This window comes from Oreochromis niloticus, linkage group LG1, assembly GCF_001858045.2.
Source record: "Oreochromis niloticus isolate F11D_XX linkage group LG1, O_niloticus_UMD_NMBU, whole genome shotgun sequence".
Taxonomy (NCBI): domain Eukaryota; kingdom Metazoa; phylum Chordata; class Actinopteri; order Cichliformes; family Cichlidae; genus Oreochromis; species Oreochromis niloticus.
Genome location: NC_031965.2, coordinates 2,254,736 through 2,326,824, shown reverse-complemented (window position 1 = coordinate 2,326,824; position 72,089 = coordinate 2,254,736). Strand labels below are relative to the sequence as shown.

At 41.1% G+C, this 72,089-nt stretch overlaps 2 protein-coding genes and 2 long non-coding RNA genes across 4 annotated transcripts; 3 read left to right on the top strand and 1 right to left on the bottom strand.

Annotated features, from left to right (window-relative positions):
• The first annotated feature begins 32,912 nt into the window (after window positions 1–32,912).
• Window positions 32,913–35,492, top strand: LOC109203616 (uncharacterized). The gene is made up of 3 exons (XR_002063405.2): window positions 32,913–32,976; window positions 33,104–33,179; window positions 33,460–35,492. It is a non-coding gene; the product is annotated as an uncharacterized LOC109203616 (long non-coding RNA).
• A 2,358-nt stretch (window positions 35,493–37,850) lies between these two features.
• Window positions 37,851–39,217, top strand: LOC109203645 (uncharacterized). Its single transcript, XR_002063421.2, has 3 exons — window positions 37,851–38,251; window positions 38,554–38,684; window positions 39,065–39,217. It is a non-coding gene; the product is annotated as an uncharacterized LOC109203645 (long non-coding RNA).
• Window positions 39,218–52,318: 13,101 nt separating this feature from the next.
• On the top strand, window positions 52,319–57,605 carry LOC112847368 (cell wall protein DAN4; the record flags this gene model as incomplete). Its single annotated transcript, XM_025908971.1, has 6 exons — window positions 52,319–52,375; window positions 54,462–54,663; window positions 54,884–54,955; window positions 55,085–55,318; window positions 55,425–55,531; window positions 55,623–57,605. A coding segment is annotated over exon 6 (1,533 nt), but the record flags the coding sequence as incomplete, so codon positions are not given.
• A 3,600-nt stretch (window positions 57,606–61,205) lies between these two features.
• LOC109203590 (uncharacterized) lies at window positions 61,206–61,916 on the bottom strand. The gene is made up of 2 exons (XM_019363213.1): window positions 61,831–61,916; window positions 61,206–61,572 (listed from the first exon to the last, which is right to left on the bottom strand). The coding sequence occupies exon 2, from the start codon at window positions 61,481–61,483 to the stop codon at window positions 61,223–61,225; it is 261 nt and encodes an 86-aa protein (XP_019218758.1). The 5' UTR covers window positions 61,484–61,572; window positions 61,831–61,916; the 3' UTR covers window positions 61,206–61,222.
• Window positions 61,917–72,089: the final 10,173 nt, after the last annotated feature.

The following is a 72,089-nucleotide window of genomic DNA, read 5'->3' as shown; positions in this document are numbered from 1 at the left end:
CGTTTGTCCTATTTCCGTTGTGTTTTGTGTGCTTTTGCAGCGTTTTTCTTATTGCTGGTGTTTTCTTAAGTTGCAGTCCGTTTGGCCTCTCAGGGCCACCGTAATTTTGGTCAAATTGCAATTGATTCAAAGACTCAACAGTTGTCTGCATGTCATTTGATCACTGACCATAATCTCCAGTGCTGTTACAAAATGGCTTTTCCAGCATGATCATTTCTGTTTTTACTTGTAAACAGATGCTACTGAAAGGAATGCACAAACAACCATTCAGTAAACCAACAACCAACTCGGACAGCAATGATCACTATTTAAATTTCTATGAGTACTAAATCAGTAACTGCCATAAATGATTTGGTCACTGAGCTTCATAAATTAGTTTCATTATGTGATGATAGTGCTTCTTGTATACAAACACCGACCAATTAAGTTGTGAGATCAGCTGTTTGTTTTTGAGAGGAAAACTTTGACGTTATTGCCACTTTGTAAATTTCACGGTCCACAAAATTTTCCCCTCTCTTAAATTTGACTATACTGGTGTCCTTTATAAAAACTAGATGAAGGAGGAAGGACACTAAAAAAGAACTCTAGTGATCTTTAGTGCATCAAATAAGTGTTGTCAGGGTATGAAAAAAGAGGAACTGCAGTCTTATGCTTGATACCTTTTCCTTTTCAAGGTGAATCATTCAACACTCCTGTTTTTTTTTATTTTGGAGGTCACTACTTTGGAAATACAATAAATACGTCAGAGGAGAAAATACTGAATACCACAGCAAAGAGTCTGCTGAGTCCATCCTTTTCTTTTTCTTTCTTCAGCAAAGTGATGAATGTGTTTATCTAAAAACACACCACGGGTTCATTTTAATATAGATTTTTCTCCCTTGATGTAGAGTTTCGTCTCTTTCCAAAAGCTTTTATTACACACAAATCTGTGGTGAAGAGAATGGAGGAAATCATTTACTCGTTGTTTGGAGTATTTACGGAATGAATTCTACTGTCTGCATTTGCAGGAAATTAAAAGACATGAATCTTGACAAGGAAATTTCAAATTTTTAGAGTTCAAATACAAAAATGTTTTACGACAATGGTCCATTTAACAGTGTATCAGCTGACGTCTCTTTATACCCTGTTATCATTTTCCATTGTCATCATTCCGATGTTATATTAGCCTAAATGCTATCTGTTACAAAGTGGTTTGTCCCTGTATTGTTGGGAGTTTTTGACCTTTACTACAAGTTGTGGTAAGAAGTTCTGACACTCTTCCTCATTTTTCCATGTCAGGGTCAGGGGTCATGCTTTTGTTTCAAATTCAAATTTTATTTGTCACACACACAGCCATACACAGTGCGACATGTGGTGAAATGCTTATTGTTGTGCAATGCGCATTAAATGACAGTAAAGAACTGACAGTAAGATTTACAGACTACTACAAAATTTACAGATTTTAACTTAGAAATTTACAGTAAAAGAATGTGCAAATAACAGTTTACGAAAAAAAATTATGAATAAAAAGAAATTATAAATTATAAAAAATTTGCAAATAAACAGAGTGTGTACGGTGATGTGATGTGTGTGAGAGAGTCCAGTCCTACACCTGGCTCAGGGCCCGAATAGCCTGGCGGAAGAAGCTCCTCCTCATTTCTCTGTTTTGGCCTTAAGGGAGCCGAAGCACTTCCCAGACCTCAACAGTGAGAAGAGTCCATTGTTGGGATGGGAGAGGTCCATCATAATCTTCTTGGCTTTCTACTTGCACCGCTTGGTGTAGATGGACAGCAGGTCAGGAAGCTCTGATTGAATGATGCGTTCGGCCAATCTTAAGCAGCCCTCAGATGGAAGTCTCTGAGTCTTCTAAGGAAGAAGAGATGCTGGCGGGCCTTTTTAACCAGTGATTTCAGGTTTCTGTTCCTGGATGTTGATTGGTCATTTAAATACTTGAAGATGCTGTATGTAGTGAATAGGCCAAAAGTTGTCATGTACTTGTTTTTTAAGTAGGAATCATTGTGAATGACCTCGGTTTTAAGTATTTTTGGTACTTCTTGGAACACTTTGTATCTGTGTAGGTGCCAACACACTAGTCATGGAATAAAACCAGCTTGAGATATCAGGGTGTTTTAAGTTTTGGTAAAATTAACAGTTGACGTTGAACAAATGTCCGAATTGTGGCTCCAGGTTAAGGACCAGATTTAATAAGCAGGGCAAAATGGCAAAAATACCTCGACAGGAGTGGAGGGTTCTAGTAAGAGGGAGTGAATGTACAAAGAAGACACAGCCGGGTCACTTTAACAATGAGCAGCATATCTGTTCTCACAGCTGTATTATTACAAACACCATATCACTATGAATATCACTATGCGTGTAAAAACTGACCTGCAACAAATTTCGTGTAGAACAAAGAAGTGATTAAACGGGTTGAATTAGTTTGTGTCTAAAAGGGAAAAAAGGGGTCCTGCATCAGTGTTGGTCAAGTTACTTGAAAAAAGTAATCAGTTACTAATTACTGATTACTTCCCCCCAAAAGTAATCCCGTTACTTCACTGATTACTTATTTTTAAAAGTAATTAATTACTTAGTTACTTAGTTACTTTTTAAAAACACGATTTACAACCTGAATAGGTGATAAAGTGATAGATCTTTCAGCCCAATTCTACTTTTTCTGCATAATCCATCATACAAAATGTAATCAAATGGAAACGTCTCTTTTTAAAACTTTAAACTTTAAATCTTTTAACTTTATGCATCAAGCAAAAACTTAATTATATGCAACATTCTCTGACTGGAAGAAATTTGTTTAACATTTAAACCTGTTTTCTGCACATTCCAGCACATAAAATAAAATATGTTTTTGTGTTTACACTCACTCTTTCAAATAGATGCAAGTAAAACACAGCAGAAAATAAATAAAATCAAAGACTAGCGGTCCTGTTGCTCTATTTTTACCTGTAAAGCAGGAGTGGGTTAGGCGGAGGTTTACCCTGGTGCAGGTGTGCCGCGGCGGTCAGTGGAAGAATCCACGAGTTTCTCTGTGAATTTCCCATTACGTCGTAGCGCACTCGCTGCTTGCTTGGAAGTTTAGGGGGTTTTTTCGCTGTAAAAAGAAGTTTTCTTCCCACGCACAACGGACACTAATGTTTTTGTCACTTTTTATGGAATCAAACTCAAAATAAGGTCAGTACTTCCACGCTTTAAACGCTGCACGCTCATACTCTCTCCCGTACTTGATATATTATCCATTGTTGATCTGCAGACAGCTGTTGTCACGAACGTCGCACTCGCTTACGTCACTGTCATGAGACATTCTCGCAAAAAATCACGGATTTAGTAACGCAGTAATGCAGCGTTCCTACGGGAAAGTAACGGTAATCTAATTACTGTTTTTGCAATAGTAATCCCTTACATTACTTGTTACTTGAAAAAAGTAATCAGATTACACGTTACTGCCCATCTCTGTCCTGCATAAAAAATGGTTTAGTATTTAACTCTGTGTCTCTTCCCTCACCTGGTCGCAGCAGATGGCCCTGCCCCTCCCTGAGCCTGGTTCTGCTGGAGGTTTCTTCTTGCTTAAGGGGAGTTTTTCCTTCCCACTGTTGCCAAGAGCTTGCTCATAGGGGTTCATATGATTGTTGGAGTTTTCTCTGTGTTGCTAGGGCCTCTACCTAACAATATAAAGCACCATTCAACATCAACAGTAAGATTGTGATCACAGACATTCACATGCAGCCATGAATATTGATGAAACACTTTGTACTGAAAAGTAGTTTTCCAGTGTTTTGACTCTGAAATAAATCATTGCACCGCTGCATTGATTTCGTTACTGGAATCCTTTTGTCACATTTAATTTTTGCTAAATGTTTTTTCATCCAGTATATAATCTCCTCCCCCTTTCAGTTACTGGAGCTATTCTAAGAAAATGCTTTGATGGAGAAAAAAAAAAACAGTGTCCAACATGTTTGCTTCATCTTCCCAGAATACCACTTGGCACTGAATTATTAAAGCAACCAGTACTTTGGGTGAGAAACAGACTGAATGTTGACTACTTTGTGACGACCCCCTCCCCCTCTTCCCTTTTAAGTCTACAAGCAGACACAAATGAACTCTCCACCTGAGAGTTTCCAAATGTGTTGTTTAGCAGAGCGCTCATGCAGAAGGCTGCATGTCGACCTTGCCCTCCTTCCATCTACTAAGCCAAGTCTAGCAGTGGCCGGTACACTTACATAAGTGCTCAGTTCCCATTTTAAACCCCACCTTATTGCCCTCTCCCTCTTAGTTTTACTATTGCCTGGTGCCTCTCACAAACCCCAGACTTTGTCCATCAGTATGTTTTATATGAACTGAACCATTCTCCATTCCTGGAGGTGCTGTAAACGGCGACACTCAGACACGTTATAGCATCTTTGACCTGCACATTAAGATCACTGTCAGCCTCCCAGGAGGAGAAAATACAAAAACGATGCAGCTGTACTTCCCAGGCTTTACCAGCGGAAGCCCCTCACATCACCATGGAGACACATGTTTCTCTGGAAACCTATAAAGTTGGTTTGAATGAGGATTGGGCCTCTTAAACACTCAGGCACCAGTTGATAAGGGGCTTTAAAAGCAGCTCTTGGAAGGTATCATCTCTCAGCTCTGTGTGAGGATATGTGTTCAGTGGCATATCCATCATCAGTGAGTATTAAAGCAAAGTTGCCGAATTAGATGAGTTCACCCGTAGGACCCGTGGTTTTTAAGGTGCCTTTAGGCTACATTTGATGTAAATCCATGCAAAGCCTAACAGACATTTTGATGTATAATAACTGTTGGTTAACCATTAAAAAAATCTGGTCTTGGTTGAAAAATGGCTCCAAACTCAAAGCTGTGCCAATAGTCATAACATTTTCCCAACATCTGACTCATGTCCTTCTGGGAATTTTGAATAATGGGAAGTTTGTTTTGAAAAATTAACCACTAATTGAACTTTTGGCTATTTTGGGGGAAATCACAAATATTTCATAATCAGACAAGTTGTTTATCTTGAGCAAACACTCTCTCTTATTTTGTAAGAGAGAGTCTTACTGTGCGCTACTGTACGTTTAAACCACATATGTCCATTTATAGCCCAGTTTTTAAGCAATTTTGAATGATAGTGTTTCAAACATAATGCTGCTGGGTGGTGTCAATGTTGCCGACATCCAGCAACAGCCACACAATGTCTTTGTGTTTTACTTTCACAGCAAGTAAATCTTCCGTCTAAGTACAGCACAGAGATTTCAGAGAAGAAGATAACGTTTATTTCTGACAAAAGATTTTAGAGAAATTATAGAGCCTAAAAAATGGTATAACTTTCAAGGTCATACCAGTGAAAAAGAAGGAAATAGGAGACTTTAATTATTGTCCCATGTTTGTTTGTTCTTCCCAGCTTCATGTAACAGCAGTATCATGAATCAGAATTCCTTATTGGAGCCAAATCGGTGCTCAGTAACTTCCCTAGCTACTGTCAGTAATCGTAAATTATAATTATGCTTTTTGCTTTCATCTGAAGTCTTTGGAAAATCTGCAATTTATATAGTAATGTCTCTCTATTACAAGCATGACAGAAATATTCAAGCATTTAAAGACTTTTGAGAAACTCTCTCATAAGTTATTGTATTTACGACACCACCATGAGCAGGGGCAAAGCTGTGAAAATCACTGGCTCAGGTGTGAAAGACAAACATGAAGGTTCAGGTGTACCAGACAGGTTCAAGTTGAGGACAGATGGGTTGAGGTGTGAATGGATAAACTGTGTTGTGACGAGCAGGCTCGGGTTCATACATGTGACAGTTTAAGGTGTGATGTAAAGCTTTACGCTCGAGTACAAAGGATTAGTTTGTGTCTCCAGCATCATGTCTGCTGTCGGCAGAGATGATCAGTCGAAAGGCTGGCTGAGGTAAAAGGAGGGAGACTCCAGGCGTATGTGGGCTGTTTGGGATCTGACAACACAAAGAAACCCCCACGTGTCTGTCTGAATTTTTCAGAGCTTTTCTTTATAGAAACTGAAGCTGTGGTACTTTGACTCTGGCTCCCTCTATCATAGCTCTCTGTGACCTCGGTGGCCTTTCCAGTCATTTAAACCAAGGATGAAAGTGACTAACACAGATCACTGATGCTCAGCTTTGAGCTCTGTCTTTTCCCCTTTCAATTATAAAGAACATTATTATATGTACTCAGATTAATTTAGGTGGCGGTTAGGACAACTATGTAATAACACAGGCAATTTGTCTTCAATGTTGCATTTCTTAACAGAAATCTGTTGTGATTTATTTTGGGGTAGAAAACATTTTTCTGTGTCTGAAATAAAGAGTTTGGTTTAAGGCACAGTAAGGCAGGGATTTGTCCTGGGACATTCAGATCCTCTGGCAAGTGAAGCAGCTAATTAGAGCCTGACTAAAAGTGCAGTGTGGTATTTTTCCCCCTTTTTTTCTTAAGGCAGGAAGTTTGAGTTTAGGAGTTCAAAACTGCTCCTATCATTGCTGAGAAGCTAGTTTCAGGCATTAAAATGCAGCTACAGCCGTTAGTCTGAGTGTGTCAGGTTAAAGCACAGCCCTAAAAAGAGACAGAAAAAAAGTTGAAAGGAAAAGAGAATCAGCAAGTAGTGATAACACAGCTATTTACATACTCACCTGAGGGATGTATGCACACCATCAGCACACAGCAGCAAAGGCATGAAAGTATTTGAAAACAATGCAATAATAAACAAGGAACAAATTAGGTGTCATCCAATGATTTTGGCATTTATTTTTGTTGTTACAAGCTTTTCCACATGGGCGATCCCGATTGGTCGCAAATTCCCTAAAAGGAGGAGGACACCATCCTAACTCAAAGAGGTTCAATTAGGCCAGTCAAGTCAGCTTTATTTGTATAGTTTTAAAGATTTCCGAAGAGGAAGAGGATTTTATAAAAGAGGGAAGAGTGTTCCAGAGTCTCGGAGCGGCGATGGAGAAAGCCCGGTCATCTCTGGATTTTAACTGGGATCGTGGAACCAGTAAAAGCATCCGACTGGAGGAATGCAGAGTTTGAGTAGGTAGGTGCAGGCTGAGGAGATCTGAAATGTAACCTGGAGCCAAGCCTTGGAGGGCTTTAAAAACAAATAATTAAACCTACAATTCTGTATTTAACTGACAGCCAATGTAAAGAGGATCGGAGTGATCCTCTCTCCCTTTCTGGTACCCGTCAGGAGCCTTGCGGCTGCATTTTGAACAACTTGCAGGTGTGACAGGCTTGGCTGACAGACGCCTAAATAGAGAGAGTTGCCGTAGTCAAGACGTGATGAAATGAAGGCATGGATAACGGTCTCCAGATCTTTAGATGACAGGATATTTTTGAGTTTAGAAATGCTCCTGAGCTGGAAAAAACGGCCACAAACAACTGAGTTTATTTGTTTGTCCAGCTTGAGGGTAGAATCGAAAATGAAACCAAGATTTTTAATGTGGGGATGTACGTTAGCTGATAGTGGGCTCAAGTCATTTCTTATGAGGCTAACAGAGTCTTGGTTGCAAAAAGTTATAATGTTGGTTTTGTTGTGGTTTAGTTTGAGAAAGTTCAAAAACAGCCAGTAATTTATATCATTAAGACAATCTGAAACTTTCTGCCGTGTACTATCAGCGCCTGGTTTTAGACAGAGATACATACAACTGTGTGTCATCTGCATCAGAGTGATAGGAGATTTGATGTTTCTGAAAAATAGAGCCTAACGGGAGCGTGTATAGGGAGAATAAGACAGGACCCAGAACAGAGCCCTGAGGTAAATCAAGGTCCAAAGCAGGCTATCCCAGGAGTTAACAGAGTTCATTTTAAGGGGACACTCACACTGACACAGGCTCACACTAGATTTAATGTAATATACTTAAGTTTGTCTCAGCATCTCCAATCCTCTTTTTCACTCTTACATTCTCACCTCTAGATCTCGTAGACCACAGTGAGGTTTATGACTTTATATATTTTGGGGGGAGCATATGTGAATTTTTTTGTACTCTGAAACTATAACACAAAGCTTTTTCCACCGCCTTCCTCCTGTCACTGTCTACTTCTGCCAGCTTGTTGCTTGCAGAGGCTGAGATTGGAAGCCCGGTTGGTTTGCCGTGTGTGTTTCACAGCCATGGAAAAGAAACAGTCATTGGCTTTTAGCATATCATTCACTGCTGGAGTTGTTTAAAAAATAATCAATACAAATGTGTAGATGCCAGGAGGATAATTGTGTTAATCCATAGCAGGAGAAATATATAATATATAAACCTTGGAATATCAGAAGAAAACTCTAAGGCTGAAAGAACATATCAGTAACCACAAATTACATTTCTCTGTAACGTTAGAATACTGAGCCGCACTGCAAAGAAATAAACAGGTTTAAGTCAAGTTAGACTTGATCTGATTTTTATTACATCACGATATAGAAACTCACTGTTTCCACAGCATTGTTTCTACCCACTGCTCTTTAATCTGAAGGCCAAATGAAGCTATAATGATTGACTTTGCAGAAAGTTGGCGACCTCTGACCCCGCTCTGTGGTGTTATGTTGTTGAGAACTGCACTTACTGTTTTTGGCACAGCACTCTACTCCAAGGTGTTGAGAATTTGAATGCAGCTTAGCTTTACGCATGACTGTGTCAGACTCGTGTCTGCTTAGACCGAATGAGTTATTCTAGCACACTAATTTGTAAAGTCAGTGCATATTTGCAAAAACACACATGTCATGAAGTAGTTAAGTGATTCTACACCTTATGCAGGATCTCTCTCACATCATTTTTCTTTTACAATACAATGAATTCCAACGAACACACAAAAAACCAAAAAGAGATCTTGGAGAGAGATAAGGCAGTCAGAGGGAGGATTGCGGTGCCAGTGTGCTTCTTCACACGAGCCTTTTAGAAGTTTTTTGACACTTTCTGTGACTTTCTGTGAAATTCATCCCCTCTCTCTATGTTGTCATTGGACAGCTATCATACAGTGATGGAGATTCTAGAATGTATGTAAACGACAGACATAGCTGCTGTTCGCCTACTGGTTTTGCACATTTTGGAGCTTTAATATTTGCATTTTGGCCACCAGATGTTTGAAAGCTGAAGTGACCGTGTGTAGAGGAGGAGCGCAATGTCATCAGCTGCATGACAGACTAGATGGACTACAAAAACCAGACGAAAATTTGACTAAAATCAGGGATTGACTCAGAGGACACTCTGAACCTCACAACAGGCCCCTGTTTAATTGGGCATTTTATAATGGGAGCCTGTGGGGATTGAGAGACTTGTGGAGCTGCTGCAGAATTCCCCTCCTGGTAAAGAGCCAGGATTTTTCTCTCAGGGTCTTTACACTTTTCACTTTCTGCTTGCACAACAGGCTGCAATATTCCAAACGTCTTCCAGAGGAGGCTGAAGTCTGTGTGCAGTTATCCCCAGATTCACACAATTATCACGTCTCACCCTTCACCATGACGCAAAGCTTATTTCACTTGCTTTTACTTTGGCTACAAACATTTTGATTTCCAGAGCTAAAATTAATTCTGGCTGTGATACCTATTGTTGGTGACAGACACACAAAGATCTGTGTCAGAGAGAAAATCACATCGCGTGATTTTTCAGTGTGGATTTCATGTCGATGATGGGTTCAAGGTCTTGCCTAATGGTGACGAGGAGTATTTTATTTTAACGTCAGCCCCATCTACACTCTGCTACTGGGAAGTGAGTACAAAGCTGGTGACTGAGGGAGAATTAGTTTTGGCAGCTGGTCACTTGGGAACTGACTGAGTGACTCTCTTAAGTCTCATGAATGTATTTCCCTGCGCTCTGTTCTGTGTTTCTGTGAAACATTATTGCAGGCCACTATGCAAAGGCAAGAGTTAATTAATCATTTTAAAACAATCAAACATAACAATTAAAAACTCCAAACAAGTTTTTATTATTAAAATATTGTGACTGCATGGATTTAATGTGCTGCACCCTTTTTACTGCATGCACTTCCTGTCACTGTGGATTAGTGCTGCACCGCTGCACCGCCCTGGAGAGGAGCTGTTTGGATAATTCAAGCTTCACTCTGTCTTTTGATTTATGAGAGAGATGGTGCTGCTGCAGCAGAACTGAGACATGAGTCTGGTTTGAGAAAACATACATAAAAAAAAAAGTACACAGTCACCTGACTGGCTGTATGCCGCATGTAATATTTAAACCCAGAGAAAGAGTTGCAGGACAAATCTATATGATCTGCTGCAGCTACAGAGCTCCAAACTGATGTAAGTGCCTGATTAGGTTTTAACTTCATTTCACTTTAACTTTTGCTGATGAATCCATACACCACACCGGCTGCCTTTACCCAGTATTTTCCTCGCCAATGTCCGTTCTCTGGCAAACAAAATGGATGAGATACGGCTCTCCATCACTAACAACAGACGGATTATGGACTCAAATGTCATGTTTTTCACCGAAACATGGTTGAACAACAGCTGCCCGGACAATGCTATCGAGTTAGCAGGACGCCACACACACCGAGCCGACAGGCTAGCAGACGACTCCGGCAAGACCAGAGGTGGAGGTTTGTGCATTTATATTAACAATGCTTGGTGCATGAACTCCACTACTACTGAGAGTCACTGCTCACCTAATGCGGAGTTTTTAATGGTCAAATGCAGACCTTATTATCTCCCCAGAGAACTCACTTCGACCATACTCACTGCAGTATATATCCCCCCCGACGCTAATGCTAGGTTGGCCATGAAAGAACTTTCTGCAGCCATTAACAAACACCAGGATAAACACCCCGAGGCTGCTTTTATTGTTGCTGGCGACTTCAACCACACCAACTTAAAGACAGTCCTCCCCAGATTCCACCAACATGTCTCCTGCCACACCAGAGGAGACAAGACTTTAGACCATGTTTATTCCAACCTGGCTGGAGCCTGCAAAGCAACACCCCTCCCCCACATTGGACAATCGGACCATCTCTCCCTGTTCCTCACACCTAGGTATTCACCACTCATCCAACGTGTGAAACCTGCTGTGAGGACAATTAAAGTGTGGCCAGAGGGGACAGACGCAGTGCTCCAGGACAGATTTAAAAACACAGACTGGAATATGTTCACCCACACAGACCTGGACCAGTACGCCTCATCTGTACTGGATTACATCTCCAAAACCACAGACAGTGTCACCACCCAGAAACGGATCACCATGTACCCCAACCAGAAGCCTTGGATGAACCGGGATGTTCGTCTCCTCCTGAAGGCCCGCAACACCGCCTTTAGGTCAGGAGATGCACACGCCTACAGTACAGCCAGGGCTAATCTAAAGAAGGGCATCAAAAAAGCCAAACACCATTACAAAAAGAAGGTAGAAGAACACTTCTCCAACTCCAACCCCCGACGCATGTGGCAAGGACTCCAGACCATTACAGACTACAGGACCACCAAACCCTCCCCCGCATCCTCTGATGCCTCCTTCCTCAACGAGCTCAACAACTTTTATGCTCGTTTTGAGCGAGGGAACCCCACAACCAAAACAGACACGACGCCAGACCACCAACCTCTGACTCTCTCCCCCACCGATGTAGGAGCAGTGCTGAGCAGGATCAATGTCCACAAGGCTGCAGGTCCTGATGGCATCCCCGGGCGTGTTCTCAGAGCGTGTTCTGGGGAGCTTGCAGGAGTGCTCACAGACATATTCAATCTGTCCTTGGCCCACGCTGTGGTACCGGCCTGCTTCAAATCCACCTCCATCGTCCCGATACCCAAAAACTCCAACCCATCTAGCCTCAATGACTACCGCCCAGTAGCACTCACCCCCATCATCATTAAGTGCTTAGAGCAGCTGGTCCTAGCACACTTCAAATCCTGTCTCCCCCCCACCCTGGACCCCCACCAATTCGCATACCGCCAGAACAGGAGCACAGAGGATGCAGTCTCCATCGCACTGCAGTCTGTCCTCTCACACCTGGACAACAACAATACCTACGCCAGAATGCTGTTTATAGACTTCAGTTCAGCATTCAATACAATCCACCCCTCACAACTCATCAGGAAACTGACAGACCTGGGCATCAGTTCCCTCATCTGCAAATGGTTACTGGACTTCCTGACCAACCGCCCCCAACATGTCCGGCTGGATAACCGCTGCTGATCTACAATCACAATGAACACCGGTGTACCACAAGGCTGTGTGATGAGCCCTTTCCTCTACTTCACCCACGACTGCAGACCTGCTGATGGTTCCAACACCATCATTAAGTTTGCAGATGACACCACGGTGATTGGCCTCATCAGTGACAACGATGAGACCGCCTACAGGGAGGAGGTGGATCGTCTGGCTGAGTGGTGCAACAGAAACAACCTGCTGCTTAACACTGAGAAGACCAAGGAGCTCATCGTGGACTACAGGAGGAATGCTGACCCACATCCACCCATCCACATTAAGGGGACGGCTGTGGAGCGTGTGAGCAGCTTCAAGTTCCTGGGTGTCCACATCTCCGAGGATCTCATCTGGACGACCAACTGCTCCAAGCTGGTCAAGAAGGCTCACCAGCGCCTCTTCTTCTTGAGGACTCTGAGGAAGAACCACCTGTCCTCAGACATCCTGGTGAACTTCTACCGCTGCACCATCGAGAGCATCCTGACCAACTGTATAACAGTCTGGTACGGGAACTGCTCTGCCTCGGACCGGAAGGCGTTGCAGAGGGTCGTGAAAACTGCCCAGCGCATCGCCGGAGCACCACTTCCTGCCATAAAGGACATCTACAGGAAGCGGTGTCTGAAAAGGGCTGGGAAAATCATCAAAGACCCCAGTCACCCATCACATGGACTCTTCACCCTCCTGCCCTCTGGGAGGCGCTACAGGAGCCTCCGGACTAAGACCACCAGGTACCGGAACAGCTTCTTCCCCACAGCTGTCAGACTCCTGAACTCTGCCTCCTGACATCTGACCCACGTTAAACTCATGGACTGAACATACACACACCCACAACCACCTACACCCACACACAATGGACAACTGTACCCTCAAACACACAATAATAACATGGACTGAACCACCACTCACAACCACTAGCACTTTATATAGCCTCTGTAGAAATTATCCACATATCTCACTTATCTTAACTGCACTACTGTATAGTTCTGTGTAAATAATCATTCTGTACATACAATAATTTTTAATCCTACAACTGTTTATAACTTGCATAGTTCACATTTCTGTATAACTGTATATCTCATATTTCTGTATAGTTTTTATTTCATATTTATATCCTGTTCATAGCCTGTACATAGCTTGTACTCACTACAGCCTGTACATACTTATAATTATAGAATATTCATAACATACTTCATACCGTGTACATTATAACATACCATAATAGACCCATTTCTGTAATATACTTACATATCTATATTATTGCTAATATATATTGTAATATATCTATATCATGGCTAAAGCACTTCTGGATGGATGCAAACTACATTTTGTTGCCCTGTACCTGTGACATGTGCAATGACAATAAAGTTGAATTCTATTCTATTCTATTCTATTCTATACAAGCCATGTTAATATAGTTCATGCTTATTCTGTTCACTGTGTCACCGCAGTGTTGTTCCAATAAGGGCCGTCTGATTGTTGTAGTATTGTAGGGTCTGTACCTAACAATATGAAGAGTCATGAGGCGACTGTTGTCATGTGGGTTATTTTGATATTTTTTATCTTGCAATACTATAAATACATGACTGTGCAAAACTGTAAACATCAACACATCCATAAGTATATAGTATTTCCAAGGGATATATAAAAACACGCTGTATAAAAATACAGTGCTGTCATTTTCTGCCACCAATGATATGTTTTGTGGCCACATCTGTATGTAAGTGTTCCTATAGCTGTTCTAAGCTGTATATAAGCTCTGATCCTGAACATACTCTGTGTCCTCGCCTCCAGCTCTACTTGCTGCTGTCTGCTGTCATGTAACTCTGAGGCCTTCTGTTAGCTCTGCACCAGTTTTCTGAACTCTGAAAAAGACACTCATAGATACTCTGATAACCACCAAGGAGCTGCATGAGAGCCTGGGCAGTGGAACAAAATAAAAACAAAATAAGGACAGAAATGAAAATATACAGTCATGCTTTTTTTAGAGTTGTGAGAGAGAACAGACAGATGTGAGTGTAGGGATGGTGTTAATGCAGCAGGGAGCACTTCACACTGACAGAGCAGATTAACGTGGGATTTAGGATTTATATGATTCATATAAAAAGGATACCGTGTAATAACACACAACAATGCCAATATCATGTCCCATCACTTTTTGCAAGTTTTCATCTTTAAAGGATCAAGTCACACGATGACTCCGCCTGCTCTTTGGTCTGTTTCAGTTTATGTGTATAAGGCAGCTTTCACAGACCTGTAGTCGCAAAGTGCCGTACAATCAAATGATAATCAGGTTAAATAACATAGATGCATGGATCATTCTCTCCAGTTCAGCTGTAGCTGACAGTAAAATTAAGTCGATCTTACATGTAACCTAAAGCCCAGAGAGGAACCAAATATTACACCAAGATTACAAATGCTGGACTTTCCAGGTGACCAAAAAAAGCCTAACTGACTTCTGAAGTTCAAGAGGAAGTTTGATCGTGGGTTCAGTCTAGTTGGAAATCGAATCCCCGAATTGTTGATATTTTTGGACTTTTTCGCTCCGTCTAAAGGTCAACCCAAGTCAAATCGAGCTTTCTTACGGACACCTGGAGTATACATTGCCACCTTCTGTGTCTGTCACCCTATGTTTAGTTTAGTTCTGTGTCTGTCCCTGTTTAGCTGTTGCTTCTTGTATGCAGTTTTATTTAGATGCCATTTGTCTCTTGTGCTTTGTCTTTAATTATACTTCCTCCCTCATTGTATTGATTGTTTATAGCTGTACTATTTTGCCACAGTTGTTTCCACTTCTCTCATTACCTTCTGTATGTATAAATAGCCTCGGTTTGCCTGTATAACTGCCTGCCTTTTGTTACCTTGTATTTTGGACATCATTTAGTATCTGCTTTGTATGTTTGCTTGCACTTACCTATGCTGTGTTTTATATTGTCTGTGTTGCATACTTACATGGGCAAGATTTGGGGGAATTCATCTTGCCATTAATATTTTAATCAAATAGAAGACTATGATCCTAATTAATAAAGAAAGAATTATATAATTATGGGTAAATTCTTTAACCGCCATTGCAATGAAGTGATACTGAATTGCACTGAATGAAGCACTAAAAAGCTGTAGGGTAGCATGGCAGAGCAGCTACATCAGAGGTCCAAGGCAACTGATTGGCTCATCACTGTGAGACTGACTGTGTGTGAGCCTCATTAATGTCCTTATACTCTGCCTCTCAGATAAGACTCTGTTCTCAGTGAGCTGAATAAATCGTGCTTCTTTACACACTGAGAGTGAGTGAGGAGCTGAGCTCTGAATGAAGCACTGACTTATTGTTTCTTTCCTTTTGGCTGGACGGTGATCTTGAAAGGGTCAGAAGGAGATTTTATTTACTATGCAGACATTAAGGGGAAAATAATGAGACGTCTTTGTGTGTTCAGCGTTCCAGCCAGCTGCTCGGTGGAGGAGGAGCTTAAAGAAAAGGAACACAATTTGATCTTTAGGTTATTATTAAAGTAGCATTGTATCGTTTCAGCACAGCTATGCAGTTGGAGTTGATGTGAAAATGTAGAACAGATGATTCATTGAACCTTTATTATTCATGCTCCATGCAGCATTTTGAAATCAATTCTGTATTCTGTTACATAACAGCTTTCACTTAATACATGTTTATTCTATAAAACACTTTTATATATCGCTCAACGTGCACTGACCCACGTGGCTTCTGTAACTCTACATCAGAAGGAGGTGTAGCTACATGTCCCTGCCTCTGCACATTCAAGTTAAATGGCAGTTAATTATTCTAATAATGATCATAATAATGATTTTTTTTTTTTTGTTGTTTTTTTCCACAAATCACACCCCATCCACACATGCAAAAGCACACCGCTCTCTTCTTAGAGATTTGTGATGCACTGCCTGCTTGAAGTTAAATAAATGCAACAAGGCCGCTCACAGCAGTAAATTGTTTCATGTAAGTGCATCAGTCCACAGGTGAATATTAATGAGAGGGTCAGATAAGAGGTAATACTACTCACACCACTGCTGGTCTCTTGCCTCCAGCAATGAGTATATAGCGTATCTGTGCTTCTACAGCGGGGGCACATCAAGAAGTTAAATCAGAAAATAATCTTCTATCGGACACTTGCTTTGTGCATTCTGGTGATTTTTTTAATCTATCTGTATCTATTTCTACATCGGTTTGTGGCAGAAATCTCTTCATATATGTTCAGTAAAACAAATGAGTGAAACACAGCATAAAGTAGTGAGACTCTCCAGCACTCTGCACTGCTTTCAGATCCACTTTTCACATTTAACATTGCCCCCACAAAGCCAAGAAGACTGTTGGTAGTTCTTATATCATGCTACTTTTGTTTTTTTCCTTTTGGAGAATTTGAAAGAGTATATTTTATTCATGTAAATAATACACAATAATAAAATACAAGGAGAGGGGGAAGGCATGTTTGGAGGTAGCAAGAGAAGCAAAGGCATACGTGTGGAGTTAAACTGGTGTACCACAGTGCAGACAGGAAAAAAAATGGATCCGGTGTAACCTTGAAGGAAAAGTATATGAAAACTGTTGTGGGGGCGAAGACAGCATCAGACTGGATGAAATGATGTGTTGTTGGATGTTGGATGGAGCAAGCTGGATGAAGTGGGAATGGTGACTGGGAACAGTGGACATGTAGGTGAAGGGAACAAAGGATGAGGAGGTGTTAAGAAGAGAAATGCAGAGAGGGGGACAGCTGGCAGTGGATTTTATGAAATGTAGTGAACACTAACTTCAAGAAAAGTTTGAGGGAAGTGTTAGGTCGATTAAGGATAGACTGAAGAGAGTGTGCTGGGAACATTTAGACAGATAGCTAGATAGGTCACATGGGGCAAGGTCTCACAGTGGTTTCACCTGGAACCTCTGTTGATAATGACCCCCACTTTTTTTCACACCTTGGCTCATGTGATAAGGCACATGATTAGTAGTTGGCCAAAAACCCTGTTAATGGAGCAAGCCTTCAGAGGGTTGAAATACCTGAGACTATTTAGAACTGAAGAAGCCTCTTGGATAAGAGGTGGAATGTCCTCACGAAACTAAAAAACAAAAGTCCAGTGGCTTTATTTCTACGTTCCTTAGATGTCTTGGTGAGTTAGATGATAAAATGGAGAAGTGTATTCAGGTACTGATTTTCAAGAACAAGGCTGATGTGCAGAGTTGTAGTTACTATAGAGGAACAAAGTTGATCACCAAGTTGAATTTTTGAAACTTGGTTAACAAGGAGGAGACACTGATCAACAGTGTCATGTGTGATGGAGAAGCATAGAGAAGGCCTGCAGCAATTGCACTGTGTGTATCTACAGAAAGTATATGATAGGATTTCCACAGAGTAACTGTAGCATATGAGTCCGGAGCGGCAGAGAAGTATGTAAGGGTAGAGCAGGATAAAGACAGTGAGATAGAGGCGTGTGGTAGGAGTGAAAGGCTCAAAGTGGGAGTGAGATTAGTTCAGGAAGCTACTCTGAGCCCTTTGTGGTTTTGCAGTGGTGATGGACAGGTGGATACATAAGGTCAGGCAGGCAGGAGTCTCCATCAATTATAATTGTGATCTGCAGTGAAAGAAGGGAGCAGGTGGGAGAGAAGCCAGAGAGGTGCAGGTATGCACTGGAGAAAAGAGGAATGAAACAGTCTGTAGAAACAAGACAGGATCCATGTGTGCATGAGAGGAAGATCAGTGAACAGTGAAGATGACAGCTAGTGAAGTTTAAATACAAAGAATTGGTACAGAATATGGAGCTGTCAGGCAAAGAGGAAGACCACAGGAGAGGTCCATGGATGTAGTGAAGGAGGACATGCAGAGTGACAGGCATGAATGCTATAAACAGGGTAAGATGAAGGCAGATTATGTGTTGCGGTGACCCCAAAAGAGAGCAGCTGAAAGCAGCAGAAGAGGAAGATATTCTGGGGAGTGGATGTCCCAGCAGATTTACCACAAGACTCAGATAAATATAGCAGTTTGTAGTGTTTAGATGCCAGCATATAACTGGTTATCTGACAAAGTATAAAGTATAGTTCACGCTTTTAGAAATAGCAACAGTGGATGGTAGCACATACTTGTACCTGCAGAGAGACAAGGCGAGGATGGGGTGTCATGGATGCAGGCAGGTGTAGACTGGGCAGGCAGAGTGAGGACAAGCAGGCAGAAGCCATAATGCTATGGAGGGACTGGCTGACTTCCAGAGGTGGACCACCAAGAGAGGAGAGGCTTCTTGCAGACAGCCAAGGTTCCAGGTAGCAAACTGGGGAACACAAAAAGTACGAGTTAACCGCGCAAAGACAGCGAGGTCTTCGGCAATGCAGAAGTTGCCTGATTGTCACTGAAGAGATAGAGACAGTCTGGCAAGGGACTGCGGCACTATCTGTCCAATATAACTCTACATGCCAAACAACATGATTTCCCCTGGTGTGAGAGAAGAAGAATCCACCAGGAAACTCAGCCTGAGCCTGCCCACAAACTCCAGCAGAAGAAAAACCTCAAAAAGTAGAACATCATAACTATGCAAGAAACCAAACAGACCTCCCGAAACCAAGACAGGACTTAAGTAGAATTTTCGGCAACCTTCAGCATTAAAAGAGCCATTTTAGGCCATCCAACCGTGCATGTGTCTGGTGTGCGGTAACAAATACACGGATGTAATCTGAAGAGGATAATACATATGTACTTAATACAACAATAATAAGACCTTTTTTTTACTTTTTAACAACTTTTTAACAAACGCTTTGAAGAGGAGAAAAAACAACACGTTGCACGTGCAGGCTTCCTTTTAAATAAAACATAATGTTGCAGATTTATTTGAGTTCATTGCTTGTGGAAAATGAATCATGTTTATGTTGGAGAAAACCTCCTCCCATACGTATGTGGATCCAAAGATGGACAAATGTGTCTCAAAAAGGTTGCAAATGCGTGCAATATGATGGAAAAGCATAAACTAAGCTTTACAAATGTGTGCAACAAATTGTGCGCTTCAATCCACACACAAATACAAATCAATCTGACCACAAGAAAAAGTAATTTACAAATGCCTGCATTCAAACCCGAATAAATACTGATCGTTTACGTAAAATTTATTAAGTTCAGCTTCACGAATCCGATCATTTTGACCACAGCATTCATCCTGTGGCGCGGATACATTACCCATCAAGCTGCTTTCTTAAAGGGAAGATTATGCCTGCAACATTTAAAATTTTCTTAGTTTTATTTTTTCATTCAAAGCCACAGCTGGGGGTTGACACTCAGCAGTTAAAGTGTGCTTGAAGGAGTGCAGCTGTAAGTAAGCTGGGGCTGTGGTATTTCAGAATGTAGCTAGCGCTACTGAAGAGGATGAAGCATGAAGACAGGGACATTTTTTTAAGTGTCAGGTAACTTCAAATACAGTGTTTCTATCAGCTCAGCAAACACACAAACTGTTTGTATGCAGTTTGTCAAACAGTGTGTTGCTAGCTAAAGGTCCATCTGCTGTTTTTCACAGAGAGAGAAAAAAGAGAGCTAACTTCACTCAGAGATGGAGAAAGATAAGAAAGACAGGAGAGGAAGAAGAGGGGTTAGATTTACTGGTAAGGACTGCTCAGTGATGCTTGATAAACTGCAGATTTACAGCTTACATGAAATCTCATAATTTTAATCACAGATCGGATTTGTATACGATATGTTTTGATAAATGTTCACATTGTGAAACATTCGGCAAAACAAACTAAGCTATTACTAACTTTATTGTGTTATTGAAAGGTTGCATGAAAACACTGGGTAGTTTTGTGCAGGATAAACCAGTTAGCTGCAGTCCTGTGGTGAATTCACAGTAAAGCTGTGCTGGGACACAGTGGCTGTGATGCTCATGTTAGGTTACAACAGGTGTAGCAGAGTTTCATTTGCATTTAAGCTGATAATGCATAGACTCATTCAGTGAATTTCAACTTTATACCAACTCTATACGGTCTAAATAAAGACAGTATAAACAGTATAGTGTCAGTGTAGGCGATGGACGTTAGCCAACACAGCTGTGAAACATCTGCTGACGTCTCGTTGAATTCAGTTGTGTAAAGAGCAGCAGGTCAGCTGATCACATCCTGTACACTAAGAAAATCTACTGAAGCTCACATTAAAAATGAAGGTTGAGTTATGATTCTTTTCCCCTCGCTGAGCCACTACAACCAATATTAGTGTTCTCTCACCTGCTGAATCCCACTGTAACCCCTGACTGTGTTCATTTCACTGTTTAGTTGTGGAGGCAAAGTCACCCTCTACAACGTAGGCAACAGAAAATAATAATGTAAAAAAATATCTCTGTAATCTTGCCCCATCTGAACTTATTCAGTGCAGGCTAGCAAAGGAGCAGAAGCCAATCCCAGGCAACACTATGGTCGTGTCCAAATTCATGGGCTGCATCCTCCTGAGGCCGCATTTGTAGACCGATTACGTCACAGCGACGTGCCGAAGGCTGTCCAAATTCGTAGACTCCTCCGAATGCAGCCGACAAATGCGTCCTCCTTTTCCCCGAATTTGAAGGATGGGTCGGGTGTGTCCTTCGTAGCCACCATATCCCAGAATTCATAGCGCGGCCCAGCCAAACTCCAGTTTCCGGCAGTGGCAGCCGCTACTAAGTTTTAAAATTACTCTTATTAATCTTTCTGGGTCACAAAATAAACTTTTAACATATTTTCAGGCCAGAATGTAGCTGTGTAAACTTCAAATATCTGCTCGGTTTATCAAGGTATTGCATATTTGCAAAAGTGCTTCGACGTTTTCGGAGACGTCTGTTACCCACCAGCTCGATAGCTAGCCGAGAGCTCGAGGGTCACTGAAGCTGCCGAGAACGGCACAACTCCCGGCACACCATTCAGGTTAAACGTAATATATGTCACTTAGACAACCTAAAAATGATATTGTTTGGCTTTTTTCAGTGTTTTATTTGTTCGTGAGTAAATCGGTTTGGCTGAGATTAAAGTTATTAGATTAGATTAGATAAAATAAAACTTTATTAATCCCCCGGGTGGTTTTCACACAGCTGAATAAACGTCAAACAGAAAACCAATTAAACAAAAGTGTGAGATGGTCGAGAGTTTACGCCAGTGTCCTGTTATATTTTAGATAGCAAGGAGCAGACGGCCGAGTTTATTAAACTCCACCGAGACAGCGGTGACGTTAATCAGAAGGCTAGACCATCCAATTTCACAGCCGTTTACTTCCGGCCTACCCGACCTTCTGACGACCCGGCCCACCTAGACCGCGAAGGCCGGGTCCTTAGGAGGATGCAGCCCATGAATTTGGACACGACCTATGTGGGGAACACAAAGTGCCAGTCAGTCTCAGGCTAAGGCTAAGTCCACACCAGCCCAGATAGATTTGAAAACGTCGTTTTCGTCTGAAAACGCTCCGCGTCCACACTGTCGTTTTCAGTCGTTTTCACAGAGTTGTGCGTCCACATTGAAACGGCTGAAAACGCTTACGTTCCAGTCCTGCGCATGCGTGAAACGCAAGAAGATTCGACCTGCCTCATTTCTGTCTGCCGCTTATTTACTTTCCGGCTCTTTGAAACGTCGCGGCAAAATGTTGAGGAAAAGCACCGAGTTTTTTAAATGGACTAACAATGAGGTGGAGTTGCTGCTGTGAGTAACACAAAAGTACAAAGTTGCAAAAGCGAGTGAGAATTAAAGAATTTGAAGAAAAGCTATCTGGAGCCTGTACAGACTGATATTAATCTTTAATAGGCTGTCAAACCTGAGAGCAAACAAAACAACTGCTGTGTAATGCCCTCCGCTATCTTAGTTTAATTGGTCACATGACTGCATCACATGACTAAAATGCGTCATCGTTTTAGAAAGTCTCCATTTTCGCTGTCCACACTGCGACACAAAAGCACCGTTTTCAAATGTATCCGCTTTGGAGAGCATTTTCAAAACGCTGCGTTTTCCATGAGCGAAAACGCCGTCTCAGTGTGGACGGGAGGCCAAAACAGAGAGAAAATTATGCATTTTAAACGAAAACGTATTAGTGTGGACGTAGCCTAACACATTCACATCCATGACCAACTCAGAGTCACTAATTAACATACAATCAATATCTGTCAGAGGAACTTGGTGAGATCTCACAGAGACAGCATGCAAACCAAAGACTGGCAAGCAGGTTCAAAACCATCATCCTGTGAGATCACAGCTTTGTCATTATGCCATGCCATAATGTTCAAAACAATGAAAATATTCAGTATATCCTTATCCGGAGAGGTCATTTATGACACATTAAATCCCACAAATTCAAGGTCAGATAAGATAACGGTAATATCAGAAACTAGAATCAGTACTGAACGGTAAAAGGGTCTGATCAGTCCTCCTTTTGGCTTCTCCGTTGGCCTCTGTTGGAGGTGATACTGGAGGAGATGCTGTGCAGCTGCTAATTGAGATCCCAATCATAAATCATACATGTGTTTGTGCTAGGACAGTTGTTTTGCACTGAATAGTCATTAGAGGGGGACCTGCCCCCTTTGATACCTATAAAACTGTGTCCTCGGGAAATCATAGTGTTATCTGATGATTCACATGTCAGCACATCTCATATCTGCAGATGGAACCAGTTGTTTAACAGTAAATTACTACAAGATCAGTGATACAGTTTTATCAGTCTGATGCTGTTTTAATCAGAATGGTGCTGTGTTTCATGTTTCACATTGTGTATGTTGTTTAGTACAACACCATGTCCCATACACTTCAGGAATAACACTGATTTAGCAAAATTATGCTTTATTTCTTCTGATGTATGTGGGGGTATGTAGTTATTTTAGGGCATATGTATGTAGATAAATGAAGGGAAACCAAAGATAGTGATCCAACGCCTCCCTCATCACCTCACAATCAGAAGCACATAGACTCTAACTGGTCTCCTGCTTTTAGAGTCCTGCAGGGATGTGAAGATCTGCAAGCTTTTCTTTTAAAACCAGCTTTTAATCAGTTCAGAAACAAAAGCCTACAACTTGATTTGAAGTACAGTGGAACCCCGACTTACGAATACCCCGTTTCACGAAAAATTCAAGTTACGAAGGCACTGAACGACAATATTTCTGCCCGTGGTACGGCAAAATGCCCGCGTAACGAAATCCGCTGGCTCTGATTGGCTGAGCCTACAATGCCCACAATGCCTTCCGAATCATGTGACAACCCCTTGGCTTCCGTACTTGCGCTTCGCTGTTCCACTTGAACAACGTATTGTTGTTCTAGTTAGCAATTAGCCTATAGCCTATCGTTCAGCATCGCCTCAGTCAAAACGCGCGATGGGTGCTTCGACTTACGAAAATTTTCGACTTACACAAGACCCTCGAGAACGAATTAATTTCGTAAGTCGGGGTTCCACTGTAAATTGATATTTAAAAGAAATCGCCAATGAATGAAAAGGCTTGAGCACTAAGAGATGTGATGTAAATGCCAACGTCAACAGTGGGAAAAAATAATAAAAAGTGAAGATGGTGACTAAGCAAACATCTGGTTAAACTTAATACATTTGGTCAGCAAAGGTATTTTGTATAGATCCTAATTTGAAAGCATTGGTGGAACCATCACCTCTTCAGCTTGTTTTATTAAACTGGGCAGGGCAGAAGTTTCCCTTTCCATTATCAAAGCTTTCATTCCTAACCACTAGACATGTTATTAATGGTTTCTTACATAACACATGTGGCCAAGATGGGTGTTTAGCAAGATAAAAGTCATCTGTTACAGTGATAAATCAGAGTGTTTACTTGCCGATGCTAGCTCTGTGTCCATAGAAATAACAGATGGTAACTGATCCCAAAGCAGCGAAATATCACTCTCCAGTCAGAGACTGTTTATCCACTATGGATGGCCACAAACAACCAGAAAAAACTGCTGGCCTCTCAACTTGATAAGCTCCAGGCGCTGTCAATGGGATAAGGACACCTGCCCCATTCATATTTAATTGGCTCAGTAATCAAGTTCAGAAAAAGAAGAAGTTTACATCAAGAATGATGAGCTGGTCCTGATGAAGCTCCTGTGAAACTGAGATTCTGGGTTCATCCAATTCTCATGAGAAAGCAGCAGCAGGAAGAATTTCGTGGTTTAATCGAGGAGTTGAAGCTTTTGAGGCTTTGAAGCATTTCTGAGGAGGTAAAGAAATCATTTCAGATTGATCCAGAGCAGCGTCTAGCTGAGTGTCTGAGGGAAAATAGTGTTAGTAATAGTATTCAGCGCTGGTTTGTGATATGGGTCACGAGCGCACTTGTTGCCAAATGCAAATCTAATCTGATCAATCAGATCTGTTTCCTAAAAATTGGAAAATTCAAGCTTGTTTTGAAAAAATATATGCCGCAAATTCATCCAGTGAAATGATCCAGTCCATATGACCGTCTAAGTACAGAATTGCTGATTTAAGTCTTGTGCTTCTGGAAGAGTTTTTAAAGAGACTGCGTTAGCTGCTGGGCAGGCTACCCCCGACCTGTATATCCCCTGCCTCCAGGGTCGGTCCGTACCTTGTTAGGCATTTTCAAATGGAAGTCTGCTGGGACTGATTGGCTTTTGTCTGGAGTCTGCTTCAAGTGGCAGTTTTTCAATGTTAGTGTCATTTTCCTGCCCCAGACATTATTACTTGACTTTAGCAGTTGGACATATTACACAGTAAAAATGCCTGCATCATTAAGTTCATTCAATAGTTGTCAGTTAATAAAGAAACAAAACAGACACATGCATCCCCAGAGCTACAGACTGATCAAGGATTGCTATAATTTTTCATTAAAAAAGATAACAGCATGAGATGAACAACAAAAACATATATTAAGAAAATTATCACTAATCAAACAATTACTGTACAAATTGAAGGAAATGAGCTAAACTAACATTAAAAAGCACATAAAAGTTTCTCATTAAACTGTTGTTCAGAAGGAATTTAAAACATGCGTAGAGCTGACTAATCTCCTTTTCTGGCAAACTATTCAGCAGCCTTCAGCTCTTTTATATGGATAATCCTCTTGAGATGTACCATCTCATTTTCCAGGGGTTCCTACATCTACAAGATGATGGAGTGGATGGACTAGGGGGGCAATTAATCCACAGTTGTTTAACAACAATTCACAGTCACTACTTCCTTCCTCCACAGAGCAAAAGCAGTACAGTTCTCGTCTCGCAAATCCCTCTTACGTCTGGCTCAAACAGGTACTTTAGCTTCACATCGCAACCATACTTTCCTAATGAGCCTGTTTGATCTTAATGACTTGTTTCCTCTGTGTTTGAAGTGGAACAACACACACACACACACACACACACACACACACACACATATATAGATAGATAGATAGATAGATAGATATATGTGTGTGTGTGTGTGTGTGTGTGTGTGTGTGTGTGTGTGTGTGTGTGTGTGTGTGTGTGTGTTCAATCTGAGTAGGCTGAACAATATACATGTGACAACTAAATCTGCATCAGCAGAGTTCCACCCAATCACACCACAGCTGGGACTGGGAGGGGATTACAGGTAATCTAACTGTATCCTGAAATAACCCACTGTGAGACTACTTCTAATCATATTTCACAAGTCTGATGTACAGGCTTTCAAATGTTGTGTAGACTTTATATCTCTTAAGCTCCTCATAGATTTACATGTTTTATTCTTTACAATATCACAGTAATGACAGATAAAGACACAGAGAGAGGGAGAAGTTTTCTTTGAGTACAGCTAAGTTAATACATTCTTCAGTCACCAACTGTCGTCCCTATAACAGGTGTACTGTAGGTCATTTATGAAATTTTCCCTCTTTTTTTCAAAGATCAGGAGGCTTACAGAGGGCGTTGATGTCGATGATTGTTGAACTTTCTTTTTTGTTACATAATAAGTAAAAATGTATTTCTTCCAAAATGCAGTCCAACTATGCGTACAGTTCAGAAGTTACACTAAGAAGCCCTTCACATATTGGAGGTCAGATTAGTGTAACTAAATATTGCATGTTTCTAAGTAATATTTTGCTCAATTTAGTATTTTGTACTTACTTTACCTCCACAGTGACTACATGTTGATACGGTGGATAGTTTTAGGTCCCACCTTTTCAAAGCAGAATTTACAGTAAAACCAAAAAAAGACAAAAGAGGTCCTACCTTACACCACACAGAACCCTAAAGCTCCAGTGCCATGCAATTTAGGGGTGGGTTTAAAAAACAAATCCTGAATCATTTTTAAATATAAATGTATTTTGCCAGAAACGCCAGAATCTCAGCTTAAAGCTTACAAAACTCTTTCAACAACCGTCAGACTGTTAAAACAGCGAACGATCAAAGAGCGGGTAAAACAGAGTCCGCAAAAAGATGATAGCACAAAGTATGACCCGATGCCACGTAGGTGGACATGGCATCGGATCGCACTTTGTGCTCGCGCCGCTTTGAAAGCCGACATCACACAGATTCTTAAACTGCAGGTTTCGTCACTCCGACCAAAATTCAGTGAACCAGCAGCAAAAGAAGATCAGAAGTACCCTTGAATTTCTCCTTACTTTGGCAGTTCTGCTTCCACCATTTTAAAACCACACCTTCTGCACAGCTCTCTCTCTCTCAGTGTACTTTAAGACCAGTTTACCATCAAAAATCCTTATTTTCCGTATTATCACTGTCTGAGTCAAAATTGAATTTAATTGAATGGAATCAGTTATAGCAATCAGGGATGATACCCAGCCCTAACGCAAATGCTGTTATGCTCTTTTTAAAAAGTGATAACTTTTACAAATCTGTTATATTACTGTTTAAACTTTTCACAAAGTAAGAAAATTTGTGTTTGGTCAGTTATTTCTTTGCTGTAACAATGTTTCTAGGTGATACATTTTATACAGTTGGAAAACCAGGTTTATTTTCCCTTAAATGATGCCACAGGAAGGGAAATGTATGAGTATGTGTTTGGGTTGCCAAAAATTCTCTGCCAAAACCAAACAGCTGATTCCACTGTTGACTCTAGTTTGGTGTTTTTTCATGGACTGGATGATTAAAATCTGAAGAAACAAGACTTATTGGCAACAGTTTTTTTCATTTAACAAGCAGGAGCCTCAACATGTGTGTGGAAGAACCATACACAGCCACAATAGACTGGCATAGGCTTAAGCTACCCTATGAGACCTTAGATTGGCTTTATGTAGTCTCATCTGGATTGTCTGGGTAGAAATCCGTCGGTGACATCATCCTCCAAACCTTGAAGGCTACCTACGGTTCCTAAGTGCTGACAGGGTGAGGAAAGGGCATCAACTTGTGGCAACATCTTGTTGAGATGCCCACTTCGTGGCCTGTCTCTGACAATTTGGATAAACTGCTCACTCAAAATAATGCTGAAATTATGTTTTCCAGAACACCAGTTTAAAGCTGCTTTATGGCATGGGCCTTACCAGATCAACCAAATGTGACATCCTTCCATTCTTGGAAAAACTGGACATGGAATTTATTAGCAGAACATTGGTCATTAATGGCTTTGTTCTCTCAGGCAGCAAAAAATGCTGAAATGCGCTTAGTACTGCGCCATGGAACTACACTGCTGGTTTAATTAAATGGTTTTTTATAGAGCTTTTAAAATTTTAATCCTTAATAAATAGTCTTTGTTTTACAGGATAAGAAAAGAGTATACTTAGCATGCAGGTCAATGTCATATCAATCTTGATTTTAATTCAATTCAATTCAATTTTATTTATATAGCACCAAATCACAACAGAAGTCGCCTCAAGGCGCTTTATATTGTACAGGAGATCGCACAATACTACATACAGAGAAAAACCCAACAATCATATGACCCCCTATGAGCAAGCACTTTGGCGACAGTGGGAAGGAAAAACTCCCTTTTAACAGGAAGAAACCTCCGGCAGAACCAGGCTCAGGGAGGGGCGGGGCCATCTGCTGCGACCGGTTGGGGTGAGAGAAGGAAGACAGGATAAAGACATGCTGTGGAAGAGAGACAGAGATTAATAACAGATATGATTCGATGCAGAGAGGTCTATTAACACATAGTGAGTGAGAAAGGTGACTGGAAAGGAAAAACTCAATGCATCATGGGAATCCCCGGCAGCCTACGTCTATTGCAGCATAACTAAGGGAGGATTCAGGGTCACCTGGTCCAGCCCTAACTATATGCTTTAGCAAAAAGGAAACTTTGAAGCCTAATCTTGAAAGTAGAGATAGTGTCTGTCTCCTGAATCCAAACTGGAAGCTGGTTCCACAGAAGAGGGGCCTGAAAACTGAAGGCTCTGCCTCCCATTCTACTTTTAAATACTCTAGGAACAACAAGTAGGCCTGCAGTGTGAGAGCGAAGTGCTCTAATAGGGTGATATGGCACTACAAGGTCATTAAGATAAGATGGGGCCTGATTATTTAAGACCTTGTATATGAGGAGCAGGATTTTGAATTCAATTCTGGATTTAACAGGAAGCCAATGAAGGGAAGCCAAAACAGGAGAAATCTGCTCTCTCTTTCTAGTCCCTGTCAGGACTCTTGCTGCAGCATTTTGGATCAGCTGAAGACTTTTCAGGGAGTTTTTAGGACATCCTGATAATAAAGAATTACAGTAGTCCAGCCTGGAAGTAATAAATGCATGAACTAGTTTTTCAGCGTCACTCTGAGACAAGATATTTCTAATTTTAGAGATGTTGCACAAATGGAAGAAAGCAGTCTTACATATTTGTTTAATATGTGCGTTGAAGGACATGTCCTGGTCAAAAATGACTCCAAGGTTCCTCACAGCATTACTGGAGGCCAAGGTAATGCCATCCAGAGTAAGAATCTGCTTAGACACCATATTTCTAAGATTTTCAGGGCCGAGTACAATAACCTCAGTTTGATCTGAATTAAGAAGCAGAAAGTTAGCGGCCATCCAGGTCTTTATGTCTTTAAGACATTCCTGCAGTTTAACTAATTGGTGTGTGTTACCTGGCTTCATGGATAGATAGAGCTGCGTGTCATCTGCATAGCAGTGAAAATTTATGCTATGTCTTCTAATGATGCTGCATAGGGGAAGCATGTATAATGTAAACAGAATTGGTCCTAGCACTGAACCCTGTGGAACACCATAATTGACCTTAGTGTGTGAAGAGGACTCTCCATTTACATGTACAAACTGTGGCGTGTCCAGCGGGGTGGCCTGGGGGGCACAGGCCACCCCCCCCCAACCAGACTGGCCACCCCAGGTGCCACCCCGAAGCCAAAACAATAAAATCCAATGAAATATCAAATGTACGATTATGTTTTCACAGTGAAGCTCAGATATCCGAGTGTAAGTGAATGCAGCATCGGCTTCTGCGCTATGAGCGTCATGTTAGCAAAGGTAGGAGAGCCAAGCACGAAAGACAGCATCACAGAAAACAGTTTTTCGGCGAAAGATTAACAGTTTAACATAGCTGGACTGGCCATCGAGCATGGCGGAGCTTTCACGGCGGCTAGCAGGTGGATGAGGGAAGGGTAGGCAGGAGGAGGAGAGACCCGAGGCGGCTGCTGGTCCGAGTGTCAGGTGAACTGAACTTCAGGTAAGAAGTTATGACCTGCAGTCTATCTGGGTCAGATATAAACCAAGTTTAGGTGGAATTTATTTTCGTTGTGCTGACTTTTTACAATCAGTTACAATAACTCGTACTGCGTGCTAGCTAGCATGACGGAGTTTCTATACAGCTGGGTGGGTGCTGTGATGTTACTGATGGTGAACTTTATTTTATTCATAAGGTTAGTTAGTAGAGTTGCCAACGGCTCCTTAAAAAATGGAATCGTCCCTCATTCAGAGAAAATATTACAGGTTTTGTATTGAGCTGAGAAGAGACGCAGTTTGTCCCGTACTTAAGCTAGAATGAAAAAGACACAGCTGGAGTTATTCTGTGTCTTTGCTGCACAGCTGCCTCTTCTCCTCTCATTCTCTCCCCTCTCTCTCCTGTTGCTACTTCAATCATGAAACTGATCAATGATCAGCTGATCGGCTTTTCTCTTGTTTATTTATCGCCCACTTTGTGCCAGAAAGAGGAAACCAGCGGATGTCGCGTTAAACAAGAGCAGCACCTTTAAGCTTGATCAGCTGTTGTTAGAATTTATTTAATATTAATTTCTAGTATCAGCTGATGTTTGCTGGAGCCACAGCTGTAAAGCTGCTGGTCATGATATCAGTTTGGATATGTGGTGAGAGGGAAACATGCAGATGAAACCAGGAGATGTCCTTACTGAATCATCAGAGCTGAACTGGTGATGGAGAAACAAGTTTACCTTTTAGGTCACATGAATGAGTTGAAGGGAAGTTATGAACTGTTTCTGAGAGACAAATAACACCAGGATCCTTTTCTACGTAGCTGACAGCTGGTAACTGTGCAGGGGCGGGTCTAGCAAATTTTTGCCAGGGGGGCCAGGTAGGGCATTAACAGGGAAAGGGGGGCACAAAGAAATACTTTTCTTACTTATTCTCATTTAAAATATCTAGCTTTTATTAAATAATTATCTGAATCTTGCGAACAAAGTTTTTATCTGATGTAAAATTGATAGAAATCATACATATACCAACAAGACCGTGTACATCACTGTCACAACAGCGTTTGTTTTCATTCAAAGGCTTTATGGCTTTAATACCTGGTGGGCCGGGCTCTGGTCAAAATGCCCAATTTTTTGTCCCAGTCCAGCCCTGCAGGTTAATACTGGCAGTGTCACCATGCCAGCTGACTGTATTTCATCATCAGCCAGTGTTGTTCTTTATACATCAGTATTACCAAAGTTTATCATAAGGCAGCATAGAAAGTATTTACTTGCTTTCAGGTTTCATTCAAATGTTAGTCTTTTCATTTGTTTCCCCACTTTTTTCCTGTTTCAAAATCAAACAACAGTTTGTGAGAAGATTATCTGCCTATTAAAAAAAAGAAGATAAAATTTTGCATTGGCTAATTTGCCAATTGTATGTTACAAATGTTCGTATTTTAATATTCAAAAATGTTTGTGCCCAAAACATATGTGCACTATATGTCAGTAAAAATACTATGCAAATATTGCTGTCCTTGAATGCTGAGTAAACACTGACAAAGCACTGATTGTATCTCTTGTACTTCATCAACACAGTATCTAAAAACTTTGCACCGTAGTGGTTAAAACCTCATTCTAATAAGAGTCAAAAGCAAATTCAGTTATTAGGTTTACAGGGTTATTGAATGATGGTTAACTGTTGGTAGAATTTTTTTTAACATTATCTGCCAATTACATCTGCCACCCTTCTCCAAATCTGTACCCCTACCTGGCCCCCCCAACAAAAATTTTCTAGACACGCCACTGTGTACAAATTGGAGTCTATTAGATAGATATGATACAAACCACTGCAGTGCAGTACCTGTAATACCTACAGCATGTTCTAATCGCTCTAATAGGATATTATGGTCAACAGTATCGAACGCAGCACTGAGGTCTAGCAGGACAAGCACAGAGATGAGTCCACTGTCAGAGGCCATAAGAAGATCATTTGTAACCTTCACTAAAGCTGTTTCTGTGCTGTGATGAGCTCTGAAACCTGACTGAAACTCTTCAAATAAGCCATTCCTCTGCAGATGATCTGTTAGCTGTTTGACAACTACTCTTTCAAGGATGTTTGATATGAAAGGAAGGTTGGAGATTGGCCTATAATTAGCTAAGACAGCTGGGTCTAGAGATGGCTTTTTAAGTAAAGGTTTAACTACAGCCAGCTTGAAGGCCTGTGGTACATAGCCGATTATTAGAGATAGGTTGATCATATTTAAGATCGAAGCATTAATTAATGGCAGGACTTCTTTGAGCAGTTTTGTAGGAATGGGGTCTAAAAGACACGTTGATGGTTTGGAGGAAGTAATTATTGAAGTTAACTCAGAAAGATCAATTGGAGAAAAAGAGTCTAACTTAACATCGATGGTACTAAAAGTAGCTGTAGATAATATTACATCTGTGGGATGATTATTGGTAATTTTTTCTCTAATGATAAAAATTTTATTTGTGAAGAAGTTCATGAAGTCATTACTAGTTAACGTTAAAGGGATTGTTGGCTCAGTAGAGCTCTGACTTTTTGTCAGCCTGGCTACAGTGCTGAAGAGAAACCTGGGGTTGTTCTTATTTTCTTCAATCAGTGATGAATAGTAAGATGTTCTGGCTTTGCGGAGGGCTTTCTTATAAAGCAGCAAACTATTTCTCCAGGCTAAATGATGATCCTCTAAATTTGTGACACGCCATTTCCTCTCCAGCTTACGAGTTATCTGCTTTAGGCTACGTGTTTGAGAATTATACCACGGAGTCAGGTACTTCTGATTTGAGGCCTTAGTTTTCACAGGAGCTACAGTATCCAGAGTCGTACGTAGTGAGGAGGTAAAATTATTAACAAGATAATCGACCTCTGTTGGAGTAGCGTTCAGATAGCTGCTCTGCTCTATGTTGGTACAGGGCATTGAAGATGATAACAGTGGGTGGATTATATTCTTAAACTTAGTTACAGCACTTTCAGAAAGACATCTACTGTGATAAAGTCTACTCTCCACTGCTGTGTAATCAATTATTGTAAATGTGAATGTTATCAGGAAATGATCAGACAGCAGAGGGTTTTCAGGAAACACTGTTAAATGTTCAGTTTCTATGTGTAACCCATATTTAAGGACGGCTTGGATAAAATATACCAAAATGAAAAAAGGACCATTAATCTTAGCAGTTACACTCTGTTTATGGTGAATAAGCCACAGGTGCAGCAGTTAAAGGGTTAACTGCTGTGGAGTAGACGTGAGTTGCTCTAAGCCAATGAGCTGCTGAAACTGAGAGAGCACAGGCTTTTCCTTCTCTCTCTCACGAACCCTTCATGCGCACGCTAGCGAGGAAAAAGACACAGCGATTTACTGAGACCAGGTATGGAAATACAGTAATATAAACGGGAGAGTTAGCACTCGCTGCTTATGAAAGATCGTTTTATTGTATGTGTACTGCTAAGACAAGTAACTAGCTGGTTCATTTTTACATTGTTTGGTCGATGAAGGTCGGGAGTTAGAGACAACGCCATGTCATCATTCCTGCGCCATCTCGCGCTGCTCCGCCTTTCTTTTCTGAGATCGGTGAGCTAAGTATTTTAATAGTTCATTGTTTATCTGCACTTTTCATGAGTTCTTTGCAAGCAGAATGTTCCAGTGTTTATTGGATAATTGTTTGAAAATATTTTGTGGAAAACTTTATTCAGTCTACTGAAAAACAGCATTTGGAGCAAATGCACAGTGTGTGTTTTACTGTTTATTTTCAATTTGTAACATGGCTAACGTTGCAAATAATACATTTTAAGAGATAGTGAACTGTGATTATATGAGAACTTAATATGTCCTATGACACTGTTGTTGACAGGTCAGGGTTTTTGTGTTTCCTTTTGTATCTTCCTTTTGATGCATTGCAACGGATCCTGTAATCGATGGCGAGCCAACCCCGTTGAAGGACCAATTGACTTTGTTCTGTGCTGCACAGCAGAGTGTGGTAGGCCAGCTGCAACAAAACAAAAACACACCACGCCACTTTGAACTTGCTGTTCCCCTTCTTCACACACATCCCCCTGGACTTACGGACGGTTTATTTTAAGGACTTTTTACGGACTCTATACATCCCACGAACAGGAAGGGAAGTGGGTGTGGGTGGTTGGATTCATTTTTCCAGCTTAATGGTTGTTGCACTTTGTTTACAAAGTCTATGAAGTTACAAACAAATGTTGCCATTTGGATTTTGGTAATTGAGATTGTGGTTCATTTTGAATGTGAATTTGTACATTTAGAAGGGTGCACCCAGGTAAGGTTTTTTTAAAGTGATTAAATGGTAAATGGCCTGTATTTATATAGCGCTTTACTAGTCCCTAAGGACCCCAAAGCGCTTTACATATTCAGTCATCCACCCATTCACACACACACTAAGTGTACAATTCACTTACTGTGATTGTACCACAGGGTTGTCACTGAGGAAAATACCGGTACCAAAAAGAGAGACTTTTATTTATAATGTTGTTGTATGTTTGTAATTTTCTTTCTTTGGTTTCTCGATGAGTAAAAATACAAAGCCGGCATTTTTCAAAACTCACAGTTGCCTGAGTCTCACTCAGTTTGCCTCTCCTGTACGTAGCCGAACCTACTGGTCCAAATCATTGAGCTCTTTTGCATCAGATTTGGGTGAAGTACCTTTTGATCTTAGAGTATTTGAAACACATCAGTGTTACATATGCCATATGTTAAAACAAGATCTAGGGTGTGATTAAAGTTAGAAGCTTAAAAACTGATAAAAGAAGAAACAAAGGTTACTGGTAGTGATATTTATATCAGAAATCCCTGCAAAATCCTCTCCTGCACACACGAGTCTTCAAAAGCAAAAACCATTAGAAACACTGCTGTTTAATGCTAAAGGTGTCATGCGGCGGCTGTGTGAAGGCGAGAGAGGACCCAAATGCACAGCTCAAGACACACGGGGATAACTCAAAAGGCAGGTCTTTATTAATAGGAACATAAGTCATACAAAACTATACTGCGAGAAACTAGAGCTGAGGCACTAGGAAGACACGAGGGAATGCACACAACCTAGAGGGACGACGCAACACGGAACAAAGGGATACTCTGACATAAATACACAGAAGGTAATGAGGGAAGTGGGAACACATGGGGAACACAGCTGAGGACAATCACCCATGACAGAGCGGGGAGGACACGAAACTGAAAAAACTGACACCAAGATGTGGACCTTAAACACAACACAGAGTACACAGAGAGGAGCACAGAGAGAGGCAGAGAACAAGAAGCAATACACGAGGGGATGAGAAGAATACAGAACATAAAGGATGGGAACACGGTACCAGAACAAACACCACAATGCAAGCACGGACACGGGGGAATCCAAATACCAAACCAACAATCCTATGAACACAAAGAACAAAATACAAAACCACAGGAAAACCAAGAACACTGGGTTGAAATGACCCAGGACCATGACAAAAGGATTCTACTCACTGCTTGAAGAATAAAATGTGTGTTTCTATTAAGTGTTGAGAGGGATTTTCTTTTTTTCAGATGATTCAATTGATTACCCAGTAAAGCTTGTGTTAAATTAACTTACAGGTAGAACAATCAATCAACTCTGACACAGCTTCACCTATACATGGGCACAGCAGAGAGGGAGTTTCACATTTACTGATGTAAAACCAACTCAATACGATGATCAATGGAGGTTGATGAATTATAAGGAAAGAGTAATTTTATACCCCACTTCATCTTAAAAGGTACAAGCTCACATGTGACATCAGTAGGAGAGGAGAGAGCAGTTTGAGATTAAACCTTAAATAAGAAATAATTTCATGCCATTAAAGAGGAACTCTTTAAAAATGACTCAAAGTTTGCAGTTTATTTACCTTGGTGGACAGACTTGTCTCATATTTGTCTCTTAAAAATTAACTTACACAAGTACGCACTTGTCTGTCTGGTCCCTGAATCTTTTGCACAGTACCAAAACAATAAAGGGGTTAGGGTACTTTGGAACTCACAACATGCTGTACAAAGCATGACGCACATTATTTCCCAGGGACTGTGACTGTGTTTGGCAGCCTTGGGAGGTGTAGTATAAACACTAGTGCACTTTGAGGATTCTACACAGTGTGGAGAGGAGTTACTTTATGCATGATACTAGGTTGTGTTATGCTGATATGACACAGATATGAGAGGCCAACACGGCAGGTACTAAGTCTTAAAGTTAAAGGGCCCTGTCCACATGCCAGAAATGCATTTTGCCCTTTCGTCTACATGCAATCATAATCTTAGATCATTTTAGATATTTTGTAAACTCCTTCCAAGGTGTGGCCTTTCAGAAACCTTTTTTCCAGGTTTCTTCATGTAAATGAAGAAAACTGAGATTTTGTTTTGCACTGTCAAAGGTTTGTGACGTTATCTCCTTCTTTGTCTTCAGACTGTGCACCATGTAATATTTTGGAGGCTTTTGACTGGCCAACTTTTCTATACGATGAGGGTTATTATTTCCACCTCGTGCTCTTGAGAGCGTCTGGCATTGTTTTTCAGTTTTTCCTTGAAATATTTTTATTTGCCAAAATTAAAGTGGTAAATTAAAGTCCCACCATTACATAATGCTTCAGTCTTAAATATCAACCTATCTCTAATAATCGGCTATGTACCACAGGCCTTCAAGCTGGCTGTAGTTAAACCTTTACTTAAAAAGCATCTCTAGACCCAGCTGTCTTAGCTAATTATAGGCCAATCTCCAACCTTCCTTTCATATCAAACATCCTTGAAAGAGTAGTTGTCAAACAGCTAACAGATCATCTGCAGAGGAATGGCTTATTTGAAGAGTTTCAGTCAGGTTTCAGAGCTCATCACAGCACAGAAACAGCTTTAGTGAAGGTTACAAATGATCTTCTTATGGCCTCTGACAGTGGACTCATCTCTGTGCTTGTCCTGCTAGACCTCAGTGCTGCGTTCGACCACTGAATAAAGGCTGTAGCCTAACTTGCCCTGAAATCTTGTTTTTAAAAGTTTTCTCTCAAAATCTATTTAGGATTTCATACACCCTAAAAAATGCTGGGTTATTTTCATAACTCAACTTCTAGGGAAAAGCCGTAGGTTCGTAAGTTGGGTTATTGTGACCAAATATTGGTTCAAGAGTCATGACTCAGGAGTTGGGTTGGTGATGTGCTAGGTTCTTCAATTCACTCCACAGCTTGACTAATTCTGTGGGGTCATAGCTTGGGGAGCTTTGATAAAATATTGGGTCAAAATTTTACCAAATTGATGGGTTGAAGATAAGCCTCAGAAGAAGCCACATCATTCTTCACAAACTGCCGTTTTCAACTAGGCTGTGTCCTGATCAGATATCACTGGACTTCTCCTCTACTATGAAATAAAACATGGTAAGTAAAAAGTGAATTCTAAAAGTTTGAAATCATAGGGGTGATAATTTATTGGTTTATTCTAGAACTTTACCTACTCATTAAATGTCTTCTAACAGTTAACGCCAGCTAGCTTGTGATGAAGAACGCTAGTTCTACTTAGAAATGCTTGATATCATCTTTTAAAGTTATTATTTAAAATGAGGCTGAGGTTGCTCTGTTTGACAAACTATTTAGAGATCACTGTATACAGAACGAAGAAAGCATGAGATTGCATGTTGCATTTGTGGGAAAACATTTTTTAAAGATAGATACGCTAATACTTTGACCCTTTTTTTCCCTCGTTCACTAGACCGTGCAAAGGGCATGCACATCCCTGTGCTTAGCTAGCTTGCTACTAATGAAAACCTGATGGCAACAGCAACATAAGTGAGCATTTATGCTGCCACCACCAATATTTAGCCACCATCTTTGATCCTCACCGTGAGACCTCGGTAGCTTTAAGGTCCGCCACTCCAAAGTTTACGTGTAATCAAAGTAAAATAAAAAACACAAATTTACTGCCTTCTAAATATCGTTTGTATTAAGCCGTTTGGTTCTTAGTCAACACACAAGGCTAAGTTGCATTTGGACCCTGCTCAGTATACAGCTAATCTGCTCTTCACTGGGTGAAAGCAGCCTGTCATTACTTCACAGACGAAAGTCACCAACTTAGTTGTCCGAATGATCGGTCCGGATACACAAGCTGTGCAATCAGGTTTGCTTATATTTTTTTTAAACTTATATCTATCTACATTCACTTTAATGAAAATTAAAAATGAGAATTGTTATCCTCGCTAACTTTGAGTATTGTGATGGACCGAGCAGTGAAGGAATGTCATGCACAGGTTAAAGTGAAAAAAATGTTTTCTTATTTGACCCTAAAACACACTTGGTAAAATTATACAGAGAATTCAAAATCTTGGACCCATAAAAGAGGTCAAAGTAACAGAACTCTTCTCAAAAGCTGGCAAAAAACAATACTACTAACTCAAACTAACTAACCTACCTAAATGAGACAAAGGGGAAACTTAAACAGTGGCTGATCAGCCAATAAAAACACAGAAAGGCGTAGAACTCACAAAACTCAACTAAAACTAACATAACAAATTCCACTTCCCCCTCTTAATCCAGAATTGTGGTATGACCCAATCTGTAGATCTCCACATAGGCTTGCTCCGCCCCTTTTCCACCTTTTACCTCATCAACCAGGGACTGGGAGCAGCTGCCACTGAGGTAACTCAGAAAACATAACAGTGTAAACTTAAAATGTGTGAACTTATTTTAGAATACAGCTTTATGTTATTGTATAAGTAAATTATTTCTAAACCAAAACCAATTCGTTATTACCCTGTAAATTTAATCCTATATTTAAAGAAAGAAAAATGTAAGTGTAGTGTTATGGTTAAGCCTCTATTGTAACACTGATGTTTGGTAGATTTTACCACTGTGTGGCTGTAACTGCAGCCATCACAAGTATATTCAATTACTATAAAATTAACATTAAAAATGTTTTAACTTTAATTATTTAACTTTAGAACATCCGTGAGGTTCACCTGAGGGGGAGATCTTTTGTTGCCAGTCTTGAAGAACACCAGCACATATCCATACATGAAAGATGGAGCGTCCGGATACTTATTTCACACTTAATGGAGCGCTATGGAGAAAAGTGAGTAATTCTTGTGCATAAACTAAATCAGTTAAGGTTTTTGTTGGTGGTGGTGGTGGTGGTTTGTGTGTGTGTGTGTGTGTGTGTGTGTGTGTGTGTGTGTGCGGCATTTTCACTGTGGCTACATTTAGGCTTCTTGGTCAGAACGTCAGGGACACTGTGCTGTGCTGGCCTGAGTAAAATGACTCCAGTGGCAGCTCCTATAGTGTGTGCACTGGGTGATGAAAGCAAGGAGGATCAGTCAAAAATGCTTGATTTCTTTTTTTTTTTTTTTTTCCAAAGCTTCTACTCTTTGTATTTGTTTATTTTAGGAGAAATCTACAGAAATGTAAAGTTTTTGTTCATGAAATTTTATTTAATGCAACTGTTTTTGCTTGCAGCCCAACTTCATGAATAAAGGCAATTTTGGCATCATCAACAGTGGATCAGTTTCCATGTCTAAAGGACTGTTGTGGCACAGGATATGTACGTATCTACCAAGGGCGTAGATTTGGTTTTGGCGTTGGTGGGGACGGATGATTCAACACCGAACCCTGGCCTGTTTCTTTTTTTTTCCTTTTTGTCTTTGCTTCTTGATAAAAAAAGGAGAAATGTACTTGCCTACATATGCTATTCTACATGCTTTTAAACCGTTTAAAATTACAATTCATAGTTTTATATGTGGATTATATAATGTTAAGTTACTATTAAACAAATGACTAAGTATTTTAGACTTTAGTTTACTTCAGCCATATTCCATATAAATCAGGTATCATACAAAAATCAAAATAGCTTCAAATACAGTCAAGACAATAAAAGAATATGACTTTAAGGACTTAACAACATTCCTTCAGTTATAGTACACCAACATCTCTGATACATTAGCACTAAGGGAACACTGAATGACCTGCTGGTTTTTGTCCATAAAACTACTCATCTAAGATTACCACAAAGTAAAAGATCTCTCAGCAAAATTAGCAACATTTTAGGCACATTATACAAACATTACTGATGAGTTGCTCATCAGTAATGTTTGTAGGGTGAGTGTATTTTTAAAACAATTTGTGCAGACTGCACTACAAGGTGGAATATTTGCAAAATCATGACTACCTCATGATATATTGTCTCAAAAATCAACCCTATGAATATGTCAGTGCCATTAGGATGAAATTATTGTGTCACCAACATTTTAACGTTAAACATTTAATTTTAATAGACTCTGTAAACTAATATCCTGGCTTACTCGAGGCTGCCGTTTTCTCTGACAGTTTTAATCAAAATTAGAAATGCTACTCTGTTATACTGAGATAACTAATAGTGCTGCATGCTGTGCAGTTAGTTTCCAAAACACGTTATTCATGGTTACATACAATTTTAGACTGATGTGGGCCAAAGCCTAGCATAGCCTGTAACGTTATTATGACGGACACATTTTCTGAGTGAACTTGACTTTAAATGACTTACAGGTTTCTTTGAAAAATACTTTCTTATATCCACGTTCTTCCTTTTTGCTGCCATCCTCCTCTCCTCCTTGCAGGTCCTCGCAGCGCAGGCTCGCCGCTGCTAAAACTTAACAGAGCTCGCTGAAAGGCACAGCCAATCACATTGGCCATATTTGTCACATGAAGTAGGACTCCAGTAGAGAACGTAATTTAACTCTTTCTGCACCGCTGGGTGAATGAAACGTTGACAGATCGTTTTTTTCTTTCTATCGGGTTTGTTTTTCTTTACTCGAAGAGATCAAATTATTGGTGGGGACGATTCAATAATCACTGGATACTGGTGGGGACATGTCCCTTCCGTCCGGGCCAAATTTACGCCCTTGGTATCTACACTTCAATGGATCCACGCAAAAACAATTAAAAAACCTGAATACTGGTCAGTTTTTCAATCAGTATACTGAGTGTCATTGTGATTATAAAAATAAATATACAGTTTGTATCTACTCGATTTCCATATCTTTAAAACATGTATGCACATTATAGACATATGTCACTCATCCAAGTGACTTCTTCAGCCATATGCACATTATAGATGCATAAATAATAACATTTGTTTCAATCTATTGCAAAGTTGGCAAAAAGGTTTGTACAACCTTGTGACTGTATAAAGTGTGTGAAACATGATACTTGACCTTGGCTTAGTCCATCTCCTAACAATTAACTGCAAGCATTCACAACCACAGACTGGCGTGCTTCATTGTTGTCCTCTCTAAACAAATGTCGGGCATAGTGTTTGGAGCTCACCGCTCCAGGATTGCAGAAAACTTAACATTAACCAAACAACTCCAAATAATCTTTGAAATCTTACTTTACTGACCCTTTTCTTTTGTTTAAAAATTACAGGATGCATGGTTAGCCCTTGCAGAACTCATCAGAATCAGAATCAGAAAGGGTTTTATTGCCAAATGTTGAGCAGGTTTACAACATTAGGAAATTGCTGCGGTACTTAGTACAAAAGGCCAACTGGGCCAGCAACTGGATTTCTGAAGGCGTGGCTACGCAATGTCAGGAAAAGGCTTTGTTCTATCAGGAAGAACCCCAAGAAAATGTTCATTTTGCTGGTACTAGAAGATAAATTTGTTTCTGTTTTTGCAGTAATCTAAGGTCTGTTAATGGCTGCTTCAAAGCATTTTTTGTTTTTGATGCAAGTTACCCAAAGTCATGCGCCCAGGTTCGGGAATTCCTTCACACTGTCATCTGTCATATCTATCTAATAGACTCCAATTTGTGCATGTAAATGGAGAATCCTCTTCACACGCTGAGGTCAACTATGGTGTTCCACAGGGTTCAGTGCTAGGACCAATTCTATTTACATTATACATGCTTCCATTAGGCAGCATCATTAGAAGACATAGCATAAATTTTCACTGCTATGCAGATGACACGCAGCTCTATCTAAAAAAAAAAATATCTTTGTGATGCTGTCTTTCGTGCTTGGCTCTCCTACCTTTGCTAACATGACGCTCATAGCGCAGAAGCCGATGCTGCATTCACTTACACTCGGATATCTGAGCTTCACTGTGAAAACATAATCGTACATTTGATATTTCATTGGATTTTATTGTTTTGGCTTCGGGGTGGCACCTGGGGTGGCCAGTCTGGTTGGGGGGGGTGGCCTGTGCCCCCCAGGCCACCCCGCTGGACACGCCACAGTTTGTACATGTAAATGGAGAGTCCTCTTCACACACTAAGGTCAATTATGGTGTTCCACAGGGTTCAGTGCTAGGACCAATTCTGTTTACATTATACATGCTTCCCCTATGCAGCATCATTAGAAGACATAGCATAAATTTTCACTGCTATGCAGATGACACGCAGTTCTATCTATCCATGAAGCCAGGTAACACACACCAATTAGTTAAACTGCAGGAATGTCTTAAAGACATAAAGACCTGGATGGCCGCTAACTTTCTGCTTCTTAATTCAGATCAAACTGAGGTTATTGTACTCGGCCCTGAAAATCTTAGAAATATGGTGTCTAAGCAGATTCTTACTCTGGATGGCATTACCTTGGCCTCCAGTAATGCTGTGAGGAACCTTGGAGTCATTTTTGACCAGGACATGTCCTTCAACGCACATATTAAACAAATATGTAAGACTGCTTTCTTCCATTTGTGCAACATCTCTAAAATTAGAAATATCTTGTCTCAGAGTGACGCTGAAAAACTAGTTCATGCATTTATTACTTCCAGGCTGGACTACTGTAATTCTTTATTATCAGGATGTCCTAAAAACTCGCTGAAAAGTCTTCAGCTGATCCAAAATGCTGCAGCAAGAGTCCTGACAGGGACTAGAAAGAGAGAGCAGATTTCTCCTGTTTTGGCTTCCCTTCATTGGCTTCCTGTTAAATCCAGAATTGAATTCAAAATCCTGCTCCTCACATACAAGGTCTTAAATAATCAGGCCCCATCTTATCTTAATGACCTTGTAGTACCATATCACCCTATTAGAGCACTTCGCTCTCGCACTGCAGGCTTACTTGTTGTTCCTAGAGTATTTAAAAGTAGAATGGGAGGGAGAGCCTTCAGTTTTCAGGCCCCTCTTCTGTGGAACCAGCTTCCAGTTTGGATTCGGGAGACAGACACTATCTCTACTTTCAAGATTAGGCTTCAAACTTTCCTTTTTGCTAAAGCATATAGTTAGGGCTGGACCAGGTGACCCTGAATCCTCCCTTAGTTATGCTGCAATAGACGTAGGCTGCCGGGGATTCCCATGATGCATTGAGTTTTTCCTTTCCAGTCACCTTTCTCACTCACTATGTGTTAATAGACCTCTCTGCATCGAATCATATCTGTTATTAATCTCTGTCTCTCTTCCACAGCATGTCTTTATCCTGTCTTCCTTCTCTCAACCCAACCAGTCGCAGCAGATGGCCCCGCCCCTCCCTGAGCCTGGTTCTGCCGGAGGTTTCTTCCTGTTAAAAGGGAGTTTTTCCTTCCCACTGTCGCCAAAGTGCTTGCTCATAGGGGGTCATATGATTGTTGGGTTTTTCTCTGTATGTATTATTGTAGGGTCTACTGTGCAATATAAAGCGCCTTGAGGCGACTGTTGTTGTGATTTGGTGCTATATAAATAACACTGAATTGAATTGAATTGTCCCAGGAATAGATGAATCCCAGGACATGACTCAAATATGATCAAATGAATGAGGGCTCATTTAGCTATGAGCGCTCTCACTTTTCGAAAGTGTTGATGTCTGTTAAGCACTGAAAAAAAATCATCAATTCATCAGTTTTTAAAAGTTAAGAGTTTTTACATGTAATTTGTTCTAAAAACAGAGCCGGCTTTACATAGCATGTCTTCATGGTAAATGGCCTGTATTTATATAGCGCTTTACTAGTCCCTAAGGACCCCAAAGCGCTTTACATATCCAGTCATCCACCCATTCACACACACATTCACACACTGGTGATGGCAAGCTACATTGTAGCCACAGCCACCCTGGGGCGCACTGACCGAGGCGAGGCTGCCGGACACTGGCGCCACCGGGCCCTCTGACCACCACCAGTAGGCAACGGGTGAAGTGTCTTGCCCAAGGACACAATGACCGAGACTGTCCAAGCCGGGGGCTCGATCCGGCAACCTTCCGATTACAAGGCGAACTCCCAACTCTTGAGCCACGATCGCCCCATGTGTATTAACATGTGCATGTGCTGTAACCAAAGATTGATTTGAAGTAATGGATATAATATAATGAATTATATACATTTTTGTTACTTGCATTTTACTTTCATTGATGTATTTTTTATGAATTTTGCTGTCTATGTATCATATGGCAATAAAAAGATTTTTTTTGAGAAAATCTGCTTTGAATCTAGTTTTTATATGCAATGTTTAATACCAAGTAGAAATTTTAACCCAAACACTAATGGTAATATAACCCTTGTGATGGGTTCTGAATTTTGACCCAATTTTTGGTAAACTCAACTTTAAACATTGGTCAACTTAACCCAATTTTTGGATACTTATCCTAACCCAGTGTGCTGGGTCAAACCAGTAACCCAACCCTGTTAAGCTGAAACAACTCAGCATTGGCTTGAACCATATTTGACCCAGCGTTGGGTTACAAATTGGGTCATTTTTAACCCAGCATTTTTTAGGGTGCAGAGTGTCACCAGAGTGCAGCAACTTTGTTTGGCATTTGGGTAGATTTCCCCTGTAATAACAGGCTGAATGCTTAAAGTCCTGGAAAAAGGTGTGTATTTGCTTTGTGGAGGCTCCTCAAACCATCACTTAATGCTTTGTCCTCTCATTATATTACAGAGTTTCTGTGAGTGGCGTGAGCAGAGTGAGAAGACAACTTTGATGTTCAATGAAGCGCTCCACTTCAAAGTTGTGTGCTGCAGGATTAGCTGAGGAAGGAGATTACTGTAATTGGGGACTGTAGAGGTGGAACAAAAGGTTCTTCTCTCTGTCAGTGAGGTGGATGTTGTACAGTGGAGAGACACACATGCATGCAGAATTGAAGTAGAGGATGTTAAAGTGAAAATTCCCTTGAAATGTCTCAAGCCAGCATTTCCACAAAAAGCATGGATAGCTGTCCTTAAAGTGTCTCGGCCAGGTTATGATGACATTTTGTATAAACTTGCAGAGATTACTTTGTAGAAACAGTTTATCCCAGATAAATTGATACCTTCATTCTGTTACTATGTATCTACTCAAATCACTTTGTCCCTGCTGCTTTTCTATCCATCCAGGATTCCTATAATCACATTACTTTTAACTACAGCACTGTAATAAAAAATACTGCTGTAAAGCTGTTAGCTCATAGCTGCTCTTTATGATGCACTTTCCAGGATGAAGGAACAGGTCTAAAGCCCTGGCTGCAAAATATGGGGATAATAATATTTAAAGGAATCATACAAAAACTATTTATTCACAATTTATGGAATTTACTGCAAATTGCACTGAAATAGCATATTGTCAGGAATAACAGTGAGGACAGGACACACAAAGTAACTAAATGTGAGCCTTTAGGGTTACCTTAAGACTGATGGCAGATGTTCTGCTTGGATGAACACAGTGAAAAGGAAACCAAATGAACGCAAAGAAGAACAGGTCAGAATCTGACGGTAAATGATGCTTTATGCTCTTCTTCTCCACATTTTATATGTCACCTGTTACACATAGATTTGATTAGATGTGGTTATCACAATTAGGCTTTCATCAAATCAGCAGAGATGCACAGAAAAGGTCAGACATTAACTTAGGACAAACAGGACAACATTGTCATCCCTTATGTAGCAGGTTCATCAGAGAAACTCAGAGAAACTTCTTCAAGCACAACATCCCAGTGTACTTCAGACCCAGCCACACACTCAGAGGACGAAACTCCCAAACACAAACTTAACAGTGTAGTGTATGATGTGCAGTGTAGTAGGGCTGCACGATTTTGCATAAAATGAGAATCACGATTTTTTTGCTTAGAATTTTCTCTCACGATTTTCTTTTCCAGTATAAATATTTATTGCACTTATTAACTGCACACAACTTCGTAACAGTTGAGACTGAACATAAAAACAATAAATGTCTCACATTTTGTCGTTGCCACAAAATGTTGTACTGCTTGTAATTCCGTCTCCACCGTTGCTCGACACTGCGTGTATAGAGCAGGTAGTGCAACATTTGAAAAATAGTTGTGGGACGGCACTGTGTAGCGTTTGTCTAGGGTGTTGATCATTTCCCTAAATCCCTCGTTTTGCACAGTGTTGATGGGAGCCATGTCTTTAGCCAGGTGATAAGTGATAGCCTCCGTAATTTCTTTGTGCCTGCGGGAGTTCGACGGGTATGGGGAAGCGCTGTATAAGGTTCCCGTTATTGATGTGGTTGACCGGGACGGATTTTCTCCTGTCACTTTCTTGGCCTTTACAGCTTCGTCATCTCTCACGTGCTCTCCGTTGTTTTATCCCTGCCAGCTGGCTTCGGTATTACGTGGTATAAGGCTCCGCCCTTGTCATTTGTTGAGCAGGAAGAGTGAGCGCTTGTTTTCATGCAGATTATGTCCCGGATCAAAATGCGGTACAATCGTCATCTTTTTTTTTTCTTTTTTTTTTGTAAATCGTTGTCATTTGGAAATGAGATCGCACATAAGTATGAATTGAGATCGCGATTTTCTAACGATTAATTGTGCAGCCCTACAGTGTAGCGAAGAATGCTCAGACCAAACAGCCACTTCACAAGCGCATGGCACAACATAGAAGAGCCACCTCCACAGGACAAGACTCGGCTGTCTATCTGCATCTAAAGGTCAAAGGTCACTCTTTGAGGATAACAATGTTCACATTTTCGACAGAGAAGACAGATGGTTTGAAAGAGGAGTCAAAGAAGCCATCTATGTCCACTGTGAACGACCATGTTTGAACAGAGGGCGGGGCTTACGACACCAACTGTCTGCCATCTGTAATCCAGTTCTGAGATCCCTCCCAGACGCCTTAACGCCCACTCACATCCTGGGTCTTTCGATCTCAGTAAGTCACATGCTTGGTTGGGGCTAGGTCTCACAATGAGCTCACCCAAACCTTGGCTGATTGTTACCTGCACCCCTTTTCACACCTTGGCTCATGTGATTAGGCAGTTGATCAATAGTGGGTCCACGACCCTCTTAGGGACACTCCCATAGGGTTTAAAAATCTGTGACTCTTCACTAGTTGCTCCTAGGACTAAAAAAGCTTCTCTACTGAGAGGTGAAACGTCTTCAAGGAAACTTAAAGAAGTCCAGACGCTTTTCTTTCCAAGCTCCTTAGACTACAATGACCTGGATGACTGAGAACCTTCACAGACAGTTTGTAATAACCAGTTTTGGGATCGTTACTCAAAAAAAGTAATGTATTACACATTATTTTTCTTAACAGTAATGCAATACTTTACTTAATTACTCAAGGGAGAAAGTACTTTTTTTTCCCACCCTTGCTACATTACTACATTACATCTCATTACAAAAGCAAAATGACCTGAAACACACTGTCATAAAATTGCCTGTTAACAATACGAACCTTATAAATCCGTATCCTGATGAAGACACACGGGATCTTTTTTTTATGTTTAAGTATGACCACAAAGCAGACAAAGCAAAGATGAAAGCCAGCCCAAAGAGACTTCAAAGCAGTCACCTGACTGCTCATCACTGCCTTTGTTACCTGCTGAAGTTCAGGCTCTGCTGGGCTCAACATTCACTCAGCTGTAGGTGTTTGGCTAGCTTTGGATTAGCATGCTGTCTGTGCACATGTTTGCAAAGAGCCAAAGTTGTGTTAGCAGCATGATGTGGTTGTTTCTGTCCTGGAGGTATTTTCCCCTCTATCATTGTGCTCTTGCTGCTTTGTGTGATAAAACTAAAGGTAATGTCCACTGTAGGCCACTCCACCATCAGCCTCCTCCCACACACAAACTGAAATCAGCTTATTGTAGCTCATGTTTGTTTGATTTTTTTTCTTTCTATCCATCCAGCATCTCAGTCACTGAAGAACTTTTGTAACGTGACAACAAAATTGTAACTGTAATGTAATTACTGAAAAATGTCATGTGCTTACAGTAAAACATTACTTTGTAATGCATCACACTCTGCAACACTGGTTATAACACAGCTCTCCTGTGTGTGTGATTTGTCCCAAGAAGAGGTGCACAGAGCGCACAGTCTACAACAATTTCTAACAGAAGAGTTAGATTATTATACATTCAACATATTGATTTTCCATCATACACCTCTCAATGGTTCTGATTGATTTGAACTGCTTCACTGTTTCCAGAAACAAACACAAAAAACTCTTCTAACCTTCTATTATTCAGGTTTATAGATTAATCACTCTCTGATCCAGTCTGCTCGGTTTTAACCCACAAATTTGCACAACTCTTGGTAGAATACTTACCCTGACTTCAGGTAAACACATCTTTGTGTTGACATTGTAATACAACTGTAGTACAACTTATCCATTTAAGTAGGAACATGTTTGCAAATGCAGCATGTTTAGTTGCTAAATCTGGGCCTGCAATGACATGCCAGCACAAAGCTTGGAGTGAAAGCACCAAACCCAGAGTGATGCTCAAGCTGAGTATATGTTGACCTGATCCAAGCACAGCTGTTTCACAGTTTCCACAGATACTGTTTCCACAGTACAGACTGGGTCACAGGGCAGGAGTCTACCCCTGCTGTCACTGGCCGAGAGGCAGGGTGGTACATGTTGCCAATCTGTCACATGGGCTACGTTCACACTGCAGGCGAAAGCGCATCAAATCCGACTTTTTTGACCCTCTGCGACCCATATCCGATCATGGTATGAAAGTGTGAACAGCACAAATCCGATGTGGGTCACTTTCGTATGTGGTACTGAATCCGATACATATCCGATGTTTTAGAAAGCGACTGCTGTTTGAACGGTCATGTCGCATTAAATCCGTCTTTTACGTCACTGAGACAAGACAGACGCCAATTATCAGCGCCGGAGAAGCGCCCGAGAAGACATCGCGAACGCTTCCTGGCCATCCAGTGTAGATGTCAGTGAAACTGTTGGGAAGACAGCGTTGGAGAAACGTGAACATTTTATTTGTACTGTATAATCTGCAGATTATCCTTTGAAGCACCGCTCCTCTCTAAAACAGCAGTAAGGATAATTATTAGACCATATGTAAATAACAAAATAACTTTATAACTTAAAGCAAAATTGGGAAACGTAAAGTCTGAAACAAGTCTTTATATTAAGGGCCATCGGTCAAACAATACTGTTTGCTCTGGGTCTAAACAGAGCGCGTTGTGTGTGACGTCTTCTTTTGCGCATGCGGGCCGCTTTGAGCGTTCACACTAGAGCGCGTTTGCTGTCGCATTTTGTTTGTAGTGTGAACAAGGAGACAAAAAAATCGGATTTGATGAAAAAATCGGAATTGAGCATTAAGACCTGCAGTGTGAACGTAGCCTTAGAGACCGACAAGCATTCACACTTACATTCCCACTGACGGGGAATTTAGTATCACCAGTTAACCTAACCCCATGCATGTCTTTAGACGGTCTATCCGAAGAGAACCCACACAGATAGGAGGAGAACATGCAAACTCCACACAGAGAGACTGCCTTAGAAACGAGGACCCTCTGGATGTGAAGTGGCTAAGCCTGTGCCGGCTCTAGCTTTTCAAGTAAACTTTATTTTTCCTGTGATAAAATGAGGTTAACACTCACTGTGGTATTCATTAACCTTATTTAATCTCTGCTGCTGGGAAATACAAGGAGGAATTTGGAGTGGGGTGTGAATTCTCACAGTTACATCACGACTCAATACACCGGAGAATAGTTAGGAATAATAAAATTACCTTCTCATTACCACTTTAGTTTTTGAGGTGACTCTTGCTTGCGTTGTCGTGAAGCTAACTGTTGAGGTGGCAGATGGGTAATGATTTCTAATTGTTCAACTCACTGTGAAGATACGGACCGACATCCTGGATGACTTCCTAAGGGATTTTGTGCTGCTTGGCTTCCACTCAATGGTCTGTTCATCTGTAAATTTTCGCATGATGACACAGAGCGTCAGGTACACTGAAGAGGTTTGGATTAATCCCTCATTGGCCTCATCTGTAACAGGTCACTGATGCAAAGAGGAAAAGCTGATTCAATAAACTCAGCGCTTGAGATGACACACATTACCGGAACACTCCAGAGTATTGATCCTGTGCTGAATTTAAAGGAAAGGAAACTGTCTGGGAAAATAATGTGGATGAAGTTCTTCGGGCCTGAGGGGAAAATCCTCTTAGCTGTTTGTCAAAGTACTTCCTGTACAGAGTATATTGTCATAAAGTACAGTTCACTCGGGTTCAGCTTACAGCAAATGTGAAAACTGTAAGACAATCTGGAAATGTTAAATTAGTTGGCAAAAAAGCTGAAATATGAACTGTACAAACTTTGTTTAGTGCTCAGATTTTCTTCAAGGTTTCCAGAAAATTCTGTCACGATCGTCTCTCAGTGTCACTTCCTGCTCAGTGTTCTAAAAAAATGACATAATCAGCCAAAGTTGACAGTGTGTAACTGGCTGTCTGCTTCCTAAGTTGCTTCACTTACTATTAATGAATCTTTTTTTTTTTGGCCCTTTTTATGCATTAACTGAAACTCTCTCACATTTCCCTAGTGTATATGTTTACTTGTCTTTTAATGTTTCACACACATGAGTGATTAGTGTTTTAAATGCTCTGCATACGGGTGAAGGACAGCATCGCTCTCATTCCTTGGCAGCATCTTACTGACAGAAGTTTTTTTTTTAATGCCTGCAGTGAGCAGAAACATGCAGTTTGACACCAAATGGTGAGATAAAACTGGGGTTCTTAAACTCATCCTTCTGCATCACGGCATCTGCTTTTAGGCTGAACTTGATGAAGTGGCTAGGCTTGAACAAACTGGGAGGAAATATGTTCACCAGTTGTGGATTTTCCCAACACTGATTCATTTCAAAACACTTGGATACTTCAGGTAATTTTTCCAAAATGTCTTATCATTATCATTAGGGGTGGATTTTTCCAATTAAAATCGATTCTCGCTAATTCTAGATATCAATTCATTAAAATCCTGAAACAATTTTTAAATATAAATTTTAAAGGTTAAACCTCACAAATTTTCAACAACCACCAAACAGCTAAAACAGTAAATGAGAGCCAGTGTTGTGCCAGAAAGTGATTGCCGTCCGCGGGAGCGCGCGCAGCTGCTTAAAGCTGCAGCACCCGGATTACTTGCGTTGACAGCTACTTCCGTGCAACTGATATAACGTGCGGGGGAAAAAAAACCCAAACACATTTACGCCTTTGTTATTAGGCAAAGGTATGCATTTATGGAACTTCAACATTTCTTGTAACCAAATTATGACGCTTGTCAGAAGGTTGCTTTCAGTGTGTAGCGCAGTCACGAATGACTACACGCATCACGGTGGAATAATTAATACCTACAGGTTTAGTATGTCTACTCGCGTTGTTCATATTTGTTATAAGACTGTCGAATAGTAGTTAAAACAATAAAGACCTATTGTGCCAGTATCACCATGACTCTTTCTTGTTTGTTCAGAATAACGGCTGAGAACATGGCATTTCAGCGCTGCCAAAAAGTGATTGTGGCCTAGAACTTGTCACTGAAACAATATTTCGGCTTCAAACTTGTTGGGTATCATCGAGAAGGGCTATATGTGACACATTATATCCCAAAAACTCTCCAAGAAGTGCTGAATAACTTGTACAGGAACAATAAAACTGATAATATGCAATTTCCAACCTGCCAAAAAGTGATAGTGGTCTATAACTTGTCACTGAAATACTATTTCTGCTTCAGACTTGCTGGAAGTGATTCAGAAGGGTCCTATGTGACATATTATATCTCAAACAGTCTCTAAGAAATGCTGAATAACTTTTAAAGGAACATTAATACCCATAATATGCCATTTTCAACCTGCCAAAAAGTGATTGCCGCCTATATCTTGTCACTGAAACAATATTTCTCCTTCAAACTTGACTGATATCATTCAGAAGGATCATATGTGACACATTATATCCCAAATAGTCTCTAAGAAATGCTTAATAACTTTTAAATGATCATTAATACCCATAATATGCCATTTTTATGTTGCCAAAAAGTGATTGTGGTGTATAACTTGTCACTGAAATACTATTTCTGCTTCAAACTTGCTGGAAGTCATTCAGAAGGGTCATATGCAGTGTTGGGGAGTAACGGAATACATGTACCGCCGTTACGTATTTAGAATACAAAATATGAGTAACTGTATTCCGTTACAGTTACCGTTTAAAAAGGTGGTATTCAGAATACAGTTACTTTGTTGAAATAAATGGATTACACGGCGGTACTTTCCTGTTTCATATTGTCACGGGTCAGGACTGTTTGGGTTTGTTTGACAGCTACGTTCTGTTGTTCCAGGCGGCAGCGTTACGGTTGCCATGGTTACAGGGTGACGCTCTCTCTCTGCGTGCTTCCTGGGTGAGAGAGCGCCTTTTTGTTGTTGTTGTTGTTGTGCTAAGCTAATAGACAGAATGCTACAGGTATAGCTCTAAAGAATGTAGCATCATGGGCAGTGTAGTCCGTGCTGCAGGGAGAATGGACTGCCATACACGTTGTGTCTGTGAGCGAGGGAGGGAGAGAAAGGAAAAGTCCGAGCTGTCACGGAGCAAAAACGGGAGCTGGAAGCATGTAAATATAATGATAACCACTGCAGCCAAGAAGAGAGCCTGACGAGCCCAGTTGTAAGTACGCTATTAAGACTCAACTGTACACTGTGTTCGTGTTTTCCTCCGAAACAATAAGTTCCGTTGGAGCAGCCTTTCAACGCCTCTCTCTGTCTCTGGCAAGCAAAGTTGACCCAGACAACAAAGTAAAGCTATTTTTCGGCTATGAGCCCGACACGGAACACACTGTATTAGTCAGAGGTCCCTTTACTACGGTTCGGACCTTCAGTATCAGTAATAAATCACACAGCAATAGTACATTCATGTAGTTGTAAACAGCATGATAATATATTAAGTAATCCAAAGTATTCAGAATACGTTACTCTCATTGAGTAACGTAACGGAATACGTTACAGAATACATTTTGGGGCATGTATTCAGTATTCTGTAATGGAATACATTTTAAAAGTAACCTTCCCAACACTGGTCATATGTGACATATTATATCCCAAACAGTCTCTAAGAAATGCTGAATAACTTTTAAAGGATTATTAACATTGATAATATGCCATTTTCAGCCTGCCAAAAAGTGATTGTGGCCTGTATCTTGTCACTGAAACAATATTTCTGCATCAAACTTGTTGGGTATCATCCGAAAGGGTTATATGTGACATATTATATCTCAAACAGTCTCTAAGGAGTGCTGAATAACTTTTAAAGGATCATTAATACCCATAATATGCCATTTTCAGCCTGCCACAAAGTGATTGTGGTCTCTAACTTGTCACTGAAACAATATTTCTGCTTCAAACTTGCTGGGTATCATCCAGAAAGGTTACATGTGACGCATAGGAGCCCAAACAGTCCTTTATAACTGCTGAATAACTTTTGAAAGAACATTAATACCGATAATATGTCATTTTCAACCTGCCAAAAAGTGATTGCCGCCTATATCTTGTCAGCGAAACAATATTTATTACGCACATAATGACATGACATTTCTTTTTAAAAATAAAAATAAACACTTTATAAAAAGATATACATTGTCTTATCTAAATATAAGGAGAATTTGACGTTTTTGAATGTTTTCATTCATGCTTTCATAAAATATTTCGGATGTTTTAGAATATTATTTTTTCGTTTCTCTTTAAAAAATGGTTTTCCGATTTAAATTTACTCAACATCCTGTTGTGTTGCTTAGAGCTCAATTGGTAGGCCTAAAGTGCTTCAATTAGCAGAGTGTGAGCAAAGCGTTACAGAGTCATGGACCCAACTATTTATGCCAATATCCTGTCGTTTAAAACCAATGGAACCTTTCCTAGTGGGTTTTCCACCACACAAAAGTGTAATTTTCGTCGCAAGGCAAAGAACTTTGAGGTTCAAGGTGAGTTTGTCGAATATTTTATGTAATTTTTAGCTTTCCACTGTTTGCCAAATTTGAGTTTAATTAACAGCTGCGCACAACAGCGAACAAAAGTAGGGCATCCTAGTTACGTCTCTTGAGGAATACATAATATTTGTCCTAAAACATGTATAGTGTGTGTTCTAATTCCCAAGTGACCAACATCATCGCCATCACCACCATTACTAGGTGTGACGGTGTTGTAACTAGTACTGGCTAGCGTTAGAAGTTCATAGTGTTTACAACTTAATTCTGTTTGATAAGTTAAAATGGGGATTTTGTTAATGACACCAACAACATATTATTGTTGTCTTGTAATTCTAAAATGAAAAACATAATTTGAAAAAAAGGGAAAATTTAGAAGAAAAAAAAAAGCAATTTATATCGTGAGGTCACGTGTTCTGTTCGTGTGTGTTTTTTTATTTTGCTGTGCTAATAATACACTTGTCAGCAATACAACAGTTGCTCCCCCTTAATGAAGTTTTTAATTTCAAGTAAACAGAAAAATGCCCTGCTTTTGATTTTTAAATGCGTGCATTAGCTCATAACTGCAATTCATAATGAACTATGGTGTGTTATTCAGGAAATATTTATAATTAAACATTAACTCTTTGGTGTGGTACATTGATATTGTGGAAATAATTCTATTTACACATAAACATCATGTGTTTTTGACCATGTTGCAGTACTGTAATAATTCCACATTTATGACTATATTATAGCTGATTAAAACTACTAATGTATTTCTTTGATTTCTTACAGATGGCGAGTTGTACTACATAAGGTACAAAGGCACAAATCGCTGCATTAAGGCAAAAGTGCTGTGTGGGCCCGACAAAGCCAATGAAGTTTTCCTTGACTTTCATGCCAGCAGTGGTGGTTCGCACTGTGGCCAGAAAAAACAAGAGAAGCAATCTCAAAAAGATTTTCTTGGCCTGGAATGTCAGAGGACATAAATTTATGGGTCTGTATACAACTTAATTATACACGCATATTGTATGTCTTGCAAAATGTCCTTCATTGTCTTAAATTTCAAGTTAACAAGTGTACTAGTTAGCTGTCGATGTCTTATACGTTTTGTATCAGAAAAAAATTAAGTCTTTTTATTGACATTTATAGGATTTAAATAATTATACTGATTATATTATAATAATATTATTTAATTTATTTTGCCCTCCTTTCAGGTGACTCAGTGTGTGGCATGCCAGGTCAGCAGTGTCATCATTAAAAAGGAGGTGGCGTACACACCGATACAGGTAAACATTTTAGGTGTATTTTTTCCTGTAAATAGTTTGTGACATAATACATAAGATAAAAAACATTGATTAAAATTCAAATTACTATATTGAAAATAAGGAATTGCTAATGATTTCTGTGTTCAATAGGTCAACCAGCCATTTGAGCTTATTGGAATGGATTTAATTGGTCCACTAAAAATGACTTCAAATAACAACCAGTACATATGTGTACTTATTGACTACTTGACAAAATGGCCCCAGGCATATCCGTTGAAGTCCAAAAGCACTGAAGAGGTAGCAAAATGCATTCTGAAGTTCTTTTACCAGTTTGAAGCACCGAAGCGCATTCTAACGGACCAGGGGAAGGAGTTTGTGAATGAAGTAAGAAACTCCTAAAATCCATTACTCAGTTAGAATTGAATTAACTGTCTAGCAAAGTGTCATCTTGTTTTACTAGTGTAATGTGGTTATTTCTTTATGAATTCAGATCAACCGAAATGTTTGCAAAATCCTAAACATTCAAAGGAGTCTCTGTGCCCCATACCACCCACAGACAAATGGGTTGGTAGAAAGCATGAATGGGACCATACAGAGGTATAATGTTATTTATGCATTTCATATGTTTATATTTTTAATTTGGTTTTCCTTCATATCCCAATAACTGCTTTGTTATTTAATTTTGTAGAGCACTTTCCAAGTTGGTAAATGAAAAGCCAGAGGAATGGGACAAACATTTGGATCCTGTCATGTTTGGCCTGACAACCAAGCCCCATATGACCACTAAGTACTCACCCTTTTTTTTTTAATGTTTGGTAGAGAGGCGAGGTACCCTACTCAAATCCCAGATTAATACAGAGTAAGTTATTTTTAAAAACATTGTTGGATTAAATACATAAGACTTTAAATTTCTTTTCTTGAATTTTTTTTTTTAGATTTTCATATAATAACACATCCCTTTTTCTACATCTTACAGGTGGACAGCGGTGTGGAGGACATTTTGTCTGTTGAAGAGGCAACAGAAGAAATTCTTAAGCTGGATGAAGTCCTTCAGAATGCTATTTCCAATAGCAAAAAAACACAGTCAAAATATCAAAACAAAAATAAAGGCAGACCTACTCCGAGTTTTACAGTCGGCATGAAAGTGTGGAGGATGAACACGAGGAGCCAGCAGAGGAAAGGGGGCAAGTTAGATCGAAATTACCTCGGCCCCTACACAATTGCTGCGATAGATGGGAAAAGTGTGGATCTTTTGGACAGCAAAGGTGTGACAATACCAAAAATTAACATTGATCATTTAATGGTGTTCACAGAGGAACAGCCAAGAATTCCACAAAAGTTGTCTAATGCTTCTTCTTCTGAGCCATCCACCACCACCACATCCACAGTCGGGCCCCCAACCACCACATCCACCTCTGAAACATCCACCACCACGTCAGCCTCTGAACCATCCACCACCATGTCCACCTCTGAAATATCCACCACCACGTCCACCTCTGAAACATCCACCACCACGTCCACCTCTGAAACATCCACCATCACGTCAACCTATGAACCATCCACCACCACGTCCACCTCTAAAACATCCACCACCACGTCAACCTATGAACCATCCACCACCACGTCCACCTCTGAAACATCCACCACCACGTCCACCTCTGAAACATCCACTACCACGTCAACCTATGAACCATCCACCACCACGTCCACCTCTGAAACATCCACCATCACGTCAACCCATGAACCATCCACCACCACGTCAACCCATGAACCATCCACCATCACGTCAACCCATGAACCATCCACCACCACGTCAACCTATGAACCATCCACCATCACCTCCACCTCTGAAACATCCACCATCACGTCCACCTCTGAAACATCCACCATCACGTCAACCCATGAACCATCCACCACCACGTCAACCCATGAACCATCTACCACCACGTCCACCTCTGAAACATCCACCATCACGTCAACCCATGAACCATCCACCACCACGTCCACCTCTGAAACATCCACCATCACGTCAACCCATGAACCATCCACCACCACGTCAACCTATGAACCATCCACCATCACGTCCACCTCTGAAACATCCTCCATCACGTCCACCTCTGAAACATCCTCCATCACGTCCACCTCTGAAACATCCAACACCACGTCCACCTCTGAAACATCCACCACCACGTCAACCTATGAACCATCCACCATCACGTCCACCTCTGAAACATCCACCATCACGTCAACCCATGAACCATCCACCACCACGTCCACCTCTGAAACATCCACCTCCACGTCCACCTCTGAAACATCCACCACCACGTCAACCCATGAACCATCCACCACCACGTCCACCTCTGAAACATCCACCACCACGTCCACCTCTGAAACATCCACTACCACGTCAACCTATGAACCATCCACCACCACGTCCACCTCTGAAACATCCACCATCACGTCAACCCATGAACCATCCACCATCACGTCAACCCATGAACCATCCACCACCATGTCAACCTATGAACCATCCACCATCACGTCCACCTCTGAAACATCCACCACCACGTCCACCTCTGAAACATCCACTACCACGTCAACCTATGATCCATCCACCACCACGTCCACCTCTGAAACATCCTCCATCACGTCCACCTCTGAAACATCCAACACCACGTCCACCTCTGAAACATCCACCACCACGTCAACCTATGAACCATCCACAACCACGTCCACCTCTGAAACATCCACCACCACGTCCACCTCTGAAACATCCACTACCACGTCAACCTATGAACCATCCACCACCACGTCCACCTCTGAAACATCCACCATCACGTCAACCCATGAACCATCCACCACCATGTCAACCTATGAACCATCCACCATCACGTCCACCTCTGAAACATCCTCCATCACGTCCACCTCTGAAACATCCAACACCACGTCCACCTCTGAAACATCCACCACCACGTCAACCTATGAACCATCCACCACCACGTCCACCTCTGAAACATCCACCACCACGTCCACCTCTGAAACATCCACTACCACGTCTACCTATGAACCATCCACCACCACGTCCACCTCTGAAACATCCACCATCACGTCAACCCATGAACCATCCACCATCACGTCAACCCATGAACCATCCACCACCATGTCAACCTATGAACCATCCACCATCACGTCCACCTCTGAAACATCCACCACCACGTCCACCTCTGAAACATCCACTACCACGTCAACCTATGATCCATCCACCACCACGTCCACCTCTGAAACATCCTCCATCACGTCCACCTCTGAAACATCCACCACCACGTCCACCTCTGAAACATCCACTACCACGTCAACCTATGATCCATCCACCACCACGTCCACCTCTGAAACATCCTCCATCACGTCCACCTCTGAAACATCCACCACCACGTAAACCCATGAACCATCCACCACCACGTCCACCTCTGAAACATCCACCTCCACGTCCACCTCTGAAACATCCACCACCACGTCAACCCATAAACCATCCACCACCACGTCCACCTCTGAAACATCCACCACCACGTCCACCTCTGAAACATCCACTACCACGTCAACCTATGAACCGTCCACCACCACGTCAACCTATGAACCATCCGCCACCATGTCCATCTCTGAAACATCCACCACCACGTCAACCTATGAACCGTCCACCACCACGTCCACCTCTGAAACATCCCCCATCACGTCAACCCATTAACCATCCACCATCACGTCAACCCATGAACCATCCACCACCATGTCAAGCTATGAACCATCCACCATCACCTCCACCTCTGAAACATCCACCACCACGTCCACCTCTGAAACATCCACCACCACGTCAACCTATGAACCATCCACCACCACGTCCACCTCTGAAACATCCTCCATCACGTCAACCTATGAACCATCCACCATCACGTCCACCTCTGAAACATCCACCATCACGTCAACCCATGAACCATCCACCACCACGTCAACCCATGAACCATCTACCACCACGTCCACCTCTGAAACATCCACCATCACGTCAACCCATGAACCATCCACCACCACGTCCACCTCTGAAACATCCACCTCCACGTCAACCTATGAACCATCCACCACCACGTCCACCTCTGAAACATCCACCACCACGTCAACCTATGAACCATCCACCATCACGTCCACCTCTGAAACATCCACCTCCACGTCCACCTCTGAAACATCCACCACCACGTCAACCCATGAACCATCCACCACCACGTCCACCTCTGAAACATCCACCTCCACGTCCACCTCTGAAACATCCACCACCACGTCAACCCATAAACCATCCACCACCACGTCCACCTCTGAAACATCCACCACCACGTCCACCTCTGAAACATCCACTACCACGTCAACCTATGAACCGTCCACCACCACGTCAACCTATGAACCATCCGCCACCATGTCCATCTCTGAAACATCCACCACCACGTCAACCTATGAACCGTCCACCACCACGTCCACCTCTGAAACATCCCCCATCACGTCAACCCATTAACCATCCACCATCACGTCAACCCATGAACCATCCACCACCATGTCAAGCTATGAACCATCCACCATCACCTCCACCTCTGAAACATCCACCACCACGTCCACCTCTGAAACATCCACCACCACGTCAACCTATGAACCATCCACCACCACGTCCACCTCTGAAACATCCTCCATCACGTCAACCTATGAACCATCCACCATCACGTCCACCTCTGAAACATCCACCATCACGTCAACCCATGAACCATCCACCACCACGTCAACCCATGAACCATCCACCACCACGTCCACCTCTGAAACATCCACCATCACGTCAACCCATGAACCATCCACCACCACGTCCACCTCTGAAACATCCACCTCCACGTCAACCTATGAACCATCCACCACCACGTCCACCTCTGAAACATCCACCACCACGTCAACCTATGAACCATCCACCATCACGTCCACCTCTGAAACATCCACCTCCACGTCCACCTCTGAAACATCCACCACCACGTCAACCCATGAACCATCCACCACCACGTCCACCTCTGAAACATCCACCTCCACGTCCACCTCTGAAACATCCACCACCACGTCAACCCATAAACCATCCACCACCACGTCCACCTCTGAAACATCCACCACCACGTCCACCTCTGAAACATCCTCCATCACGTCCACCTCTGAAACATCCACCATCACGTCCACCTCTGAAACATCCACCATCACGTCAATCCATGAACCATCCACCACCACGTCAACCCATGAACCATCTACCACCACGTCCACCTCTGAAACATCCACCACCACGTCCACCTCTGAAACATCCACCATCACGTCAACCTATGAACCATCCACCACCACGTCCACCTCTGAAACATCCACCACCACCTCCACCTCTGAAACATCCACCATCACGTCAACCCATGAACCATCCACCTCGGAAACATCCACCACCACGTCCACCTCTGAAACATCCACTACCACGTCTACCTATGAACCATCCACCACCATGTCCACCTCTGAAACATCCACCATCACGTCAACCCATGAACCATCCACCATCACGTCAACCCATGAACCATCCACCACCACGTCAACCTATGAACCATCCACCATCACGTCCACCTCTGAAACATCCACCACCACGTCCATCTCTGAAACATCCACTACCACGTCAACCTATGATCCATCCACCACCACGTCCACCTCTGAAACATCCACCATCACGTCAACCCATGAACCATCCACCATCACGTCAACCCATGAACCATCCACCATCACGTCAACCCATGAACCATCCACCACCACGTCAACCTATGAAACATCCACCATCACGTCCACCTCTGAAACATCCACCACCACGTCCACCTCTGAAACATCCACCACCACGTCAACCTATGAACCATCCACTACCACATCCACCTCTGAAACATCTACCACCACGTCCACCTCTGAAACATCCACCATCACGTCCACCCATGAACCATCCACCACCACGTCAACCCATGAACCATCTACCGCCACGTCCACCTCTGAAACATCCACCACCACGTCCACCTCTGAAACATCCACCATCACGTCAACCTATGAACCATCCACCACCACGTCCACCTCTGAAACATCCACCACCACGTCCACCTCTGAAACATCCACCATCACCTCAACCTATGAACCATCCACCACCACGTCCACCTCTGAAACATCCACCTCCATGTCATCCTATGAACCATCCACCACCACGTCCACCTATAAACCATCCACCACCACGTCCACCTCTGAAACATCCACCACCACGTCAGCCTCTGAACCATCCACCACCATGTCCACCTCTGAAATATCCACCACCACGTCCACCTCTGAAACATCCACCACCACGTCCACCTCTGAAACATCCACCACCACGTCCACCTCTGAAACATCCACCATCACGTCAACCCATGAACCATCCACCACCACGTCCACCTCTGAAACATCCACCACCACGTCAACCTGTGAACCATCCACCATCACGTCGACCCATGAACCATCCACCACCACGTCAACATATAAACCATCCACACCACGTCCACCTCTGAAACATCCACCACCACGTCCACCTCTGAAACATCCACCATCACGTCCACCTCTGAAACATCCACCATCACGTCAATCCATGAACCATCCACCACCACGTCAACCCATGAACCATCTACCACCACGTCCACCTCTGAAACGTCCACCACCACGTCCACCTCTGAAACATCCACCATCACGTCAACCTATGAACCATCCACCACCACGTCCACCTCTGAAACATCCACCACCACCTCCACCTCTGAAACATCCACCATCACGTCAACCCATGAACCATCCACCTCTGAAACATCCACCATCACGTCAACCTATGAACCATCCACCACCACGTCCACCTCTGAAACATCCACCACCACGTCCACCTCTGAAACATCCACCACCACGTCAACCTATGAACCATCCACCACCATGTCCACCTCTGAAACATCCACCACCACGTCAACCTATGAACCATCCACCACCACGTCCACCTCTGAAACATCCACCATCACGTCAACCCATGAACCATCCACCTCTGAACCATCCACCATCACGTCAACCTATGAACCATCCACCACCACGTCCACCTCTGAAACATCCACCATCACGTCAAGCTATGAACCATCCACCGCCACGTCCACCTCTGAAACATCCACCACCACGTCCACCTCTGAAACATCCACCATCACGTCAACCCATAAACCATCCACCACCACGTCAACCCATGAACCATCCACCATCACGTCAACCCATGAACCATCCACCACCACGTCCACCTCTGAAACATCCACCACCACATCCACCTCTGAAACATCCACCATCACGTCAACCCATGAACCATCCACCATCACGTCAACCCATGAACCATCCACCACCATGTCAACCTATGAACCATCCACCATCACGTCCACCTCTGAAACATCCTCCATCACGTCCACCTCTGAAACATCCAACACCACGTCCACCTCTGAAACATCCACCACCACGTGATGGTGGTGGATGTTCCAGGTTTTACAGATAAACCTGGATCTAGGTTTATCTTTAAACCTAGAACCAAACATCAACATGGCAAAGAAGAACGGGCTCTGATACAATCAGTGATGTAATCCCACTGTCTTTCTCTTTACCAGTCATAGTGCGTACATTGAAATTCCCTATTCTGACCCCCACAGTAATGCATGTCTTCCTGTTACCACACCACTGGCACGCTGCCCCGGAACATATATTCCCCCTTCTCGTCCTCTGTGTTTACCCAACTGTAGCACAGTTTCCACCTTCTGGTCAACAACACTGGTGTTTTTTTTTTCTAATTTGTCCAAGATGTCCGCTGGATGTCCTTCCCCTGGCTTGTACCAGTACCCCACACGCACCTTACATGTCTAAGTTTAGCATGTAAATCGTTTATACAGAACAACTTATTAATCCTTACTACATATGTCTTCCAGGTTTTTCATGAGACACAGAGGGCTCAATGCATCAAGATGGGCATGCGACACACTGCCTCATCCTATTCAACAGGATGCAACTTCATGTGGTGCCTACATGTTGAAGGTATGTGTAAGAGCATGACTGAAATAAACATAATGTTAGCTTTTGAATAAAATCATGCAGAATCTGCAGCAATAAAGACCACCTCTTGGACCACAAATTATGATAAATTATATGATCAAATTTACATATTTTTCACAATTACTTACATTAATTACCATATGTCAATGGCCATGAGGTTGACTTCATAACTACTTACATGGTGTAAGAGTAAACATTTATAAGATTTCAGCTTTCAATATTTTATGTTCTGAGTATGTAACCGTCCATAGACTTCAATTTTCCTTTTGAACTTCCTCAATTCCTGGTGCGAGATGCTCTATTGCCATCCCTGGTTGTAAATGGCCAGTTATGTCGTGTTTATGTAGTCCCCCTACCAGCTGTAGCAGTCAATGCATTCTCTGGTATGTATCAGCTAGACAATTTGTCCCAGAGAACTGCCACTCACTAAATTAATTGTGTTTTTGCAACCATTCTGTTGTCAGATGTTTGTGTGAAAATCTCAGTAGATCATTAGTTCCACAAATGCTCAGCCCAGCCTATCTGCAAGTAACAACAATGCTACGCTCTAATTCAATTCAGTCTACTTTTTTCCCATGCTGATGCTCAATGACAACCTCCGAAGTTCATTTTGACCTTGTCTACATGCCGCAGTGCATGTCTGCCATGTGATTGGCACGTGATTAGGTATTTCTGTTAACGAGCAGCCTTTTAGGTGTAACTAATAAATTGTCCAGTAAGTGTATATGCATATGTCAGCTACGATGTCTGAACATTTAGCATAAAGCTTTGTCTTTGACTTAGAATTAATCTTGTATTTTCAATTTCTCATATTATATAAAAAAAATATGTTAAGTCTTGTGTTAGTAATGTCAGTTAGGAATTACTTGATTGATTGATTGATTGATTAATACTTTATTTATCCTGAAGGAAACTACTTGAGTGTTATGTTAGTTAATGTTATCATCTATATTCCATTGTGTAAGCCAGTTCTTCTCATGTAGTTATAGTATGACATGTATTTCTTGTCTGTGTTTCATGTTGTCAAGCCTCCCTTGTTGGTTCGTGTCATGTCTGCATCTTGTTATGCTTGCTGTTTTACGTTGACAGTCCTGTGCTTCTTTCTTCTTAGTGTTTAATTTTTCTCCTCTACTGTGATGTCATAATTTATATTTCATTTAGCTGTTTCCCTATATCTTTCCAATTTCCATGATCACCTCCTGTCTGTATCTCAGACCTTTTTCTTCCTTTGTTTTGCTGTCAAGTCATCTGTGTATTTTACCTTCACGTCTCATCACAATACTCATTGTAGTCATCATAGATAAGATAAGATAAGATAAGATAGGATAGGATAAGACTTTATTGATCACACAATGGTGAAATTTTTGCGTTACCTCAGCTCAAGTAGGTAAAGTAGGTATCAGAAGGAAAATACAAAAATACCAATAAATACAAACAAATATAAAATACACTTTATACAACGGTAGCATACAAAGTATGTGCTTATGGATGTGCTTGTGGAAATATCCAAGACATAAACTATATAGCTTAACATAACTATTCTACCATTACTGTTCCTGTGAAGTAATAGATATCTATACGTATAGACATGTACATGAACACACACGTAGACACTAAATATACATATGTATACATATACATACATATATACCTGCACACGTCCATAAACAGAGAAGGTGCAGTTTGCATTAATGTTGACCATGGATGTCCACAAAGTCCCGTGAATTATGACATTGTGATTGAGGAGTTATACAGTTTAACTGCTGTTGGGATGAATGATCTGCGAAAGCACTCCTTCCTGCAGCGAGGGTGTTTCAGGAAGGAGCTGTGATAGTTGTCTAAATTGGTTCATATTTATCATAGTTTCATAACAGTTTTCATAATTATTTTCCCACTTTAGTTGTTACTCCTGTTCCATCTTTGCTGGCGTTTTGTTCATGTTTACCTGCCTTAATAAAATCACTTGCTTTTGGTTCTAGTCTCTGCTCTGTCTCCTCCAGTGTCTCCATTTGTGTCCTCGTTCTTGTTCAACACAAGCACTTACTATGATTTTCTAAAAATAAATATGATTCCAATTTATTGAATAGCAAATGTTACTTCAAATAATGACTGCATTGTTATATATTTTATTCACAGTTTGCAGAGTGCATCTTAAAAGATGTTCCAGTAGAGTTTGAGAACTCTGCTTCAAGTATTGCAAGTCTGAGACAACAGATTGCATATGTCTTCTTGAGAATACAGGTATCATTACAAATATAAATTACATAGTAAACTACAAACTGTTATCTTGAATGTGTTTTTAATATTGTTCTTTTATTGCTATAATCTTATTATGTAGTCATGCAAACAGAGTTCATTATTATTAAATAAGTAGTTGCTTCTTGTTGTTGAAGATGACCTGACTGATCTATGCCACTATTGTGGGAACCACGATGGTGACACTCAATGGATAAATGCTTATGTTTTACATGTCCTTAGCCCATTCAGCTTAAAAAGATGATAAAAAAAAATCACGAAACAACAATATAATTTTAAAAATGTCACAGACCATGTAAATACATCGTATGACTTATTGTAGTTTTAATGAATGGTGGACTGCTTTATGATCTGAGTATTTTGCAAAATTGTTATTTAAATACTTATTTGTATAACACTATTAACATAATACTTGTGTTTCCTTGTTTTGTCTAATTCAGATTGGCTGTGACATTTGCCCACGGTGGTACCACAGGAGCTGTGCCAAGAAGCCCCGCAAGAGCAAAGAAAACAAATTTGTCTGTGAAGCATGCTGGTCAGCCAGTTTGAAATGTGTTTTGTATCGTTGTCTCCAATAATATTTATTAGTTGTTTATTTATTTATTAATTCATTCATTTATGTTTGTGTTGCTGTGTGTGCTTCTGTATTGTTAACAACATTAAAATTCAGCTTTGATTTGAATTACTTTGTAGGATTATTCAATTATTTTCTGTTTCCTAACATGTTAACATTATAGTTACTGTGGGAAAAGAATTAATATACATGTTGTTTCATGGTTTACTGGTGTTCAGCTCCCACTATACCCCCGGTTTCTGGTATATTTGTTAGTTTATTTCAATTGGTGGTTTCTTCTTTAATTGGATATTATTGTTATTGTTTTTTGGTTTTCGTTTCAATTAATAAGTGCTGTATTGGAATGACATTTTTTTACCTTTTGTTTTCTCTTTCATATTACTTATTGTTCCTAATTTGTTTATGCAGATCTCTTCCCAGCTGTTTCCATTTGGCCATTATCCTTTTTTTGGTGTTATATTTGAAATTTGACATTTTATGCGCTGTCCAATAAAGGCTTGATTTAAATTTGCAGCAGAATGTGTCACATATGATCCTTCTGAATGATATCAGTCAAGTTCGAAGCAGAAATATTGTTTCAGTGACAAGTTATAGGCGGCAATCACTTTTTGGCAGCGCTGAAATGCCATGTTCTCAGCCGTTATTCTGAACAAACAAGAAAGAGTCATGGTGATACTGGCACAATAGGTCTTTATTGTTTTAACTACTATTCGACAGTCTTATAAAAAAATATGAACAACGCGATTAGACATACTAAACCTGTAGGTATTAATTATTCCATCGTGATGCGTGTAGTCATTCGTGACAGCGCTACACACTGAAAGCAACCTTCTGACAAGCGTCATAATTCGGTTACAAGAAACGTTAAAGTTCCATAAATGCATACCTTTGCCTAATAACAAAGGCATAAACGTGTTTGGGTTTTTTTCCACGTTATATCAGTTGCACGGAAGTAGCTGTCAACGCAAGTAATCCCGGCGCTGCAGCTTTAAGCGGCTGCGTGCGCTCCCGCGGACGGCAATCACTTTCTGGCAGACAATCACTTTATGGCACAACACCGGTACACGGATTCTGCACAAAGATCTAAACACAAAGCGCGGACCCGCCAACGCATCAGAATCAGTCAGATGTGGCTTTCTCACCCAATGACACGGACACGCTGTCAAAGCCGACAGCTCACAGATTCTGATGCGTCGGCGGGTCTGCATCCTGAAGCTGCAGGTTTTATCTCTCGCCAACCAAAACTGACTGAACCAGCAGCAAAAGAAGATCCAAACTAAGCTTCACATTTTGCTTCACATAAACATCGTCATGAATTCAATCTTACTTTTGCTGTTTTGCTTCCTCCTCGATAAAATCACACTTCATGCACAGCTCTCTCTCTCTCTCTCAGGAACAGTTTCCCATCTAAAAATCTGTTTTCTGCATTATTCGCTTGCTTATTTTGCACCAGTCTATCATTATGTACAGCGCTGTCGGCCGCTGTTTGTGTGTGATTTTTAATTTAACTGACTTCCGACATGAAAGCCTCATTTCTGCTGTTTAATACTGAAGTAATTTAAACGTTTTAAAATTATGCGAAATTGCAAAACCCTCAGCTGTGTCTCAAATCAAACCTCTTTGCTCTGCTTCACTTCAGCAGCATCAGGTCATGTTCAGATGTTGATTCATGGTTTTCTTCAGTTTTTGTTCTACTGCAGAATATTTTTAACGTTATCTGCTGTAAAAAGCCAGAACAGGAAAATCTGCTTCATGTTTTTCTGTTTTAAACTCAGTTACTTTGACACAAAGGCGTCTGCTGTGATGCTCACACCTCTGATGAAGTCTCACAATTGTCAGCTTTCTTTTTATAGATATAAAAAGATTGATATGTACTGATAAGTGATCAGAATAATATTAGTGATAATAATAATAATAATAATAATAATACTAATAGTGATAATATTTCTGACTGTCTGAGGCAAAAATTTCCCCGATTCAAATCGAATTAAATCAAAATCGTGGATCGAATCGATTCTAGAAATCAGTGACGATACCCAGTCCTAATTAACACACCACACCAGACAGCAGCACACCTGATCAGCCAGATTCCAAGACATGGACCAGATTTAGTCCTAGACTAGAAGAAATTAATAAAGAACAAGTCATTGGTCCAAGGTTACGCTTAATCTATATTAATCCAGTCTAATCACTGACATCCAACCTCTGAATGTGAAGGTGTGAGAAATACTGATCTTTCCTTTTTCTGTCTGATGTAAGATTTCAGATTTCTTAATAGCCACTTATGTATTAAACAAAACATATTCATATTACTATATCCCATTTCTAATGACAGTTAGAAGCAAGTCATAGAACAGAAACCCCACTAAAATAAAAACAATACAACACCTAATATACTGGTTATATACTGGGTGTATTGGACATTTGTCAGTCTCACAACAACAAGGAGAATTACTTCTGGACCATTAAGCTTTGGAATTCATCCTCCTCTCTGTCACAAATGAACGGTGCAAACTTATTCCAGTGTAATGATAGCGTTAGGAGAGATGCATCCTGGAGCCCGGCTGGTTATTGAGGTGTGAGAATAACACTGTCTGAACACCCCACAGGCTTCAGTGGAATCACTTAGCAAAGGTGTTTTCACCCTGGCCTGTGATCTTGACACATGTGTATATGTGCGTGTGAGTGTCTGCTTAAGGCATCTGAGTAGTGCAGAGTGAGATTTTCCTCCGAGCCTGTTTGAGATTCATAGCTTTCCAATTGGAATCTAAAGTGCAGCGCTGCCACTTTTTAAAAGCAAGCACAAATTCTGGCGCCTGTCTGACCCTTATCCTCTGGAGACCTACTTAAAAAAGTTTTTGGCTTGTTCAGAGTTCGGCATCTAAAATCACAAGTATCAACAACAACAGCTGTGAAAGTGTGGCAAAGACAGTTTCTTTATTAGAAACACGAGGCGCTGCTTGCTGAAGCTAACCCAAGTAAAATGCAGTTTTTAAATCATGATTGCAGTCATTAACATTCAATGTATTAGTTATCCAAACTGCCCCTAAACCATGGTTGGTTGTGCCAACCTTGGCAGCAAGAACTCCAATCAAGCATTTGTGATAACTGAGTTTTTACATCACAGTGGAGGAATTTAGTCCCACTGTTTTTTGCAGGAGTGGGATGATTTTTAAGTGTTAAAGAATGAACAGCGTAGCTTTGGGTTGGCTGTAGCTCAGGAGGGAGCGCAGGTCATCTACTAATTGGAAGGCTGGCGGTTCGATCCATGGCTGCTCTACTATATGCCAAAGTATCCTTGGCCGGGATACTGAACCCCAAGTTGCTCTCCAATACGTCCACTGGAGTGTGGATGCATGTAAAACAAATGAACAATGACAGCGTCTGTATTGACTCTTAAATGCAGGCAAATTGGACGTGTTTTGCTGTTGAAATGCTCACTGAGAAAAGTAATTCTCAAATCTTGGTGTGCACAGAATTCAAATCAGAGTGTGCTTCATAAACTGACAGTACAAATATATACTGTATTTTCTGTATTTAGGACCATACAGAGATTTTTTAACTAGTTAAGCACCCATGCCCCCAGTACAGGGGGCTTGGTGGAGGGAGGAGGAAAGGGAGGAGATCACCTTTAATCGGTTATAACACGGAGTCAGAAATATAAATCCCGACATGTGTAGAAACCTCTGAATCTCAGCTAAAATATCTCATATAAACCATTTCTACAACCACCAAACAGTTAAAAGAGCAGTTAGGTGAGTTTCTGGAGTTAAATGTGAACCAAAGCATATTTTCAAAGGTGTTATAAAATACTTTGAAAAATTAGGCGAGGGAAATAAAAAAAATCAAATGTTTCTATGTTTGAGTCACAGTAACTTTAACATCTGCAGTACTATTTACACCTCTGATGAAATCTCATAAGTGTTAGCTTTATTTTGATACAAAGATTGTAAACACAGAGTTTGTAATTGCAGAGAAATACAACATTTATTTTAATTCATTTTGGAGCAGGAAGCTCAGAAAACCCCGAGTGGCTTTTTTTCTATCTCAGCTTTTTTGAGATGTGTTAAAAATAAGCCAACATTTTTCAGTTTAAACATTTGATATGTTTCCTGTTTTCTATTGTAAATAAAATACAAGTTTACAAGATTCTCAAATTCTGTTTTTATTTATATTTTATACAACATCCCAACATCTGGAAATGGCATTGTAGTTTATCCATGATTTAAGTCCATTTCTATTAGATCTTCACAGACACATTGTCACTTTGCAACTGGGCCATTCAAATGGAATTTAATTTTTTTAATGCTTTCTCAGTCTTACTGACCAACAGAAGCTCCTGCTCATGTCACAGGCTTCTTCACTTTTACATCAGTTACATAACAGCTGAATCATGCTTCACTTATCTTATAACGTGCAGCCTGAGAAACCAGGAGAATTAATGGCTAACACGTGTTCATGACTAAATAATTATTTGTGACATGTGAAAAATAAAAAAATAATCCAGAAGACATCGACGTGTCTTTGTCATCTATGTTTGCTCTGAGACATAAAGAACAGCACGGCAGTGTGAGGAGACACTGCTTGTTCTTCAGCTGACAATGGCTGTATGTGAGCAAAAAAAAACAAACCTAAGGAGAGATTTGAATCTCTGATTCTTATATAAAGATGCAGATAATAGATGCATGGCGTGCAGCTTGTACAGAGCCTGTGGGCTGAAGGCCGAGCTGCACAAACAGCGTCAGCGTTACTGAGAAGGCACAAAATCCGTCAGCAGCTTCCCACACAGAGAGAGCAGGACAGGAATAACATTAATCTGACTGAAGCCCAAAATAAAGTGCCTCAAAAGCTGAGCACTAAGTCAGCTACCAATAATATTTCACTGACGACCGGAGACAGACTACGGCATTTCAGTTCTCAAATTAAATTCAGCTCAGTGCGTTTTGTCATGAGAAGTGGTCGCTGTGCAGAGAAGCTGAACTGTCTGAATTACTGTTGTCTTGCTTTCATGCTTTCTCTAAGTCTATACAACAGTCCAGATGTACATACATCACGTAAACGGAGTTTCCCAAGATCCTCATTACTGTTCCTCCATGCAGGCAGAGTCCATGCAGCTGTATCTACATCATAAGGGACACGGGTACTTTTTACATTTCCCTTTGAAAAGCAGAAGAGCGCTAACTCCTTAGCTACTGCTAACTGTCCTGTTCATCATGGGGGGGGGCACTGAGGGGCTCGTGCAGAATTTTCAGCACAGGAAAGATTAAGTTTATATGTTTGTTTGTTTTTAGGAAGCTAAAAACTCTCAGCATGCCTTTACTGACTGTGCAGCTATAACGCTATATACTGTATATGTGTGCACTTCTATACATCATGGCAGAAGAGTTGCTAGAACAAGTGAAGCTGTGGGTGATAGTTCAGAAATGTGGAAAGAGCCTAGTGGAATACCACCCACAGCCAGCACAACCCGCTGCAGGGGTTTCTATTCACTCACTCAGCAATGAACTGAATCTGTGGTGCTGCTTGTTTTCCTCTATTTGTCTATTTGATGGCTTATTGTCAAGTCAATGTTATTATTATTAGTAATATCATTATTAGTAGTAGTATACTAGTAGTATTATTATTATTACTAGTGACTGCCATAGATAGATTGTGTTTTGAGGTTGTTTATCCATTTATCTGTTTACCTAAATTTAGAAAACAAACAAACAAACAAACAAAAAAGTCTGCTTAGGCTCAAGATTAAGTTAATTTAAAAATTGATTTACTTGTGGTCAAAGGTCACAGTGACATCAGACAACATGTTTACTGCTCAAGAATGAGTTTGATAATTATAATAAACAACTAAGTAAAAAAAGAAAGGTGTAGATTTAACTGAGAAGCCAATGACAGCGCACGGCTTCACTGAGGGTTTGAACACGTCTGCTTCACTTTTCAGACTCAGGAATGTCCGTCTTGTATAAGCAGTCCATGTTAAGAACATCGTTTGGATGAAAAACATTACCCAGCGGGCATAAGCGATTATTAATCATTATAATTGCAGTAAAAGCTCAAACTGACAGGTCGACATTTGGATGTTTTGATCAGGCAAAAGTTCAAAGTTAACAAGGATGGGATCGAAATCCAACTACAATATCTAATATCTGTGAACAGTAAAAAACA

Coding starts and splice junctions, on each gene's coding strand:
- LOC109203590 (XM_019363213.1), bottom strand. CDS start 61,483: ATGGTGGATGGTTCACAGGTTGACGTGGTGGTGGATGTTTCAGAGGTG.